The following is a 72089-nucleotide window of genomic DNA, read 5'->3' as shown; positions in this document are numbered from 1 at the left end:
CGGGCGTAATCATCTACCCATAGTCTACAGTATCCTATCAATCCCAGGAATTTTCGGATCTCTTTCTTATTCCTCGGGAGCAGTACTCCCGTGATTCCAGCTATCCTTTCGGGGTTTATTCGTCTCTTTCCTCCACTTAGGGCGTGCAGCGTAGGTTCACTAGGTTAATTCCCGGAATGGCGGGACTGTCGTATGTTGAAAGGCTGGAGCGATTGGGCTTGTATACACTGGAATTTAGAAGGATGAGGGGGGATCTTATTGAAACATATAAGATAATTAGGGGATTGGACACATTAGAGGCAGGAAACATGTTCCCAATGTTGGGGGAGTCCAGAACAAGGGGCCACAGTTTAAGAATAAGGGGTAGGCCATTTAGAACGGAGATGAGGAAGAACTTTTTCAGTCAGAGAGTGGTGAAGGTGTGGAATTCTCTGCCTCAGAAGGCAGTGGAGGCCAGTTCGTTGGATGCTTTCAAGAGAGAGCTGGATATAGCTCTTAAGGATAGCGGAGTGAGGGGGTATGGGGAGAAGGCAGGAACGGGGTACTGATTGAGAGTGATCAGCCATGATCGCATTGAATGGCGGTGCTGGCTCGAAGGGCTGAATGGCCTACTCCTGCACCTATTGTCTATTGTCTATTATCAGGTGTCCTAGGTATTTTACCTCTTGTTTTACAAACTGAAGCTTGTTACGGGACACCCTTAACCCTTTCTCCCCCAAGAAGTTTAACAGACCCTTATTTCTCCTTCTCTCTCTCCTGACAAGAGAAGGTCATCTACGTATTGTAATAGTTGCGTTTCCCCGTGACCTGGGAAACCCTCCAGTACCTGCTCTAAAATCTGGCCGAATAAATTTGGTGATTCTGTAAAACCTTGAGGGAGCACCGTCCACCGGAATTGTTGTTTCCGCCCGGTGTTAGGGTTCTCCCACTCAAAGGCGAATAAGTCTCTACTTTCGGTTGCCAGCGGACAACTCCAGAAAGCGTCCTTTAAATCTACCACACTAAACCATTTGTTGCCTGGGGGGTATCCGTCCCATGATGGTGTAAGGGTTAGGTACTACCGGGTGTCGGGCTCGAACTACCTTGTTCAATTCTCTTAAGTCCTGTATGAGTCTAAACGTTCCGTTGGTCTTTCTGACGGGTAGGATCGGAGTATTGTATGGGGACATACATGGTTCCAATACCCTGTCCTTCAATAAATTCTCAATGATTGGTTGTAAGCCTTTTCGTCCCTCGGTCGAAATGGGGTACTGTCTTACTCGTACTATGTCTGCACCGTCCTTTAAGGCTATCTGTAGAGGGGGTATTTGCAACCCTCCTCGGTTTCCTTCCTTGGCCCATACTTGGTCATTAATTCTTTTCTCGTCCTCCTTCCTCAGAGTATACAACTGGACCACTACCCTTCCCTCTACCGCTGCTGTGCCTACTCCCAATTGTATTTGTAAATCTCTGCCCATTAAATTTACGCCAGCCTGGGGTACTAAGATCAGGTCCTCTACTGCCTCCTGGTTTCCATACCTTACATTCACTCCTCCTATCTCGGGAGCTACCATCACAGTTCCCCCTACCCCGGTAATTTTTACTCTCCCTTGTCCTGCCTCCATACCTGTTGGTACTTTGGTCACACTTGATCGCTCCGCTCCTGAATCTACCATGAACACCATATCTTCTCCTTGGGGTCCTATTTTTAAATTTACCAGGGGCTCCCTTCTATAGTCCCTCGACCCCAAGGACGAGAACCCCTGACCCCCCTATTCATTTCCCATCATACTGTACGTGCGGGACTCCACTACAAGCTCAGGGCACTCCCTTTTGAAGTGTCCTTCCTTATTACAAAAATAACATCTTGAAGGGCCTGTCTTCCAACCTTGTCCCGTACCCATGTTTCCCCGGCCCCTGCCGTATCCTTCTCCATATCCCCCTCTTCCACGGCCCCTGCCGTATCCTTCTCCATATCCCCCTCTTCCACGGCCTCTGCCGTATCCTTCTTCATATCCCCCTCTTCCACGGCCTCTGCAGTATCCTTCTTCATATCCCCCTCTTCCCCGGCCTCTGCCGCCTCCTCTTCCTCTGCCTTGGGCGTAACTCCCCCGCTGTCCTGTACCTCCCTGTTCCTTGTCTACTATTTGCTTTACTGCCCCTGAGTCCGGATCTATTCCGGAATACTGTTGCATGTTTTTCCTGAGTCTTTGAAGGAACACTGTCGGGGCCTCGTCTTTCTGCTGTCCATTTTCAAATGCCCGTTCAAAATTCTGTCCTTTGGGTACTGCCTCTCTTATCCCTTTTATAATTATCTCCCGCAGGTCCTTCATATTTCCTTGCCCTGCTGCTGTTCCCTTGTCCCAATCTGGCTCTTGTACTGGGAATTTATCTTCTGCCGCCGCACTTTGCTGCCCTGGCGGGTTCCCCTGTTCCCACTTTTTCATCGCCGCTGCCCTAATCATTTGCCTCTCCTCTGATGTAAAGAGATTCCTCATAATGGCCATCAACTCATCCCATGTATAAGTGTTTGGCCCAAGGAATTGATCTAACTGTTCTGCCAGACCTAAGGGATCTTCAAGGAGGCTTTTCATCTCCTTCTTGAAGTTCCTTACCTCTGTACTAGTTAAGGGGACATTAACAAACCCCATTCCCCCTTGGGGTCCTCCCATGGGTACCTCCCTTAGGGGTCTAATTGTTACCGGTTTTTCTCTCACTCTGTCCGACCTCCTGACTCTCTCTCCCGGTAGCGGGGGTTTTAATTCATCTACCCCGGCCGCCTCCCCTCCTTCTATCTCCTTTTCTCCCTCGCTCCCGGAAGCGGGTCCGGGTTTCACCTCTTCCGCCGCCGCCGCAAGTAGTGCCTCCCCTATGGGCTCTACTCCGGGTGGTGGGTGTACATAGGGAGGAGGTAGGTTCTCCAGTATATCCCATAGGGGTGAAGGGGGGCCTGGCTGTTCAACTTCTTCTTTTAATTTTAACAAATTACATCCCGTCTCCCATACTGCGGCATACGTGGTTTCTTCTATCAACGGGTCGGGTTTATTATCCACATATACATTCAGTGCCTGCTGCACCCAATCCTCATCTGACCCATACTTCGGCCACCAGACCGAGTCTCCTTTGATCGGGTATTTCTGCCACTCAAAATAACAGAATTGAATCATTTTTGTCTTCTCCAATCCCTGGGTTTTTCCCTGCCCCCAATGGCTCAGCATTCGCCCCAACGGACTATCAGGCGGAATGCGGGGGTTGGGCTTACCGTCCTTCCCCTCCCCTTTGGGCTTTCCGTTTTCACTGCCCATCCTCCCGATCGGAATTCCCCTCCGATCTTAGCTGTAATCGCCCGAGTAGTACTTAATAGTCAGTTTTCTTACCCGGGTCCTGTGCACAAGAATCACTCGATTTAGCTCCTCGCGATTTCCTGCTACTCCCACTTGTTTCTCGAGCCTCTGGTCCAGGTATCACTCGCTCAAACCGCTGTCGGCAAGCAAGGTGTCTGAGACCGCTGAACTCAGCGGGGTGCACCGTCCCTTCTTCCGTCTACTCCCGTCAGCCGGCCGGAGTGGCGATCCCGGACGAGCCCCCCAAGCTTGTGAGATGCAAATGTGAGTGCTCACAATCACGATGCTCGAGACAATCTAGAGAAACAAGTATATTTTATTTGCAAATCTGCAGAGTTGGGTGCCTCCCCTCTCGAGACACACCGAGGTCGGGAAAATCCCTTCTTTTTATTCACATCAATTTACAATTGTCACACCTTTAATTACTCCCCTTTGGGCTCCTTCCAATCGGAGCACTGAGGTGCACAATCTACCGGCATCGTCCCTGTTGCCTCCCACATCATACATCGCATGTGCATTTAAATGAGACATCTTGTCATGCTGGGCGTTTTTGTAATTTTCATTTATCTCATTAGGCAGGCGCAGTACAGAGTAGTTAATGCCCTTTCCCCTTGTTCTCTGGTTATCTTGCCCTCTCTCCTAGTTCTCTGGTTATCTTCTAACACTTATCCTTGGAATGTCACCATTTGTTCTTGCGGTTCTTATCTAGCCGAGCACAGTCGGGTCAGATATTTCTCAGGGTCCTTAGTCTAAATCAATTATCCCTTTTTACCCCTCTCTCACAAAGAGGCATTGGATTGTGTCATAGGCGCTTGTATCAATAGGTGTGTAAAGCGCGATTTATTTCAGTGCCACTGGCTGCTTCGAGAATAGCAATCTTTATTGACAGAGCTGCATTAGTGATTTTGATCGCCCCGAGTTAATATTGTTAAAAACCCCTCTCTCTAGTCTTAAACTGGAATAACATAAACTGCTTTTTAAACACCTACTCCATTCAACGCTTTTGCATGTTACTCTGTGGGAAATGGGTCTGTGCTGCCAAAGGCATGGTTCCAGGACAGCCTGAGGTTCTATAAAGGGGTAAGGAGTGTTGTGAGAAATGAAATGAGGGCAGGCAAACAAGAACAGAGGGAGAATCAATGGGTTTTTAAAGATTTTTTTTTTTAGATTTAGATTTAGAGATACAGCGCAGAAACAGGCCCTTCGGCCCATCGGGTCCGTGCCGCCCAGTGATCCCCGCACATCAACACTACCCTACACACACTAGGGACAATTTTTAAAAACATTTTGCCCAGCCAATTAACCTACAAAGCAGTACATCTTTGGAGTGTGGGAGGAAACCGAAGATCTTGGAGAAAACCCACGCAGGTCACGGGGAGAACGTACAAACTCCGTACAGACAGCACCCGTAGTCAGGATCGAACCTGAGTCTCCAGCGCTGCATTCGCTGTAAAGCAGCAACTCTACCGCTGCGCTACCGTGCCGCACACGGTATACATACATCTACCTCATTGGAAATTATCTAAAATTCTTCATGGTTGATGGTGATTGAATTTGTTTCAATGCCAACTGCAGATACCACAAAAAATATTTTCATTTTGAGGAAATGGATTTTGTTGTCAGACTTCCACTATTCTCAAATCTTAAAGAATAGAATGAGGATGTCACAAAGTCTGGAACTTATTGGGACAAGCCATGAGAGATTTATTTGCTGTGTATCTGTACCATTGTGCAGGGTATATCATGTTGGAACATGTTATTTAGATTTCCTTGTCAAGATGTCAGCATGTTGCAGTGTGTGCTGGAAGCTTTTGTGGGCGTTATGTCAGTTATGTACAGAGACCGGCAACCCACTTTGCCCCAGGAGAATAACGTTGTTTGAGGTGTTGGAAGTGGTCGCACATCAATCCACCAGGAGAAACATTTTGTTCAAGCTTATTCTATGGCAGAAATGCGTGTGGGATGACAGAAGAAGAGAGACTGTTGCCTCAAGATTTGCAACCATCGATCCTTCCACATAAGCGTGTGACCTTGATCTCATCAGTCAGGTGTGGAAGCTGTAGTATGACAAAGGATAAGATAGCTGGACAGCACAAGGTTCTTGACAGATATCCTTTGAAGTGCAGCACAGGTTTCTTGGAAGGCATCCTTTGAAGTGCAGCTAACTATAACCTAGAGCACAAGGCGCTTGACAGTCATCCAGGGTCAAAATCTGTATAACAGCTGATAGTGCCAATTTCCGAGTACTACAGTAACTGGGACTGTGCTGCTCTCCTTGTGTACGTAAATAAAGTGTCTCTAGACAATGAATGCAAGTTGCCAGAGTCCAGTTGATCGGTGACAACACATTGTGTAAGAAAATAAGTGCAGATGCTGGTACAAATCGAAGGTATATTTTCACAAAATGCTGGAGTAACTCAGCAGGTCAGGCAGCATCTCAGGAGAGAAGGAATGGGTGACGTTTCGGGTCGAGACCCTTCTTCAGACTGATGTCAGGGGGGGGGGGGGCGGGACAAAGGAAGGATATAGGTGGAGATAAAGGGACAGGTGTTGCATCTCCTGCGGTTGCAGGGGAAAGTGCAGATGCTGGTACAAATCGAAGGTATATATTCACAAAATGCTGGAGTAACTCAGCAGGTCAGGCAGCATCTCAGGAGAGAAGGAATGGGTGACGTTTCGGGTCGAGACCCTTCTTCAGACTGATGTCAGGGGGGGGGGCGGGACAAAGGAAGGATATAGGTGGAGACAGGAAGATAGAGGGAGAATTGGGAAGGGGGAGGGGAAGAGAGGGACAGAGGAACTATCTTAAAGTTGGAGAAGTCAATGTTCATACCGCTGGGCTGCAAGCTGCCCAAGCGAAATATGAGGTGCTGTTCCTCCAATATGGCACTGGAGGAGGCCCATGACAGAAAGGTCAGACTGGGAGTGGGAGGGGAAGTTGAAGTGCTCAGCCACCGGGAGATCAGGTTGGTTAAGGGGGACTGAGCGAAGGTGTTGAGCGAAACGATCGCCGAGCCTGCGTTTGGTTTCGCCGATGTAAAGAAGTTGACATGTAGAGCAGCGGATGCAATAGATGAGGTTGGAGGAGGTGCAGGTGAACCTTTGTCTCACCTCGAAAGACTGTTTGGGTCCTTGGATGGAGTTGAGGGGGGAGATAAAGGGACAGGTGTTGCATCTCCTGCGGTTGCAGGGGAAAGTGCCCGGGGATGGGATGGTTTGGGTAGGAAGGGACGAGTGGACCAGGGAGTTACGGAGGGAACGGATTCTGCGGAACACAGAAATGGGAGGGGATGGGAAGACGTGGCCAGTGGTGGGGTCCCGTTGTAGGTGACGGAAATGTTGGCGGATGATTTTTTGGATACGCTTTCCTGGTGGGGTGGAATGTGAGAACGAGGGGGATTCTGTCCTTGTTACGAATGGGGAGAGGGGGAGCAAGAGCGGAGCTGCGGGATGTAGAAGAGACCCTAGTGAGAGCCTCATCTATAATGGAGGAGGGGGAGCCCCATTTCCTGAAGAATGAGGACATCTCTGATGCCCTAGCTTGAAACACTTCATCCCGGGCGCAGATGCAGTGTAGACGGAGGAATTGGGAGTAGGGGATAGACTTTTTGCAGGAGACAGGGTGGGAAGAAGTGTAGTCCAGATAGCTGTGCGACAACACATTAGCCTCCAATGTATAAAATAAATCATTACATTCTAGATGTGCTTCTGTTTCATTCTTCTTTGTTTAATTACTTATTAATAACAGTGATTTTCACCTCATATCCACATCATACCAACTCCACTAGTCTAATCACTCCGTGCAAAAAGACGTTTCTCCTTAAAGATCTGTTGGATTGATTCATGAGAAGCTTGTAATACGTGATGTCTAGTTTTTGATTTCCCCTTAATTAGAAAAAGCTTTGTCTAGACTATCAAATTCCTTTGTAATTTGGAAGATCTGCTATTACTAATGTTACAATTACACATTGTAGCGTATGAAGTCGAAGGTTGGCAATTGTGGATTTTGTTTTGACTGTGGGAATTGCCATCCTAATTAAGGAAGACATCAATTCATAGTCTACTTCTTCCAATCACTCACAGCAGATGGGCAGAATAATATTGTAGTGTAATATTTTCATTAGCATAAATTATATGATCATGGCCATATGATGGAATTAAAATCACATTTTGTTCAAGCTTGTTCTGTGGCAGAAAAAGATGCAAACCTTTGCAATATCGGAATTGGACAGACTATTGCCTAGAGATTGGACTTGTGTGAGCCGGCTTTTAAGTCAAGTTGAGCTTATTGTCATGTGCACAATTATGGTGAGCTGAGGGCAGAATGAAAATCTTGCAGCAGCGTCTCAGGCATGTAGACTCAGAAAACCATAAATTAAACATAAATTCTACAAGACTGAAAAGGAACTGGACAAAATTACAAGGCATGAGAGCAAAAAATATACAATTGGGAAACAAATGGATGGTAGGGCATGACTTAGTCCGTAGTGTTCCATTTCATTGGAGGATCAGAGTTATGTGGGTGCTGGTAGTTGTAGGAAAGTTGCTATTCCTGAACCCAGTGATATGGGACTCCAGGCTTCTGTATCCCTTGCCCGATGGTAGCTTTGAAAAAAAGGCATGGCATGGATGGTTCAGATCCTTGATGATAGATGCAGCCTTTTTGAGGCACCACCTCTTGTTGATGCTTTCGATGGAGGGGAGGGCTGTGCTTGTGATGGATTGGGCTGAGTCCATCTTTCTCTGTAGCTTCTAGCAACCCTGTGAGTTGGAGGTGCCGTACCAGCCCCTGGTGCCACCAGTCAGGACACTTGCTACTGTGCATCTGTAGAAGGTTATAAGCGTCTGGTGACATGCTGAATCCCTTTACACTTCTACGAGTTTAAACGGCTTACTTCTACCTTCCAACACTTTGATGGAATCATAAAGAAAGCCATCAATTTGAAGATGATGTCTGGCTACACAATCCCAAGTATAGAATGAGGGGCCTGAGCACGCATGCTTAAGGTGCTAGGTATAAGACCCTGGATATACAACTCCATGCATTTATCCTATCTATTCCCCTCATGATTTTATATACTTCTATAAAACACTGCTTAAGTCTCAGCACTGTAAGGAATTAAGTCCTAGCCAGCCTTTGGCTCAGGCCCTCGAGTTCCGGCAACATTATCGTACATTTTCTCTGCACTCTTTCCAGCTTAATGCCATTCTTCCTAGAGGAGGTTGTGCAAAACTGAACACATTACTCCATGTATGGCCTCACCAAGTCTTGTACAACTGTAACATAATGTCGCAACTTCTATACTCGATACCCTGACCAATGAAAACCGATGCACATAAAGCCTTTTTTACTACCCAATCTACCAGTGACGCCGCTTTTAAGAACCTGCATACGTGTATCTGTTCCCTCTGTTCCACAACGCTCCCCGGGGCCTATACATCACTCTCCACTGTGAAGGTTCAGCTCTGGTTTGACTTCCCAAAATGCAACACCTCACATTTATCTGCATGAAACTCCATGAGCCATTGTACAAATCATGCATTGCACAAATCATTCGAGGCACACCACGTCACAAGCCCCTAGTCTGGTAAAAATGGCAAATGAGCTTTGGGCATGAAAAATGGCAATGGACTGCAAGATATACCTTTTCCTCCACAAATTATTTTGCGGAAAGCCCAAGATATATACCAATTCCATTTGGTATGCTTGATGGGAAACTAGTGAAAATGGGTTTGGGTGATGGTGGGGTGGTGGGTGGAGATGATGAAAAAATATAATTCAACTAGAGCCTGGCACTTCGCCAATGCCCTGAATGTTACTCCCCTCTTTACATCAAAACTGTCCAGACACCAGGCTGTTTGTCATAGGCAGGCAGTTATAAGTGGAGATAAAAAAAATGAAATTGCTTCCTGCACATTGTTCAAAAGTAATTTCTTGTAAAATATATATTTTAAATGGGAAATGTGGTTAATGGCAAATGCAAGGGAGGTGATTAAGATTCAGAAGGATACAAGCCAATTGAGCAGATGGACTAGCAGATGGATTGTAAACCAGATTAAAGTAATATAATGTGTTTTGAAACATGAAATAGCAAGTCGATGTGTGCAAAGAAGGATATTGCTTTGTGCAGTCCAACTTATCTCCAAATTGGGAAATGTTAATAATTAGAAAATGGAGGTTTTATTTTACTTAGGGGGAGCAGCCAGAAGTCAATATTCAAAGATAGACACAAAGTGCTGAAGTAACTCAGCATAAAGACATAAGTCTGACATAAAGATGAGGGAACTTGGAAATGATAATGGCGATGTCTTGAAGACAGTCTATATTACAGTTGGGATGTGCTGGATGTCCTCAGATGTATGACGGTAGACAAATCAGGTACATTCAAGGATACTATGGGAAACCAAAGAAGAAACTTCAGGTATCGAGGCTGAGATATATGAATCATCATTAGATGTGGGTGAGGTGCTGGAGGAGGTACCTCAGCATGGTGGCGCAGCGGTAGAGTAGCTGCCTTACAACACTTACAGCGCCAGAAACCCGGGTTCGATCCCGACTACGGGTGCCATCTGTACGGAGTTTGTACGTTCTCCCCGTGACCGTGTGGGTTATCTCTGAGATCTCCGGTTTCCTCCCACACTCCAAAGACGTACAGGTTTATAGGTTAAATGGTATGTTACAGTTGTAGAAGATGTAGGTGAGACCACACTTGGTGTATTGTGTTCGACTTTAGCCATTCTGTTGTAGGAAAGATGCCATTAAGCTGGAAAGAGCACACCAACGATTTACAAGGATATTGCCAGGACTCGAGGCCTGAGGACTGGGCCAGCTCTGGCTTTATTCAGTGGAGCGCAGAAGACAGAGGGGTGATCTTATACAGGTATTTAACAAGGTGCATAGATATGGTGACTGCAAATACTCTCTTCGCCATGTTAGGCAAATCGAGAAATAGAGGGAATAGATTTAAGGCGAGAGGGAAGAGATTTAATTGGAAACTGGGTGGTACCTTTTTCGCACAGAGGGTGGTGGATATATGGAACAAGCTACCAGAGGAAGTAGCTGAGGTAGGTACGATAACAGCATTTAAAAGACGTTTGGACAGGGATAGGAAATGTTTAAAGGGATATGGGGCAAACGCAGGCAAATGGGACCAACGAAGAAGGGGCATCTTGGTCAGCACGGACGAGTTCGATTGAAGGGGCTGATTCCCAACTGTATGACTCTCTGACTAATATCTCAGTGAAAGTAATGATCTCTTAACAGAGGCTCTCAACAGAAAACTATCTTTTTGATACTCTGTACATCATTTAAGCAATGAAACAAGATAATGATGCATCACCATAACATAGCTGCAAAATAAATTTCTTCTGTGACATTTGTGTTTCTGAAAGGTCACAGTGCTGTTGATAGCTCTTCTGACGCCACATTAATGAAATTTTATCTGCTCCATAATTTCAGCAGCACCAGAACAGCATTATCACTCATGAGGCACAGATGCTAAATTCTTTACTCAATGCAAAATAGTGCAATACTTGCTGCAAAGGCTGGTGTTTTTCAGTGTTTAATAACAAAACATCATATCATGCAGAATACAAAATAAATTAAGGTCGAGCATAATAGAGTATTATAAAACTAACTAGATTGTGGCAATCTGCTTTTGCTGGAAATGATAAAAATCAAACATGTTCCACCGTGAACCATATCAAATTAACTATGTTGGCATTTAAAGAAAGAACAGGGATTTTTTTTAGAATAACAATCTACTGGATAACAGAAGTCAGTACTTCCCCGGTTTAATTTGGAAAACCATTTCAGAAAATGAATTCAAGTGTTGATATTCTAATGTCAGATGGTGGGTCAGAATTTTTAATGCGAAATGTCAAGGCTCATTGCAAAGAAGATGCCAGAAGCTTTTTGATTTCAGATGTGTTTAGACTTCCAACAAACACCCCATCCAAATAACTGTGACAGCTGCCGAGATTTGCAGAAACAAAAATATCGAAGACACATTTTGTTCATGTGTGATGGTACAGAAAATTTAAATTCTAGAGACTCTTTCACTCATTAAAGTTTACATTGCAGGTTTCCTGCTTAACTGTTCTTGGTAAGTCGATCGGCAATACGGTTTTATTTCAGTTAGAAGTATTGCTCGCTGTATTTACCACTGGATATTTTTTGTATACAAGGTAATAAATGACCTTCTGTTGTATCAAGTCCAGTCTACTTCGTCCAGCACATACACAATTAAGCACTCTGCAATCCCATTCCCCCTGCCCCCATTCCCGCCCCCACGAACTTACAATCTCCTCAGGGAGGGAAAGAGAAAGAACCTTGACATCTTCGCAACAACAAAGAAATAAATTGGCAGCAATTTCTCTCTTCATCTATTACTTTGATGTTATTTGATGCTCCCAAATCCCCTCCACAGATATATGAGTGAATTCAGAGCAACTAATTTATTTTCCCCTGTTAAAAATAAAATCACCTTGGTTGTTATAACAATCCTTCAAATTACAATTTGCATAACTAAATAGCTTCATAGGGAAATTATATAAACAAGTTTCTCAATCAAACAAGCCAATAGTGGTTAAAGCTTATGGGAATGAAGGTACTTTATAAATGTGACATCAAACTATATTTCATTGCACTTTGTATGAATTGCCAATTTACACTGATAGATATACCCTCTATTTGACATTTAAGCAATTGCATTGCAATGACCACTTGTGTTTCTCCATTCATTTTCTTGTTGAAACATTAGGCAAGAAAAATAAACAGAATGGAAGGAAGGAATTAGAGGTTCTGACATGTTTTTCAGGAACTAATTAATTTATTAATGGAACTATAATACTAATTTTCACTGTGAAAAAGTAATTGTAAAAGTAATTAATTAAGGTGCATACAAGCATAGATTGAAAACCTGTAACTTCAGATTCCCTGAATTACACAAAATCTGGTTCATTGCATCCAGGGAGTTGTCAACAGTGTGCTCTTAAAAAAAAGGTTTCTGATGGAGAAAGGGTCCTCGCATGTCCTAGCTATACAGGTTATTGGTGAGGCCACACTTGGAGTGCTCTGTGCAATTCTGGTTATGTTTATTATCATCACATGTATCGAGGCTTTGCTTCGCATGCTCTCCAAACAGTTCAGATATACCATATATAGATACAATCAGTTCAAACTCAAGTACAATAGATAGAGCAATGGGGAAAATGCAGAGTGCAGAATATAGTTCTCAGCATTGTAACACAGTAATTCCTTAGACAAAATCCAATGTCTTCAAAGGGAAAGGGATGAATTGAACAGTACCACAACCTATGGAAGGACAGTTCAGAAGGTTGATAACAGAAGAGAAGTAGCTGTTCCTGAATCTGGTGGTGCGCTCATTCGTGCTTCTTTACCTTCTGCCGGACACGAGTAGGGAGAAGAAGGACTGACAAAGGTGGGACAAGTTTTTGATTATGTTGGCTGCTTTTCTGAGGCTGTGCAGATGGAGTCAATGTGATGGACTGGACTAAATGTACAACTCTCTGCAATTTCTTGCCGTCTAGGGCAGAGCTGTTCCAAAAACTAAGCTGAATGGCCTACTCCTGCACCTATTGTCTATTGTCTATTGTCTATTGTGAAGCAACCCGACAGTATGCTTTCTAAAGTGCATCTGAAGAAGCCTGTAAAAGTTTGTAAGTGGTGCAGTGGTAGAACTGCTGCCTACAGAGCCAGAGACTTGGGTTAAATCCTGACTACATCCTGTGGCAGGGGGATGGGAGCTGGAGCAGAGAGACAGAGGGGTGTAAAATGAGGGTAGAAGCAACAGGTAGCAAGGTGAAAAGTAAAAGTGGCAGGCAGACAAATCCAGGGCAAAAATCAAAAAGGGCCACTTTTCAACATAATCGTATAAGGGGTAAGAGAGTTGTAAAAACAAGCCTGAAGGCTTTGTGTCTCAATGCAAGGAGTATACGTAATAAGGTGGATGAATTAAATGTGGAGATAGTTATTAATGATTATGATATAGTTGGGATTACGGAGACATGGCTCCAGGGTGACCAAGGCTGGGAGCTCAACATCCAGGGATATTCTATATTCAGGCGGGATAGACAGAAAGGAAAATGAGGTGGGGTAGCGTTACTGGTTAGAGAGGAGATTAAAGCAGTGGAAAGGAAGGACATTAGCTTGGAGGACGTGGAATCGATATGGGTAGAGCTACGAAACACTAAGGGGCAGAAAACGCTAGTGGGAGTTGTGTACAGGCCACCTAACAGCAGTAGGGAGGTTGGGGATGGCATCAAGCAGGAAATTAGAAATGCATGCACTAAAGGTGCAGCAGTTATAATGGGTGACTTCAATCTACATATAGATTGGGTGAACCAAACTGGCAGGGGTGCTGAGGAAGAGGATTTCTTGGAATGTTTGAGAGATGGTTTTCTAAACCAACATGTCGAGGAACCAACGAGAGAACAGGCCATTCTAGACTGGGTATTGAGTAATGAGGAAGGGTTAGTTAGCAGTCTTGTTGTGCAAGGCCCCTTGGGCAAGAGTGATCATAATATGGTAGAGTTCTTCATTAGGATGGAGAGTGACAAAATCGATACAGAAACAAGTGTTCTGAACTTAAAGAAAGGTAACTTTGAGGGTATGAGGCGTGAATTGTCCAAGATAGACTGGCGATTGATGCTGAAAGGGTTGACGGTGGACATGCAATGGAAGGCATTTAAAGGTCGCATGGATGAACTACAACAAGTGTTCATCCCACTTTGGCAAAAGAACAAACCAGGAAAGGTAGTGCATCCGTGGCTAACAAGGGAAATCAAGGATAGTATTAAAACAAAAGATGAAGCATACAGATTAGCCAGAAAAAGTAGCATACCAGAGGACTGGGAGAAATTCAGAGTCCAGCAGAGGAGGACAAAGGGCTTAATTAGGAAAGGGAAAATAGATTATGAGGGAAAACTGGCAAGGAACATAAAAACAGACTGCAAAAGCTTTTATAGATATGTCAAGAGAAAAAGATTAGTTAAGGCAAATGTAGGTCCCTTGCAGTCGGAAACAGGTGAATTGATCATAGGGAACAAGGAGATGGCAGACCAATTGAACAAATACTTTGGTTCTGTCTTCACTAAGGAAGACATAAACCATCTGCCGGAAATAGCGGGGGACCGGGGATCTAATGAGATGGAGGAACTGAGGGAAATCCAGGTTAGTCGGGAAGTGGTGTTAGGTAAATTAAATGGATTAAAGGCAGATAAATCCCCAGGGCCAGATAGGCTGCATCCCAGAGTGCTTAAGGAAGTAGCCTCAGAAATAGTGGATGCATTAGTGATAATTTTTCAAAACTCTTTAGATTCTGGAGTAGTTCCTGAGGACTGGAGGGTAGCTAATGTAACCCCACTTTTTAGAAAGGGACGGAGAGAGAAAACGGGGAATTATAGACCAGTTAGCCTAACATCGGTAGTGGGGAAAATGCTAGAGTCAGTTATTAAAGATGTGATAGCATCACATTTGGAAAGTGGTGAAATCATCGGACAAAGTCAGCATGGATTTACCAAAGGCAAATCATGTCTGACGAATCTTATAGAATTTTTCGAGGATGTAACTAGTAGAGTGGATAAGGGAGAACCAGTCAATGTGTTATATCTGGACTTTCAGAAGGCCTTCGACAAGGTCCCACATAGGAGATTGGTGTACAAACTTAAAGCACACGGTATTGAGGGTTCAGTGTTGAGATGGATAGAAAATTGGTTGCCGGACAGGAAGCAAAGAGTAGGAATAAACAGGTCCTTTTCGGAATGGCAGGCAGTGACTAGTGGGGTACCGCAAGGCTCAGTGCTGGGACCCCAGTTATTTACAGTGTATATTAATGATTTGGACGAGGGAATTGAATGCAACATCTCTAAGTTTGCGGATGACACGAAGCTGGGTGGCAGTGTTAGCTGCGAGGAGGATGCTAGGAGGCTGCAGAGTGACTTGGATAGATTAGGCGAGTGGGCAAATGCATGGCAGATGCAATATAATGTGGATAAATGTGAGGTTATCCACTTTGGCGGCAAGAACAGGAAAGCAGAGTATTACCTGAATGGTGACCGATTGGGAGAAGGGGAGATGCAACGTGACCTGGGTGTCATGGTGCACCAGTCATTGAAAGCAAGCATGCAGGTGCAGCAGGCAGTGAAGAAAGCGAATGGTATGTTGGCATTCATAGCAAGAGGATTTGAGTTTAGGAGCAGGGAGGTTCTGCTGCAGTTGTACAGGGCCTTGGTGAGACCGCACCTGGAGTATTGTGTGCAGTTTTGGTCTCCTAACCTGAGGAAAGACGTTCTTGCCTTAGAGGGAGTACAGAGAAGGTTCACCAGATTGATCCCTGGGATGGCGGGACTTACATATGAGGAAAGACTGGATAGACTGGGCTTGTACTCGCTGGAATTTGGAAGACTGAGGGGGGATCTTATAGAAACATATAAAATTCTTAAGGGGTTGGAGAGGCTAGATGCGGGAAGATTGTTCCCGATGTTGGGGGAGTCCAGAACCAGGGGTCACAGCTTAAGGATAAGGGGGAAGTCTTTTAGGACCGAGATGAGAAAACATTTCTTCACACAGAGAGTGGTGAGTCTGTGGAATTCTCTGCCACAGAAGGTAGTTGAGGCCAGTTCATTGGCTATATTTAAGAGGGCGTTAGATGTGGCCCTTTTTGCTAAAGGGATCAGGGGGTATGGAGAGAAGGCAGGTACAGGCTACTGAGCTGGATGATCAGCCATGATCATATTGAATGGCGGTGCAGGCTCGAAGGGCCGAATGGCCTACTCCTGCACCTATTTTTTATGTTTCTATGTTTCTATGTAGCAATAGAAGGCTGAGGGGTGACCTTATTGAGGTGTTTAGGATCCTGAGGGAAAGTGAATGCTCACTACCTTTTTCCCAGGTAAGAGGATTCTTGGAGGGCTTAGGCTTCAGGTGAGAAGGGAGAGATTTAAGAGGGAACTCATGGGCAACTTTTTCACTCAGAGTGTAATCTGCATCTGGAAGAAGCTGCCTGAGGAAGCTATAGAAGTAGATACAATTACAACTTTCAAAAGACATTTAGACAGATATATGGATTGGAAGGGTTTGGTAGGCTATGGGCCAAATGGGACTAGCTCTGCATGCCAACTTGATTGCATGAACATGCTGGGCCAAAGTTTCCGTGCTGTATATTTCTATGACTCACTGTCAACCAGCGAGTTTGCTATTTCTAAAATGCTTAGAGCAGACTGGATTTTTGAGGTTTTGCATCATTCTTTCCTATTTATTATTTCCCGATATTCATGGCAGAAATTCATATTACCATCCTATAAAATCTAAAAGCGTGTAAAATCTAGAAGCGTGTAAACAGTTCCTGAAAATAAGAATCAATTCTTCAGGAGCAATTCTTCTGCATCAACAAATCAACAGCTGACGGCATTTATGAAATGTCCAATGTACCCCCTTCACATTTATCATGCATTTTGTGAAACAAGTCCTCTATTTAGTATGCAAAGACTGTTTGAAGTGTGTTGCCAGCATCCTGAAGTTTGCACTGGGCATGAATTCAAGAATCTATTTTTTTTACAAGAAAGGCTACAGCACTATTTAATATGGAAAACAAAGAGACAAGTTGAACTTTTGTTGGAAAACTGAGATTTTGTACACATGTAGTCAAAATATTTTCTGACATTTACCCAGGCAGAAATGGAGCAACCTTTAAAGTGAGTAAGTTAACAGAAACCCTAACATCGTTATTAACCCCTACGAGAGGAGTGATATATGCCACAGAATCACCAAAAACTACAATCTTTATTAAGTACATTCTGTCAAGTGCAGGATTCAATTTAAATTTATTTGCAAAACGGTAAGACATACATTCATCTTTCCATGACAACATACTGGGATTGACACAAAGGGTATTACTCCGACAACATCACTTAGCAACAAGTCAATTATAATGGTACTCTGCGATTCTTTTGGGGAAATGTGCACAAAACACAAACATGGCCCTCCTTCCACAAGAGTAGAACATTTCAGAAGTCATGAAATGGAAAAGCTCATCCTGAAAACAAACACAGCGGAGACAGAGACTCAACTGTTACATTTGGTGCTCTCAAGGTACATCAACGAGACCAAGAGTGGACGAGGAAAGCATGTGCAGAGCACACAATTTCTGTCCGCCATGGATATTTTGTGCTTCTGATCGCATGTCACTTCAATTCCCTTTCCTTTCTGTCCTTAATCTTCTCCACTGCCACGGTGTGGACAAAGACAAACTTGAAGAACAACACCTCATTTTCCACCTGGATCGTCTCTAAATCAATGGTATGGACAACAAATTTTATGATTCCAGGTAACTCACAACCCGTGGTCTTTTCTCCCTTCAATTAAATCACCTAGGCTCTCTCTCCATCTTCATTTATCTTTCCGTCTGCCCATCACCCAAACACCTGTCCACCTGGATTTCCTCTCCAATGGCCTATCCTTTCTATCTCTCATCCCCATCTCATCTGACCACCATCCTGCAATTATCTGGTTCCATCGCACTTTTCAGCACCTCCCCCTCCCCCAAACTTGGCTTCATCTGACGCTTTCCCCCCTTTTATCATTACTAGCTCCTGTCACCCATCAGCCTGTTTCTAAACTCTCCTCTCCTCGGATGAAGGGTCGCCACTCGAAAAGTCACCCATCTCTTTTCTCCAGAGATGCTGCCAGACCCGTTGAGTTACCCCAGCACTGTGTCTATCTCCTCTCTCTCTACCTGCATCCATTTGCTAATCACCCTCCACCTCACCTGGTTCCATCTATCACCTACCAATCCCTCCCTCATCCCTCCCTCTCTCCTCTTCCACTTCCACTCTCGGGAACCTGAGCTTGATGTAGGGTCCTGACCTGAAACATTGATCTCTGCCTCCATCTATTCAGCTTGACCTGCTGAATAACATCAGCAGTTTGTTTCGTTTTGTTAATCGCTCCTGTTAAATTTCCGTGTTTTTACATTGCCCTCAAGTGGTTGTTATACAAATTGCATTCACTAGTACCATCAACACAAATAAAATTCGGGCTGATTAATCTTGCAGTTTCCGCTGCATTATTGCTCAGGTTGGTAAAGGATATAAGGCACTTCACTAACAAAAACATTAAGTAAATAGTCTGACTACCTTTTCTTAATTTTCTTTTTCACTCAGATGCAGATTTGATTTGCCTATTTTTCTGTAATGCCCCGATATCGGCCACTAAAGATTCTGAAGACAGCTTATTTTATCTTTCACATTTTCAGGCAGAAGCTCATCAGGAATGGAATCACAAATAAGAACGTGCACGTTACATTCATACATTACTAATACACCTGGTTGTATCACAATCTAATTACAGATCCACCTCCAACTGGTGGTCTGGCACCTCCTTTAATCCGGACAAAATTACGAGAGCACACTTGAAATCCTCCCCCCCCCCCCCCCCCCCCCCCGAAAATGTGGCGGGTGAGACAGCCGATCGCGACCTCATTGAGACTTCCGCGGCCGATCTAAGGGACAAAGTTGCCCCGTGTGGCCGGAGCCGGCCGATCCGTTCCTAGAGTCAACTTCCAGGGCCGAGGTTGGTATCTCCATCCCTCAGTGGCCAAGGCAGACTGTTCCAGTACCGTTGGACTCCTCTCAAAGGCCTCAACTTCAATGTGCCATGGCAAAGGTGACAGGCAAACACCAATCCTCCCTTACGCCAGGTATTATTCCAGATCTTTGAGCGCTTAATCCCCATTAATTTCAATTCTATGAAGCCAAATCATTGAAACATACTCGATGTGCATAGATCTCTGAACACAAAACAGATTGGGAGCATGGGAAGTGAGTGGCAATACAGAATAAGAAAGGAGATCACCTTGGCTATGTTGAATGGCAAAGCCGGCTCAAGGACCCAGTTTTTCACAACACATGAATTGTCTCATCATCTGCCACAAATTGCACTTGGCAGCCATCTTCTTCAGGCCACTCAGTCAGCATCAAAAATCGAAAAAAGGTGCAGATGCTGGAAATACTCATCAAATGAGGCCACATCTGTAGGAAGAGAAACAGAGTTAATGGTTCAGGTCAAAACCCCTTGATCAGAATCAGGTACGAGCCAGCAATGGTTCTGCAAGTATGACCATGTCTGGCTGTTGCAAAAACAGCCATGGGACTGCTCTCACAATTTCAGAACATCCAAATGTTGTGTCCAAATCTGATGCTTAGGATGCAGCCAAGTGGTACATCAAGTTTTATTCTTTCTCGTTGTGACTGGAAAACAACTTTTGTTTTATAGCTCACTTCAGAGGCAGTTAATTGCTGTGAGACTGAAGTCACATCAAAGGCATCATACACATCTTACATCATTATTCAAGGCCACTCAATCCATCTTTTAGACTAGACCTTACTGCATGGAAACAGGCCCTTTGGCCCACCATCCAGCGATCACCCCGTACACTAGTACTATTCTACGCATTAGAGACAATTTACAGAAGCCAATTAATCTACAAACCTGTACATCTTTGAAATGTGGGAGGAAACGAAACACCCAGCGAAATCACATGTGGTCACAGGGGGAATGTATAAACTCCATACAAACAGCACCCATTGACAGGATCGAACCTGGGTTGCTGGAGCTGTAAGGCAGCAACACTACCGCTAGGTCATTGTGTCACCCCAACGGATCCTGTACACCGGATCTCTGAGCAATTCCATACGGCAACTTATTTTCTTACACATGCACATTCATAGTGAATGATGGGGTCCGAGGGAGTGTTGGAGTGCAGAGGGATCTAGGAGCGCGGGTACATAGTTCCCTGAAAGTGGCATCACAGGTAGATAGGTTGTCAAGAAGACATTTGATACCCTAGCCTTCATCAGTTAGGGTACTGAGTATAAGAGTTGGGACGTTCTGCAACAGTGGCACAAGACTTAGGTGAGGTCACACTTGGAGTACTATGTTCAGTTTTGATCATCCTGCTATAGGATGTGTTTAAACTGGAAAGCATGCAGAGAGGATTTATGAAGATGTTGCTAAGACTTGAGGGGCCGAGTTGTAGGGGGACGTTCAGCAGGTTTGGGCTTTATTCCATGGACCACAGGAGGCAGAGGGGTGATCTCATAGAGGTATATAAAATAAAGAGGGGAATAAAATGAATGCACAGAGTGCTTCACCCAGTGTCGGGGAATCAAAAACAAGAGGACATGGGTTCAAGGTTAGATAAGCAAAATTTAATGGAAACCTGAGCAGAAACGTTTTCCCTCAATGGGTGGTGGGTATATGCAACGAACAGCCAGAGGAGGCTGGGTTACCTGGACAGTTAGCTACCTCCCTGCTAGCCACCGCTGCAGTCATCGAGCTGCAGGTTACTCGCTAGTTGCTAACGCTAACAGCTGCCCGGCTACCTCCTCTGCCTGCACGTCCTCAGCTCCCTATTAACCCTCAGGCTGCTCAGCTTCCTCGGTCCTCCTCATAGGCCTTGCTCTGGATCAGCCTGTTGTGCCTGTTGTGTCGTTTTGATCTGCTAGCCCGCGGTAGCCGGCAAACTTCTCCGGGCTCTATGCTCCTTCGCTCCTGCCTGGAATGGCACTGAAGTACTTCGCTGCGAGGCTGCTCCAGCTCAACAACCACTCCACTCCGCCATGCATCTCTGCCATCATCAACCACGGACTTCTACGACGACCCGGATACATCCACAGAGGCTCCGGACACAAGTTTGTTTACTCCCAGACCGGTCACTCCATCCCTGCACTCTGGTCAGCTGAGCGGACTTCCACTCGTCCATTACGTCATCACAATAACGCACACGAGCGTGCCCCCTGTCTACAAGCCCTGGCTAAATCACCCGTGTCCATCCACACCACACAAAGCAACATGAAGCTCACTCTGTTCAATATCCGGTCCCTCAACAATAAAAGCCACATTCTGAATGACTTCATCCTGGAAAATAAACTGGACTTCCTCTGTCTGACAGAAACCTGGCAACAACCTCTGGACTACCTCCCACTCAACCTTACTACACCCAACGGATACTCCTACATCAATAAACCACGCTCGGAAGGCCGAGGTGGTGGGATTGCCGACACGACTTCAAGATCAGCCTCATCTCCATCTCATCTGCTCCTTCATTTGAACACCTGGCTTTCAAACTCTCTGGCCACACACAATTAGTCATGGCAATTGTCTACCGCCCTCCCAAACCACACCCATCATTCCTTTCTGACCCAGTTCTGTTCTCTCTCCCCCTCAATCCTCCTCCTCGGTGATTTCAACATCCAAATGGACTCCACTGACTCCACAATAACCGCCGACTTCACTGAAATACTCAACTGCTTTAACCTCACTCAACACGTCAATTTTCCCACCCATAACCGTGGGCACAATCTGGACCTTGTCTGCTCCACTGGACTAAATCTACATCACCTCTCTGGCTCCGACCCCACCCTCTCTGATCACTTAGCCATCACCATGTCTGTCAACATTCCCACCCCAGCTCCAAGGCAAAAACGCAAAATCAACTTCCGTAAGCTGAACTCTGTTTCACCAACCTCGCTCTCATCCTCCTTCTCTGAAATAATGTCCGCCTCTCCCTTCGTTGACCTCCACAGCCCCTCTGACCTCACTGACTACTACAACCACACTCTCTCCTCCTGCCTCGACCAGCTTGCACCTACAAAAACCAAAACAGTTTCCTTCACCCACTCTGCTCCCTGGTTTACCCCCGAACTCCGCATGATGAAAACTCATGCCCGCCAACTTGAAAGACTCCGCAACAAAACAGGTCTCACAATTCACTCCCAAGCCTACAAAGACCACCTGCAGCACTACAAAGATGCCCTCTCCCGTGCCCACTCCACCTACTACTCTCAAATAATTCACTCTGGCTCCGGAAACCCAAAAACACTCTTCTCTACAATAAACAAACTCCTCAGCCCCCTGGACACCATCTCCCAATCATTCACAGTTGACAAATGCACCACTTTCCTTTCATTCTTCCAAAGCAAAATAGACAGCATCTACAGCACCTTAACCACCAACGCACCTGCTCCCCCTCAAACCACCTGCCCCCCCTTATCCTGTCAACCCCTGCCTCAGTTCTCCCCAGTCTCCACCACCGACCTCTCTGACCTCTTCACAGGAATAAAAACTGCCACCTGCTCTCTGGACCCCATCCCCTCCAGCTTTGCCAAGGCCTGCCTTCCTGCTCTCTCTCCACTTATCACTGCAACAATAAACTCCTCCCTGTCCATTGGCATCGTCCCGCCATCCCTCAAAATCGCTGCTGTCACCCCCATTCTGAAAAAACCTGGTCTCAACTCTGACACCCCAAACAACTTCAGACCAATCTCCAACCTACCCTTTCTGTCCAAAGTTTTGGAACGTGCTGTAGCTTCCCAACTCAAATACCACCTCTCTACCAATAACCTGTATGAAACTTTCCAATCCGGATTCCGCTCCAACCACTGTACTGAAACTGCGCTCCTCAAAATCACAAACGACCTTTTCCTCTCCTCCGACGCTGGCAACCTCAACATCCTCATCCTACTTGACCTCAGCGCCGCCTTTGACACCATAAATCACTCCATTCTCCTCACCCGACTTGAAACCTCCTTTAACATCACCGGCACAGCCCTATCCTGGTTCAAATCTTACCTCTCTGACAGGCACCAGTTCATCTCCATTAACAACTGTAAATCCCCCACCGCTCCCCTCCCCCAAGGTGTCCCCCAAGGCTCAGTCCTTGGCCCCCTCCTCTTCATCCTCTATCTGTTCCCCCTTGGTCAATTAATCCGCCGTCATGGTCTCAACTTCCACTGCTTCGCCGATGATATCCAGCTCCTCAACTCCACCAAGTCAATCTCCACCACCACACACTCTACACTGACAAACTGCATCACTGAAATAAAATCTTGGCTTCAATCAAATTTCCTCAAACTCAACTGCAACAAATCTGAAATCATCATCATTGGTCCAAAAACGCTCACCAAATCCACCCAAAACTTCATCCTCAATATTGATGGTCTCCCAGTATCCACCTCCCCTCACATCCGGAATCTTGGAATCATCTTTGATCAAACCCTCTCCTTCGACAAACACATCAAACACATCACAAAGACAGCCTTCTTCCACCTCAAAAACATTGCCCGTCTCCGTCCATCCCTCTCCTCCACAGCTGCAGAAACCCTCATCCACGCCTTCATCACCTCCCGTCTGGACTACTGCAACAGCCTCCTCTATGGCGCACCTTCAAAAATCATCAGTAAACTTCAATACATTCAAAACTCCGCTGCCCGTCTACTCACCCACACCCCGATCCGTGACCATAACACCCCCGTCCTTTACAAACTCCACTGGCTCCCCATCCCCCAGAGAATCCAGTACAAAATCCTCCTCATGACCTACAAAGCCCTCCATAACCTGGCCCCATCCTACCTGACTGACCTCCTCCACAGGCACACTCCCACCTGCACCCTCCGCTCTGCTGCTGCCAATTTCCTATCCCCCCCCCCTCCGGACCAAACTCAGATCCTGGGGGGACAGGGCTTTCTCCATCGCTGCTCCCACCCTATGGAACTCACTACCCCAAACCGTCAGAGACTCCTCCTCACTCACCACATTCAAAACATCACTGAAGTCTCACCTGTTCAGTACTGCCTTCAACCACTGAAGGTCACCTCACCTTCTGTCTCCTTTCTCTGTTCGTTTACTTATTTATCTATTTATTCACTTCCCTATGTTCTTTAAATCCCTGTAAAGCGTCTTTGAGTGTATGAAAAGCGCTATATAAATGTAATGCATTATTATTATTATTATTAATACCATAACCAACAAGTCTAATAGTTATAGTTTGGGACTAATTACATGCTAATTTAATTACATGCATTACTTGCATGCAAATTTAGTTTTCAAGGTACCTACGTATTTTTGGCACAATTTGAATCTTTCTATACTGAAATGTTAAATGGTATTAAATCCTTTCATACAGAATTTAGCATCAACATTTTCAAATAGAGCTTAAGTTCAATAAATTATGAGAAGCTGAAAATTTTAGAAATCCAAAATAAAATCTGAATATACAAAAGAATACCAAGGTAACCCAACACTGATAAAGACAACAGACAGATTATGAATTCACAAAGAACTGCAGATGCTGGTTTACCAAAAAAAAATACAAGTGCTGGATCAGCGGGTCAGTCAGTATCTCTGGAGAACATGGATAGGTGATGTTTCAGGTTGTGACCCGTTTTCATACTGATTGCATTGGGGAAAGAAAAGCTGGAAGAGAGGTGGGAGTGGGACAAATCCTGGCAAGTGATAGGTGGATCCAGGTGAGGGGGTTTGGTTTACATTTGGGTAGACAAAGGCCAGCAATGGGAAGACAACAAAAGGCTGTGAGATACGGAGGGAAGAGCAAAATGTGAACCCACAGGAAGGGACAGAGGCGAAGAAGCTGGGGGCACGGGGAAAATGTTTTGGTTGGTTAACTGCCTAAAATTGGAAAATTCAATGTTTATACTTTTGGGTTGCCCATGCAGTCTGGGCGGAAATATCAGAGAATGATGTGTTGGATGTGGCGGCTGGTGTCATTAAAGGTAAACTCTATCCTTGTTCTATCTGGGGGAGATGGGGAATGGCAGGCAGTGACCAGTGGGGTACTGCAAGGTTCGGTGCTGGGACCCCAGCTATTTACGATATACATTAATGACTTAGATGATGGGATTAAAAGTACCATTAGCAAATTTGCAGATGATACTAAGCTGGGGGGTAGTGTGAATTGTGAGGAAGATGCAATAAGGCTGCAGGGTGACTTGGACAGGTTGTGTGAGTGGGCGGATACATGGCAGATGCAGTTTAATGTAGATAAGTGTGAGGTTATTCACTTTGGAAGTAAGAATAGAAAGGCAGATTATTATCTGAATGGTGTCAAGTTAGGAAGAGGGGATGTTCAACGAGATCTGGGTGTCCTAGTGCATCAGTCACTGAAAGGAAGCATGCAGGTACAGCAGGCAGTGAAGAAAGCCAATGGAATGTTGGCCTTCATAACAAGAGGAGTTGAGTATAGGAGCAAAGAGGTCCTTCTACAGTTGTACCGGGCCCTGGTGAGACCGCACCTGGAGTACTGTGTGCAGTTTTGGTCTCCAAATTTGAGGAAGGATATTCTTGCTATTGAGGGCGTGCAGCGTAGGTCCACTAGGTTAATTCCCGGAATGGCGGGACTGTCGTATGTTGAAAGGCTGGAGCAATGAGGGGGGGTCTTATTGAAACATAACAGTATAACAGTATAACAGAGCTTTATTTGTCATTCGGTACCAAGGTACCGAACGAAACTACATAGCAGTCATACAAAAAAGAACACAAGACACATAACCTCAACACAAACGTCCATCACAGTGACTCCAAACACCCCCTCACTGTGATGGAGGCAACAAAACTTCCACTCTCTTCCCCACACCCACGGACAGACAGCTCGTCCCCGATCGACCCGCACAGTCCCCGAGCCGGGCGATGGAAGGCCCCGCGACCAAGCCTTGCGCAGCTAAGTCCCGTGGCCGAGCCGCACCGGGTGATGTTAAGTCCCGCGGCGAGCCGCACCAGCGATGAAAAGTCCCGCGGCCGAGTCGCACCAGCGATGTAAAGCCCCGCGGCCGAGCCGCACCGGGCGATGTTAAGTCCCGCATATAAGATAATTAGGGGATTGGACACATTAGAGGCAGGAATCATGTTCCCAATGTTGGTGGAGTCCAGAACAAGGGGCCACAGTTTAAGAATAAGGGGTAGGCCATTTAGAACGGAGATGAGGAAGAACTTTTTCAGTCAGAGAGTGGTGAAGGTGTGGAATTCTCTGCCTCAGAAGGCAGTGGAGGCCAGTTCGTTGGATGCTTTCAAGAGAGAGCTGGATAGAGCTCTTAAGGATAGCGGAGTGAGGGGGTATGGGGAGAAGGCAGGAACGGGGTACTGATTGAGAGTGATCAGCCATGATCGCATTGAATGGCGGTGCTGGCTCGAAGGGCTGAATGGCCTACTCCTGCACCTATTGTCTATTGTCTATAACTGTGGGGCACAGAGGAGACTGTTAGATGCAGAGGCTGGTGGGGTGAACGGTAAGGTCCAGTGTTGAATTCAGAGGCAGGTTGATTGAAATGTAAGGATTATGAAATGTCATCAATTTTCTTTTCGAAACAACCTCCTGCGTTGCTTGGCTGGATCATCATGGGGCACCAGGCCATCTACTCAACGAACCACGTGACCCCGGCCTGGCCCCTTGGCGCCGCTCCAGCGGTGGTCAAGCCCCTTGCTGGGCACGTGCCCCTGCAGGCGGGCCTCCCGGACGAGCCGAGTCACGCCACGCCCCCCTGGCCGGCGCCGCTCTCGGAGAGCGACCACGCCCTCTTGCCGATCACGTGACCCTACAGGCGGGCCTCCCGGACGAGCCGAGCCACGCCCCCCTTGGCCGACGCCGCTCTCGGAGCGCGACCACGCCCCCTTAATCTATAAGGGCCCCCTTAATCTACTTCTGTCTGAAGAAGGGTCTCGACCCGAAACGTCACCCATTCCTTCTCTCCCGAGATGCTGCCTGACCTGCTGAGTTACTCCAGCATTTTGTGAATAAACCCCCTTAATCTACAATGTCCCGGAGCGCGACCACGCCCCTTGCTGGTCACGTGCCCCTGCAGGCGGGCCTCCCGGACGAGCCGAGCCACGATACGCCCCCTTGGCCGGCGCCGCTCTCGGAGCGCGACCACGCCCCCTTGACCAGCGTCGCTCTCGGAGAGCGACCACGCCCCCTTTCCGATCACGTGTTCCTTTCCCTGTCTGGGCTGCTGGCGCGCAAGCGCAGCGCCGAGTGATGTGGAGGCGGACGTTGCTCGTCGCCACTGCAGCCTGGGCTCTCCGCCGCGGCCTGTTCACCATGCAGCTGCAACAGCAGCAGCTCCTCGACACGCTGCACTTCCACACCCTCTTCACCGACGGCCTCAAGTGTGTTGCAGGTGAGGTCGGGGGTAAAGGAAGGTTAGCGATGCATGGGCGCCGCCATCTCGGGGACCTTTTAATGTCCATGGATGGGCCTCGGGTCCCATTCTCCTTCCACTCCCTCCTCCCCCCTTGCCCTGTTACCTTCCCCTCCTCCATTTGCAGCAGGGGCAGGTCAGCAATGCCCGATGAGTGTCCGATCTGTGCTCCACTCCCGGCAGAAGCGGACCAAAATGCTGCTTCTACCTGGCATGTTGTTTTATAATAATTCCTCCTGCCCTTGCACCCCTCATTGCTGTTTATTCCTGACGCTTTTTGTTTACAATGATTCCCCCTCTCCCCCTTCACTGTTGCTTATTCCTGCCATGTTTTAGGCAATGATTTCCCCTTCACTTGCACCATTCAGTTGCACTTCGCGGGATAACCGGCATTTGCACTTTCCTCATTTCCTCTCAGAATTGTTCAGTAAAAACAACCACGAGTTGAGGATAGCAGGAGGTGCTGTGAGGGACTTGCTAAGCGGGAAGCAGCCAGAAGATGTGGACTTCGCCACCACTGCCACCCCTGAGCACATGAAAGAGTTGTTCCAGGCTGCGGGCATTCGGATGATCAACAACAAAGGGGAGAAGCATGGCACCATTACTGCAAGGGTAGGTCTAAACTACCACTCGGTTCTTTCATGTGGAACCGAATGTTTTTGTATTTAGATCTCAAGGAGTTTGTCAAATCTCAGCTCTGCCTTTTGGTGTCAAAATATTAAATACATTTTAGAAATATACTTACTGGAAAAGCACTGTAAACCCATTTAAGCAATTAGTATATTTATGCTTTCAAAGTAAATTAATAATGTTAATGACCAACAACTTTTAGACAATTGCCTAAAACTGGATCCGATTAATAGACAATATGTGCAGGAGTAGGCCATTCGGCCCTTCAAGCCAGCACCACCATTCAATGTGATCATGGCTGATCATTCTCAATCAGTACCCCGTTCCTGCCTTCTCCCCATACCCCCCTGACTCCGCTATCCTTAAGAGCTCTATCTCGCTCTCTCTTGAAATCATTCAGAGAACTGGCCTCCACTGACTTCTGAGGCAGAGAATTCCACAGATTTACAACTCTGACTGAAACAGTTTTTCCTCATCTCTGTTCTAAATGGCCCTTATTCTTAAACTGTGGCCCCTGGTTCTGGACTCCCCTAACATTGGGAACATGTTTCCTGCCTCTAATGAGTCCAACCTCGTAATAATCTTATGTTTCAATAAGATCCCCTCTCATCCTAAATTCCAGTGTATACAAGCCTAGTCGCTCCAGTCTTTCAACATATGACAGTCCCTCCATTCCGGGAATTAACCTAGTAAACCTACGCTGTATGCACTCAATAGCAAGAATATCCTTCCTCAAATTTGGAGATCAAAACTGCACACAGTACTCCAGGTGCGGTCTCACTAGGGCCATGTACAACCGTAGAAGGACTACTGTACAACTCTTTGCTCCTATACTCAACTCCTCTTGTTATGAAGGCCAACATTCCATTGGCTTTCTTCACTGCCTGCTGTACCTGCATGCTTCCTTTCAGTGACTGATGCACTAGGACACCCAGATCTCGTTGTACGTTCCCTTTTCCTAACTTGACACCATTCAGATAATAATCTGTTTTCCTATTCTTACCACCAAAGTGGATTTCCTCACACTTATCCACATTAAACTGCATCTGCCATGCATCCGCCCACTCACACAGACTGTCCAGGTCACCCTGCAACCTCATAGCATCCTCCTCACAGTTCACACTGCCACCCAGCTTTGTGTCATCTGCAAATTTGCTAATGTTACTTTTAATCCCTTCATCCAAGTCATTAATGTATATTGTAAATAGCTGCGGTCCCAGCACCGAGCCTTGCGGTACGCCACTATTCACTGCCTGCCATTCTGAAAGGAACCCATTTATCCCCACTCTTTGCTTTCTGTCTGCTAACCAATTTTCTATCCATGTCAGTACCCTACCCCCAATACCATGTGCTCTAATTTTGCACATTAATCTCCTATGTGGGACCTTGTCGAAGGCTTTCTTAAAGTCAAGGTACATTCCTCTCCCCAATCCATTTTCCTAGTTACATCCTCAAAAAGTTTCAGAAGATTGGTCAAGCATGATTTCCCCTTCGTAAATCCATGCTGACTCGGAACGATCCTGTTACTGCTATTAATATGTTGACCTTTCCCCACATTAAAGTATGAAATTCAGTTGTCTTTGCAGATCTCTTACTGGATTTTAATGAATGAATAGCTATTCAAGTCACTGCAAATTTACCTGAATGTGTTAACATCCAATTTACATTGTACTATTGATATCAATGAGATATAAAGGGTTTTGCAAATATTTCATTGGGAAGTTATATATCACGGAATTCTTAATACTTTTCCTCTCTGAATGATTTGAAATATACAGTTCTGTCTGAATCATAAGGAAATCTGTCCAAATGTACATAAAATCATCATTATTTTTAAACTGAAATGTATTAAAGTATGTCTGATATGACTGGAATTCATGTAGCCCTCTCTTATGAAGTTTCAGCCATTTTAATTAATTGTAACATGAATAAATCAAAATTAAGTCATTTGGAGTTTGTGATAAATGTTAATGTATCTTTTTAAAATATCTGACATAGGTGCATAATCAGAACTTTGAGATTACTACATTGCGAATTGATGTTGCAACAGATGGAAGGCACGCTGAAGTAGAGTTCACAACAGATTGGCAGACAGATGCTGAACGCAGAGACCTTACAATCAACTCAATGTTTTTAGGTATTCAAGTTTAGGCTGCATCCTCCATTGACTTCTGTTATATTATTGTGTCCATTCTACCGATGAGCCTTTAAAAAAAAAACCTCAATGTAATTTATGATGTATTGAACCCATTTTAAGTTTTCATTTGTTTCTCAGGCCTTGATGGTACTTTGTATGATTATTTCAATGGCTACGAGGATCTGAAAAACAAGAAAGTTCGATTTGTAGGTGATCCGTCACAAAGGATACAAGAAGATTATTTGAGAATAATGCGATATTTTAGGTTGGTGTAATTTTCTTTCGTTAACATCTAATTAAATGTGAATCAATTAAAAAATATCTTGCATTGGGTTGGAGCAAGTCTTGGATTTTGTCAGAAATCATAGTTGTCAGATGACCTAAAGGAACTTGTTCTCCTTCAAGTACATATAATGAGCAGGGACTAGGAGAATACGCAGGTCTACAATAATTATCAATTGTCAAGTTTAAAAATCATTCCAGGGAAGATCCAATCCATTCTTACATGATAAAATTATATTAAAAAGAGATTGGGAAGACATGAGAGACTGCAAATGCTGGAATATCGAGCAAAAACAAAGCACTTGAGAAATACACCGGGTCATGCAGCATGTGTGGAAGGAAATGGACAGTCAGTGCTTGGGGTCAGGTCAAGTTAAGATATCTGTCCCGCTGAATTCCTCCAGATGATTTTTTTGAATCCTGAAATCTATTGCAGAAGTTTGGGGGTAATTATAAATAGATTTGCATGATGCATAGCTATTTACATGCTTCTGAGCTCTTGATTTGGTTTCATTATTTGAGAAATGTAAACTTGCCTGGAATAGAGTATTTGTATGCTGTATGTTAGTCATGCAAGGTGAATTTTGCATTCAATTGATTTGTTTTCCATATGGTTGAAGTATGGAATAGCCAGACTGAAGAAAGCTGCCTTTGGGAAATTTTGTTACGGTTGAGAAAGTACATTTTATAAAATGTTCGAAATAGTAACTGAAATTTTAATGTTAAAGTATGTTTAGCGTAAAGTTAATAAACTATATTGTTTCATCACATTTGATCTGGAGTGCTTTTCCATTGTATATTTTTAAACTCGTCACCAAACCACTTTATAAATTGTTCATATTTTTCCATGTACTCAGGATGTATTGAGCTAATTGCACGCTAATGGTACCACAGCAAAATGTTTATGCGCACATAGTTAAATTCAGTCACTCCTTCAGAATACAGTTGTCCAATATAATCAGAGAGAAGGGCCCAAATATGTTATTTCTGTTGATGAAGGACTCTATATTTGTGGGTTCCCTCTGCCATCAGATTGCATCCATAAACATATTTAAATAAATTATATTTTTAATAATTATCATCCTCCTGGTCGTGTTTTAGGGCCCGCATGTTTCCAGGCCTGCTGGCAGCAGGTTTTGACCCCGGCTGCCTTTAATCCCTGTACTTTATTTTCACCCATATCATGAAATAAATTCGTGTACGTGTATGTGCTTTCACCCAGATCCACATCCACTGGTGCAGGAGATCTGACTCCCATGCTGACCTTGTGCTGATTTCCTGCATTTTTGATGCTGGCTTGATTGTAAGTGAGACCACCACCAACAAATCAATATATAAAATCAATTTTTGTTTTCTTTTTTTAAAGTGATGTTATAGTTCTACTGATGAAATTTCAATGAGAATTAATAGGAAATTCATAGTCAGGGCTTCTTGTTGATCTATGCATGGCTGCTTTCCCCCCATGCTTATTACCCTGTTTCCTCCCTCCAAAATAAACTATGCAGAACACAAATATTGGTCCAAGTGTTTTACCTGACCCTTCATGTGCCAGCATCTTTAACAAATCTTTCCCTTGATGGGGGATAATTCAATTTTTTGAGATTCTAATTGAGTCGTTTCATTGTTTTGCTATGGTAACTTGGAGCGAGGGTAAAAAAAGCATTGACTGAAGTTTCTTAGCATATTCATTCAAGTTAGCGATTATCTGTGAACAATTTTGTTAACCAGTTATCACCGGAGTGCCAAAAATCGATGTTAATTTTCTGACACATGACCACTCCATTTACTATCCACTAATTATGAGTTACTCCAGCATTTTGTGTCTACATTATGACCACAAATCTCTTCAATGTGTTTCAGTTATTTAGATTCTCTTGACAGTGAACAGGTTCTAGTAAACCGAGGGATCCCTAGAATGTAGAGTCCATCCCCTAGGAACCAGTTTAAGCTTGCCCTTCTCTCTGCAGTCAAGCCAAATAACTTAAGGCATTCAGGCCCACTGGACTTCCTCTGCCAGAGTGGCTAGACTACTGATACCATTTTGTGGGGGGTAGATAATTGCTATTCATTGGCCTGATAACTTTATATCTTTTAGGTTTTATGGCAAGATTGCCAAAGAATTGGGAGATCACGATCCCAAGACGTTGAAGTCGATCAAACAGCATGCAAAAGGCATGGCTGGAATTTCTGGTGAAAGAATCTGGTTTGAGCTGAAAAAAACTCTAGTTGGAAACCATGTTGCTCACCTTGTCAGTCTAATGTATGAGGTGGACATAGCTCAGTACATAGGTAGGCATATAAATCTGCATATTTTCAGTTGAGTCATTCATCAATTCATGTTATACACTCTGCATAATTATTGAATTGAATTATTAATGTTTTCAACCTTCAATCTTTTGCAGGATTGCCAGTCATTGAAGGCAATCTGGAAGAACTGAACAGGGTGTGCAAAAATGTGGAACATCACTCTCCGAAACCTATGACTGTTCTGGCAGCACTTTTTCGAATACAAGACGATGTTCTACGACTTGACTTAAGGCTAAAAATTTCAAAAGAGGAAAAGCAACTTGGCTTGTTCCTAGTTAAGTATCGAAGAGACTTAATAAAGGCCGATGGTCCAGATCCACTGAAACCCTACAGAGATTTCATTATAGATGTAAGTAATAAATTAGTTAAATTGAAAAGAAATGGGAGAATTATAATCCAGAACTTTGGATTTGTGTAAACCTGAGACGTTGATGAAAATGTGGTATATGGCATTTATTTGAAATGGCAAATTCGTTCTCAAATGCAGCATTTACAGTTTATACTAGTACTATATGACTTACTACTTTAAGCAGGTGCCAATGGGATCATAAACACAATATTCAGGCTGGATTAATAACACGCAGTGTGAAATTTTGGTTTGAATGGAGCATTGACATATTAACACGATTAGTCAATAATCATCCAATAGTCATCTGTTGGGTGTTGAAAGGTCAGGTTTTGCCATAATGTTTTTTTTTTAGCTAAAATGTTAAAAGCATGGAACAACATGAATCTGCCATCTTTCCCCAAGTCTAAACCTTAATTCAATTGTTCACAAGTCTAAACCTTAATTCAATTGTTCATTTGTGTTACATCGTGAGCTGCTGAAGAGTTGTTGTTTTTGGTACTATGAGTGAATTTAAAATGTAACTGGGTTTGATTTTGCTATTTTCTGCTCAATTTTCAGTCCAGAGAACCGGAAATGCAAAGCAAAGTGTGCGAATTACTGAAGTACCAAGGAGAGGAGAAGTTACTGAAGGAAATGGAGCAGTGGTCCATACCACGCTTTCCTGTTAGTGGCCATGATCTGCGAAAAATAGGAATAATTTCTGGAAAGGAAATTGGAACAATGTTGCAGGAACTTAGGGATACGTGGAAAAAAAGTGGTTACCTGATGGATAAGGAAGAACTGTTAAGTATTGTAAAAAGTCCGTAAACTGCTGTCTTAGACACTCAGACAATGAAAACAGTTTTTTTTTAAACTCAGTTTATGTCGGACCACTTGCCATCACCTTCAGTCTCTAATTTATATATATAATGCTTATTTCATTTTAAATTCAATTTTGCTTTTCTGTCACAATGATCACTAATTTTCACGCATGTACATTTTAAGTAACATTTTGATTCTACTCAAAATTGGATGGATTTAAGTGCAGATGATAGTTCTGTTCCAATCTATTTGCACGTTCAAAGTTTGAACAGTTTGAGTTGCTAAAAATAATTGGCATTGTGCGAGATAGATGATGCGCTGTTAAGGACTGGATCTTAACTTGGTTATATAAATTGAGTTCATGCTCACTCACATGGTCTGGTTTGAATACTTCTAGTATCGAAGGACACTTAAAGAATTAAAAATCATGAAAAAATTGTGTTGTTTTGCCTTTTAAGAATATGTTGTTAATTTACTTAATCTTTTAACTTTTTTTGTGAATATAATAACCATATAACAATTACAGCACGGAAACAGGCCCGTTCGGCCCTACCAGTCCACGCCGACCACTTTCTCTGACCTAGTCTCATCTACCTGCTCTCAGACCATAACCCTCCAATCCCCTCTCATCCATATACCTATCCAATTTACTCTTAAATAATAAAATCGAGCCTGCCTCCACCACTTCCACCGGAAGCTCATTCCACACAGCCACCACCATCTGAGTAAAGAAGTTACCCCTCATGTTACCCCTAAACTTTTGTACCCTTAATTCTGAAGTTATGTCCCCTTGTTGGAATCTTCCCCACTCTCAAAGGGAAAAGCCTACCCACGTTAACTCTGTCCGTCCCTCTTAAAATTTTAAAAACCTCTATCAAGTCCCCCCTCAACCTTCTACACTCCAAAGAATAAAGACCCAACCTGTTCAACCTCTCTCTGTAGCTTAAGTGCTGAAACCCAGGCAACATTCTAGTAAATCTCCTCTGTACCCTCTCCATTTTGTCGACATCCTTCCTATAATTTGGCGACCAGAACTCCAGATTCGGCCTCACCAATGCCCTATACAATTTCAACATTACATCCCAACTTCTATATTCGATGCTCTGATTTATAAAGGCAAGCATACCAAATGCCTTCTTCACCACCCTATCCACATGAGATTCCACCTTCAGGGAACAATGCACAGTTATTCCCAGATCCCTCTGTTCCACTGCATTCCTCAATTCCCTACCATTTACCCTGTACGTCCTATTTTGATTTGTCCTACCAAAATGCAGCACCTCACACTTATCAGCATTAAACTCCATCTGCCATCTTTCAGCCCACCCTTCCAAAAGGCCTAAGTCTCTCTGTAGACTTTGAAAATCTACTTCATTATTAACTACACCACCTATCTTAGTATCATCTGCATACTTACTAATCCAATTTGCCACACCATCATCCAGATCATTAATGTAAATGACAAACAACAGTGGACCCAACACAGATCCTTGGGGTACTCCACTAGACACTGGCCTCCAACCTGACATACAGTTGTCAACCATTACCCTCTGGTATCTCCCATTCAGCCATTGTTGAATCCATCTTGCAACCTCACTATTAATACCCAACGATTTAACCTTCTTAATCAACCTTCCATGTGGAACCTTGTCAAATGCCTTACTGAAGTCCATATAGACAACATCCACAGCCTTGCCCTTATCAATTTCCCTGGTAACCTCTTCAAAAAATTCAAGAAGATTAGTCAAACATGACCTTCCAGGCACAAATCCATGTTGACTGTTTCTAATCAGGCCTTGTTTATCCAAGTGATTATATATATTGTCCCTAAGTATCTTTTCCATTAATTTTCCCACCACAGACGTCAAACTAACAGGTCTATAATTGCTAGGTTTACTTTTAGAACCTTTTTTAAACAAAGGCACAACATGCGCAATGCGCCAATCTTCCGGCACCATCCCCGTTTCTAATGACGTTTGAAATATTTCCGTCATAGCCACTGCTATTTCTGCACTAACTTCCCTCAATGTCCTAGGGAATATCCTATCAGGACCTGGAGACTTATCCACTTTTATATTTTTCAAACGTGTCCGTACCTCCTCTTCTTTGATCCTCATAATTTCCATCACTACTCTACTTGTTTCGCTTACCTCACATAATTCAATATCCTCCTCGGTGAATACCGAAGAAAAGAAATTATTTAATATCTCCCCCATTTCTTCCGGCTCAGCACATAGCTGTCCACTCTGACTCTCAATTTTGTCCACTGACTCAATAATCTCAATTTTGCATGGATGGCAAAATTGTGATGCAATGCTTCTGTGCTGAAGATCAGTGTCATTGCAGTGAATAGAAAAAAAAATAAGATAACTATGGAATGCTGCTTTTAAAATAACATTTTTGAGAGAATCCCAAAGTTTGTTTTGTTGGTTGGAAATGTGGACAAGCAGGAGGCTATTTCCCAAATCGTTGGTAGTTTGAAAAGATGCCAGGTTGGTAACGATCACATCTTTACTACATTGCGTTTCAATGAGGCCATCTCCACAGGTTTAATTGGGTAGTCTAAGCACTCAACTTGGTAGATTCTTCGGTTCTTTATATCTTCAAAAATTGAGCCATGACAGTTTTATGCAAGATGTGGAGAGACATGATAGAAATATATCAATGAGAGGCATTGGGTAGACAGCCAGAAACTTTTGATGGATGGAAAAATTGAATACTCAAGGACATAGCTTTAAGGTAAGAGGGGAAATTTAAAGGAGAAAAGATCTTTGTACTCCTACCATGAATTCCTTAAGATTATAAAGATCAAAATCAGGTAGTTTGGCTCTGTGTCTGCTATTCAATCATGGCTGACCTATTTTTCCCTACCTTATGTCCATAACCTTTGACACCCTTATTAATCAATCTCCACTTTAAAAATGCCCAGTGATGACCTCCACAGCTGCCTGTGGCAATGAATTCCATAGACTCAACACCTCTGGCTAAATACATTTATCCTCATGATCATTCTAAAGGTATGTCATTTTATTCTGTGGTTGTGCCCTCTGGTCCTAGATTCACAACTGGAAACACCCACTCTATCCAAGCTTTTCATTGTTTGGTAGTTATCTGCATTGATCAAACCTTTGAACACTCAACTAAGTAAAACTATGCAAGGCATAAACAACCTTAGTATCACCTACGTGACCAGAAAGATTAATTGAATTTCCCTTGTTTCAGATTCCAGCACCTGCAGTTTTATTTGTTTTTCAACAAATGCCATGAATCCAGCTGCTTTAAACACTTTAGAACAACCTTGCGTAAAAATATTTTTCAATGGATCCGAGTTGTAAGCCAGTGGTTTTTATAAAACAGCTGTTACTTTTCTAATTAATGCAAAAATTGCAGTGTTTGGTTCACATCCCTTTTTAGAAAGATGAAAATTACTTTAAAATATCTACAATAATTGACCAGTCACACTCACAGTAGATAGAAAGAAAATATAGATCTGAAGGTTTGAAATAGGAACTGGCTTACTTGTAAGATAGCTCGAAACAGGGGAAAGAACACAATTCTATAAACACAATGTTTAATTATTTAATCTGGTGTACAATTGGCAGATAGGATCTGGAAGTGTGAACAGATTATGGGCCAAAGGGTTTGTTCTTGTGCTGCTCTATGTTCCATTTGTTTGAATGCAGTCATTAACCATCATTAAAGATAAGTTTTATTTTACTTTTATAATTTAAGGGTTTATATGTGAAATTTTGGCAATAAAAATGCTGTCAGAAATAGGTACGTGTGATTACAGAATAACATGAGAGAATGATGACTATAAGGCTGGTAAGGTTAGTCATATCTATCAGATTATAACATAAGCATTTCAAGGCTCCTATAAAGATGCCTTGAACTGCTTTACAATTTGTAAATTGCTGCTGAAGTCACTTTGCAACTCTGGATGCAAACACAAAATTACTTGGGAATGTATTTCTTGGTATGAGATGATTCCCAGAAAGAGGAGCAATACTATAAACATATTTAAAAATAACGAACTGAAAATTCCACAACCATGCTAAGATTTAATAGAGAAAATAATTATTTAGCAGTACAGGTTTTGAGCATTCACATTTCATTATTGTGCCCACCACTGAAATGCAAATGAATTCCAATTTTAAGAAGATTCACTGCAGCATCAAAAATTACTTTTGTTCTCGTTGATAAATATTACTGTTAGCTAAAGATGTGAAAGCAAAATATCACAGAAGCTGGAAATACTTTGATCACAAACCTGATGGAATTATTATGGATTCTTCAAAATCAGAAGAAAGGTTCTGAGACTATCAAAAATCAATTTGTTCATTTTCTGGCCTTTTTCTTTATATTCTGTTGCAAATTTTGAAGTTTGGAGGCATTGAATCTTACTTTAAAAAAAATTACTACTAAATGAAACCCTTAATATGCTTCGAACTGCTCAGGTTAAGTCTGTGCATCACATTTTTCTAATGAACCTGTGATCTGTTCCATATTAGATGCAAGATAGATTGAAGACTGCTGCACAACACTGCATTGTTGTGAAATTCAACTCTGCATCTGAGAATACAGAGCAAGATTTAAATTGAAACCACTATAATTTAAGAACAAAGGTATATGCTGGAGCATCTCAAGAGAGAAGGAATGGTGACATCATTCTTCTCGCGTGAGGTGCTGCCTGACCCACTCCAGCATTTTGTGTCTATCTTCGATTTAAACCAGCATCTGCAGTTTCTTTTCCTGTACATCATTTTTGAAAAGGCAGAACTGTCTTGCAAAATGTTTAAGTTAGTCACTATATATATAAAATTATGGAAGTTAGCATAAAAAAACTGCGAAATTCTCTTGGTTAATGTCTTCAAAATCTGTTTAATTATTTCATTTGTATCTTAGTCCCTTTCCAAATGCTTGCAAAAAACAGTATAAATTTCTCTCAACAAAAGCCTGCATTACTGAAAAGAGCACTGTTTCCCTATAACAGCTACAATTAAAACTGCTTTCAACACAATGATTCAACACAGTAAATTTCATTATTTACAACTATCTCAAGAAAAATAGATCTCATTATAACACCATTTATTAGGAACTAAGTAATTTGCCAGAATGAAAACATTGAATAGCACTGTAGTGCCTTATTAACAAGTTGACCACATCATGAATTCTGGTCTATTAATAATACACTAGCTACTTTGAAATGGCTACAGCAGATAATGTTTCAGCAGCATAACTGGATTTATCGTAAAACTACAATTGAAGCATTCATTAAGTTGTTAGCATAATCTTGTTGTAAGTGAACTCCCAGACTTGCACAAAATGATGATCAAAAAGGCTTAATTGGATATCTTAAAAGTTTCCATCTTATAAAATGTTAGGAGTCAGGCAGCATCTTAAAAAAAAACAAAGATAATACTCAATGGATATCTCATTAGTGCACATGCAAAATTCAAATAGGATAACTCCTTAATTAGATTGTGAACAGCATAGTGCTTTTAAGAGTTTTTGCAGTAATGGGGACTAATTTATGGCATTCTACTACACTGAAGCTCACCCACTCAGAATATATAACCGTAACTCAGGGAGCCATTTCCCACAATCTATTAATATAAATGGAAGAAATAAGGTGGATGTATCCAAACTCGACCCAAGTTCTATATGTAAAGTGAATTTGGTTTAGGTTCTCAATCTTCCATTCCTGTACTCATTTGCTTAAAAGCAGCAGATATAAGCCAATACCATAACTAGTCCAGCATTTATCTTTGGGAATCCAATTGAGTTGGTTGTTAGTCAAAAATCCAGTGAAATACACAGTAAGATATTGCAAGAAAGTTACTCATTCAATGGAGGGGCCTTTGGGGTATTTTTACAAACACCATATTAAGGTATTCAGATTTCCCAATCAAACAGAAGTGTGAAATATATTCTAAATTACAAAGTAATGCGTCAATCAAAATAGAGGAAGAAGTAATGGCAATGTCGGAACCTGTCCAAGCAGTTATGGTAAATATTCCTTGGTACATTAAATAGTCAAATATCTGACAATTTCATACCTTAAAGAAATGGCTTCCCTAGATTCCACGCAATGTTTATTTTAATTATGGTCATGTTAACTACAAAGTTTTTTTTCCTCAAAGATCACCTTTGTTAAATCACTGCACCTGATCTGGGGCGAGTTGTTTACAACAATACTGCAATTTATTGTCACAATTTGCAGCTATTTGACAATGATGGTGCTATGTAATCCATTTGATATTGAATCAGCTTGTTGTAACGTAGATCTAACAGCTATGCCATGCATGCCACTCAGTTTGCTATTATTTTCTTGAATAACTTTGTGATAAGAACTAGAGGTTCTTTGGCACAAGTAACAACAGTGCTATTCACTTATAGATATTTATATAAAATATATATATGTACACATACATATACACACATATTAACGACATGGTTGCCAGCATCCTTTCTGTTGACCTTCATCATCCAGTTCTGGTACTCTGGGTTGCAAAGCTGGTTGTTAACACCCAGAATTTCTGCGGTTGCTGTAAACGTCCAGCCCATGTGACTTCCACAAGTACAGCACTGGGCTATGGTCCACGCAAAGCTGCCCAATATTTCCAAAAAAAATAAAATAAAATAAAGTTAATTATATGCAGGCACAAATCGCATCTGGCACTCTGACAACAATTAACATTACAAATCACATTCTGAAGAGACTACTTTTCTGACAAGGTAACAGAGCAGATCTGGAAAAAATTGTGGATTTTTGTGTTGGACATTCAAAAAACATTTTATACAATGCCACTTGTTAAATTTACCACTGTTGAATTAAAGGGGCAGTGGCATGAACATTACATTTGCCCAGGATTAACAAAACAGCCGCGATAATCACTGTTGTGAGATAAAGTGTTATTATCAAGGAATCAATACCATTCCATTTTTTGAGTATTGAAATGGCTTAGGTAGAGGATGCAGAGAACATTGAGCAATACAGCACAGCAGCAGGCCCTTCGGCACAATGTCTGTGCCGAACATGATGCCAAGGTAAATTAATCTCATCTGTCCTCACATAATCCATATCTCCATTCCCTGTGCATTCACAAAATAATTTTAAAATCTAAAGAGTATTCAACACTTGAGGAAGATAGTGATGAGCATTAACAGACCCCTGGAACAGAAAACACATGATAGATTACAAACGACGATGGAGTGGGGAACTGCTGGGGGGGACAGAGGGGCGGGACGGACACAATGAAGGACCTGTCGCAGGATACTTTGTAACTTTGTTGGTGCCCTTTATGCAGTGATTCTTTGCATGCCTTGGGTGTACAAAACAAAGAATATCACTGACTTGTCACATATGATAATAAAGTATTCAATATTAATTATGGTCATGTTAACTCAGTTTTTTTTCCTCTAAAAGTTTACCTTGGTTAAATCACTGCACCTGATCTGGGGCGAGTTGTTTACAACAATACTGCAATTTATTGTCGCAATCTGTAGCTATCTGACAATGATGGTGCTATGTAATCCATTTGATATTGAATCAGCTTGTCGCAACATTGATCTAACAGCTATGCCATGCATGCCACTCACAGTTTGCTATTATTTTCTTGAATAACTTTGTGATAAGAACTAGAGGTTCTTTGGTACAAGTAACTACAGTGCTATTCACTTATAGATATTTATATAAAATGTATATATGTACACATACATATACTCACATATTAACGACATGGTTGCCAGCATCCTTCCTGTTGACCATTATCCAGTTCTGGTATTCTGGGTTGCAAAGCTGCTCGTGTTAACCCCCAGAATTTCTGGGGCAACATGTCTTTTTTGGTTGCTGTAAACTTCCAGCCCATGTGACTTCCACAAGTGCGGCACTGGGCTATGGTCCACGCAAAGCTGCCAAATATTTCAAAACCAAAAAAGAGAAAATTTAAGTTAATTATATGCAGGCACAAATCACTCTGACACCAATTAAGATTAAAAAGAACACATTTTGAAGAGACTACTTTTCTGACTGAGGGCCAATGTGGAAATAATTGTGGATTTTTGTGTTAGTGGACATTAAAAAAACATTTAATACAATGCCACTTGTTAAATTTACCACAGTGTAGAATTAAAGGGGCAGTGTGAACATTACATTTGCCTAGGATTAACAAAACAGGTGTGATAAAACACAATTGTGAGATAAAGTGTTATTATCAAGGAATCAATACCATTCCATTTTTTGTGTATTGAAATGGCTTAGGTAGGGAATGCAGAGAACATTGACCAATACAGCACAGTAACAGGCCCTTCAGCACAATGTCTGTGCCGAACATGATGCCAAAGTAAATTAATCTCATCTGTCCTCGCATAATCCATATCTCTTCATTCCCTGCATTCACAAAATAATTTTAAAATCTAAAGAGCATTCAACACTTGAGGAAGATAGTGATGAACATTAAGAGCATTAAGACAGACCCCATGAACAGAAAACACATGATAGATTACAAACGAGGACTCGGAGTGGGGGATCCACCGGGGGACGACGACAAACAAGTGCCCTTTATGCGGTGATTCTTTGCATACCTTCGGGTGTGCGAAACAAAGAATATCGCTGTGACTTGTCACATATGACAATAAAGTATCATTCATTCATTCACATTTGATATAGTCAAGGATGAAATTATACATTTTGTTAGGAAGGACGTGGAGAGGAAATGAAAGGGGGAACGAAAAGAGAAACATTTATGTTCACAAATCATTGAAGGCAACAGTAAAGATTCAGAAAGTTATAAAAACCCTACAAGATCTCAAGCTTCATAAATACACAAAGCTAATGTCACCTCAAACCTCTACAAATGTTTACAAAATGAATTATGTATGCACAGCTTTAGTAATCAAAAAGAAACCCATGCATTGAATGGAAACTTTCTGAACACACCCACATTGTTAAGTGGATCCTAGCATTGAGCTTTGCTACTTAAATATGATCAGAAATAAACTGTGGAATAAGGTCACGGTATTTCATTACCTTCAGTGCAGCAGCTAATGACAAATTTAACACTAAAAAGGCAGAGTTAAATCAGTTACCCAGGGAACCAGCTATGCTGAGTTGATGGGCGACTGATTAAGTTCAGGTTGTTGGCTTTATATACGGTGAGGGTTTCATGTACATAACCATGAGGATTCACATAGGCAGCCATGGGTCCAAATAATGATAAACTTAAAGAAAACGGATAAGCACAAGTTAGACATTGAAGTACTTTGAACAATAAAAATATTACTACAAACATTTGTAATTAGGGTCTCGACCCGAAACGTCACCCATTCCTTCTCTCCAGAGATGCTGCCTATCCCGCTAAGTTACTCCAGCATTTTAAGTCTACCTTTGATTTGTAACTTACCCTGTTACTTTATATATTATAATATTAAAGCAAATACACCTGATTATAAACTACAATTTGCAGCGGCAAAATTCTAATCCACAGAATCACAGATCCAGTGGTTGACCAAACCTGTTACAGGTTCCATTGGAAAAATTTACCCAAGTGATGGAAATCATGCAAATTTGTTCTTTGCCATTGTACTCCATTTGTATTCCAGAACAGAATGTGCTGGAAATCAATGGCAGAGTGTGGGCAAAAAATTCAGACTACTGAATTCATGCAAGCATCCTGAAACTATTGGGACTTCTGGGGAGGGGGGGGGGGGGGAGAGGAGAGAAGAGGGAGGTAAATAAATGCTGGCATATGTTGCAGGACTGCATTTCAGTCATGCTAGTCTTAAGTAGTTCAGTTCCACAATAATTGCTGCAATTCAGCCATCCAGGACACTTTCCTCTCCAGACATAGAAAGAGTAGTACAATGTGGATAAAAGGAACTGCAGATGCTGGTTTACAAAAAAAGAGTGCTTGAATAACACAGAAGATCAGGTAGCATCTCTGGAGAACATTGATAGGTGACGTTTCAGGTCAGAACCCTTCTTCAGACTGATTACAGAGTTATTTATTAAAGTTTCCAGATGATGGACACTTTAGAGGTACAGTATTTTATTTAGATAAGGGCAGGAACTAATGAAAGGATACAGACTGACTTGACATACTGGCAAAATTATGTTGCAAGAGCTTAATGTGGCCGTTGATTGATATACAGTGATAGAATTTTGGACTCCAGAAGAATCATCAGTAATGAGGATCGGGCAGGAAAGTGGAGTCGAAGTGAAGACAGTTCCACCATGATCCTATTGAATGGCAAAGCGGGCTTGAAGGACTGCGTGCCCACTCCTACATTTTATGTTTAAGGGTGAGCCATTCAAATTAATTCTTGAAAGTCAGAGGAGTTGTAGAACAGATAACAGATGTATGTGTCTGTATAGACAAATCACATGCAAGTTAACAGGGACAGAGAATCAAGAAAAATTAAATGAAAATGGATCTTTATTTCAAGAGGTTTGGAAATGGGCAAAGAAGAAGTAATGGTTTAATTATCCAGTGTCGTTCTTGGCATATTGCATGAGTTTTGGATGACTCGTCTCAGTAAGAAATGATGACTCACGAATGGCACCAGCACAGAATTGCTGATTTGGAGCGTGAAGGACTGCAGTCATAAGGACTGAGCTATCGGGAGAGGTTGAGCGGGCTTTATTCCTTGGAGCACAGATGATGGGCGATCTTATGGAGGTGTTCAAAATTATTAGGGGAATAGATCGGGTAAATGCTTCTTTTGCCCAGATTAGGGGAATAACCAGGGTACCTAGGTGTAAGACAAGGGGTAACAAAGGATGGTGGGTGTATGGAAGAAGCTGCTAGAGGAGGTAGTTGAGGCAAGTACTATCGTGACATTTAAGAAACATTTAGACAGGTACATAGATAGGGCATGTTTTGAGGGATATGGTCCAAAAGCAGGCAGGTAGGACTAGTGTAGATGGGGCATTTTGGTCAGCGTGGGCAGGTTGGGCTGAAGAGCCTGCTCCCATGCTAGACAGTGACTAGCTGCATAAACTTGATGTGTGTTAAGTTTGACAGTTGATCTCATTAAGATATTTAAAATAAGGGCATTAAATAGAAGAGTTTGACAGAACTATTACTTTTGATGGAAAAATCCAGAACAATAGGACATTTAGTATTAAAATCAGGACAGAACATCTGGTAAATTTGGTACCTTGTGTTTAAAGCAAATGAAAATGTATTAACTGAAATTCTAAAAACTTCTGTTTTGTGCTAAACACATGCAGGATGAAATAGGGAGAAAGGTGGGCGGATGCAGATGATGTATGCATTAGCCACAAGCTTTTTGGCTTGAAAGAACCCTGATTTTGACATTTAATTTTTCATGAACAAATTATCAATTTTATTAGGATGTTGCTAAACAAACAGAAGTATTTTCATTTAGAACAATGGGCACCCATACCCTGGGAGAAGAGAAACATCACTGATACTAAATTATTGTGAAGAAATATGCTTTGTAAGATTATTATAATATAGATTTTGGGCTTAAAAATTAAACATAATTTTGTTCATTGTCCTGTGAAAGATGGATATGGTTCTTGGCTTTGGTAACAGTTGGGATGGTCCTGAATTTGGCAGAATTAAACCAAGGTTGCTGATGTTTAGCTGCAAGATGTAGACACAAGGGACTGCTGATGCTGGTTTACAACAAAAAAAAAGACGCACAAGTGCTGAAGTAACTCAGCGGTGGTTCAGGCAGCATCTCTGTAGGCCATGAATAGGTGACGTTTAGGGTTGGGGCCCTTCTTCCAACTGGATGACATTTGAAAAGAAAAACAAATGACCACCATCAAAAAAGGATAGGTCATTAGATTTGTGTCAAAGTAATGAAGTGGGAAGTGACAGGTGGTGTGGTGGTGGATTGATTGATAGACTGGATTTATTAACTCAGTAAGTACATATTTAACTGAGTCTGAATAATTGAAATAATATTTTAAACTAAATACTTGCATAACCAAATCGACCAATTTACATGTGCAAGCAAAAATTTCTCATCTCCCTGGTCTTAACCAGTGGATACCACTGATAATGCTAACTTTGTTAGAAAATTAAAATCCCACAATATAAGAATGTATGAATTAGAAGCACGAATAGGCCATCTGGCCTGCTCAATCATCCATCGAGATTGTAGCTAATCTACTAGCTCCTAAAAGGAAACTAACCTGAAGATGTCATTTTTTGTGGTTATTTCTGTGTGGCGACATCTTTTACAACAAAGAGATGTACACTGTAAATCAGAAAATTAGTTGTAAATAAAAAGATTTGTTTGTAATTCTACTGTAAACATTTTACAACATGACAGTACTCAGAAATATATTCGCTCAGGTACAATGCCATTTATAGTTATTTTCATGAGTAGTACATAAAATACCAACAACTGGAACTCAATTGGGGCTTTGAAAAAGAGCACCAGCAGCCATCATGCACGTTATCTAAATGGCTACCTTCCACGTGACTTACAACTGTGAACACTGGCCCTAATAAAATGCCTTGCGATACAATTTATCAACTGGACATTTATCTCAACAATAGTATCAATTTAATGGATAAAGCATTTCTGAAGTTTTAATTATAAGGACAATTATTTTGTTTGTTTTCAGAATGGAATACAGCATTAGGCACTGATTACAGTTTTAAGTGCACAATTAGTGCACAGAAGAATAAAATGTAACCTTTTCAGCACTTACTTTGTCCATCAGATCCAATTCACAACGAAGCCGCTGAATAGCACTACCAATTTTAAGCAGCTCAATTCTTAAATTGTCATCAATAGGCAAATAAGCAGCAACTCTATAAGAAAAATCTAAAGACAATAATTAATTAATAATTTCTTTAAGAAAACAACAACAAATTTTAATTGTTCCCTAGTTAGTCTGGATACTTAACAAATGATCAATGAATAGTTTTCCGGAACGGAATACTGATGTTGCTTTCTTTAAACTTATTTTCTTGCTAAATGTGAGATTGCTAATCATTTCATTTAAAGTTTCCAGCATGGAATGAAACTCACTGAACAGCACATCCTACAATTCAGTAATTCTATATTTTTTTTAAACTGCATTTCTGCCTGCAGTACAGATGGACAATGTCTTAAAAGTGAACAAGACACAAATGGTTTTGAACATTTTATACAAGCTGAGTAACATAATCACGAAACTTACCTACAGGATTTGTCGGAAGGGAGTCGTCTTTGAGATTTTCATCCCACTCGCGGAGTTGTTTTTTCATTCTTTCCATTAGTATTTCCTAAATACGGATAAAAGCAAAAATAAAATCACTACTTGGGTGAAAGGATAATTGGTTATACTTTATAAACTGCTTTAAAACAACAACATTAATGAAAATCATTCTAAAATTTTGGCTGCACTTATTATTTCTGTCCCCAAGAGATCTACTAATTTCCTGTATTCAGGTATTTTCCAATGACTCCATGTCCACCTTGTAGCATGGAATTAAAACTGCTAAATTAATGTGGCAACACTAAATAAACATCACACAGCAACTTTCTCTTCTCTTAACAATTGACTTCTTACTAAGGATTAGTTTCCTAGATGACTGTGCTACTTCATTTAAACCAACAGTTATCAAGTAAGAAAAGCCAATAAATGTGAGAGAACCACTTAATCACAAAGCATCATATCCTAGCTGTACTCCAACTGGAAGCAGGCATTCACAGGTGTAGACTTACAATAGGGACAGGGTTCTTGGCTAATATTCTTCCCTGTAGTTCAGAGCAACTAGGACAAATTGTAATGTCTCTCTCACTGGTCCAGTTGAATATCAACAAATGGTGATCTTTCGTGTCTGTAGCTTAGTTACTCATTAAACAATCCTACTAACCAACTGAACTGAGCTAAAATGCTTCCTTGTTCCACACAGCGACCCGGCACAGACCAATTTGCACTTTATACTGTTTCAACTGTTTCTAATTTTGTTTCTCTGGGCTGTCTAAATTTCTGTTGATTAACTAATTAATTTATTGCATCGAATGGAAGTCGCATTCCCAATCTCGTTGTACCCCTGTACAATGACAATAAAGATATATTGTATTATAAGTAAAACTTTGCAAATAATTTTATTTGAATCACTTAATTGAAAGAGAAATATATACTGATTTCTGATTAAATTGAGAAATGTACATTATTTTGAATCAGGTAGTTTTAGTAAATCAATCTTCGCAATGGTAGGTACAGTGGAACTACTGCCGAGCAACTCCAGCAAGCTAGGTTCAACCCTGACTTTTGTTACTGTGTGGAGTATGCACATTGTCACTGTGAATGCATAGGTTTCCTCTGGCTTCCCCTCACATCCCAAGAATGTGCTGACAGTTTAATTGACCACTGGAAATTGCCCCTCATCTATGTAGCAGGTGGTGGAATCTGGGAAGTGGGAAAAGATTTAAAGGGAAGAGAGACACAAAAACCAGGAGTAACTCAGCGTGTCAAGCAGCATCTCTGAAGAAAAGAAATAGGTGATGTTTCGGGTCGAGACTCTTCTCCTTTCGAAATGGCACCTATTCCTTTTCTCTCGAGATGCTGCCTGACCCAGTGAATTACTCCCGCTTTTTGTGTCTATCTTTGGTATAAACCAGCATCTGCAGTTCCTTAATAAAGATTTAAGGAGGATCTGAGGGGCAATTTTCCCACAGTGGGGAGTGTATGTAGAGAACCAGCTGCCAGAGGAGGTGGTACAGTCAGATATAATTACAATATCTGGTAATTAGATAAAGGTTTTGAGAGATATGGGCCAAATGCAGGCAAATGGGACTATGCATCTTGGTCTACGTGGATGACTTGGGCTTGTTTTCACACCGTATAACTCTATGAATCTAAGCTAAAATAGTATTTATTTTACAATATTGATAGCTGTCATTTTGAAAACCACAAATAAAATGTAGATTTATACTCACCGCATCATATAAAGAATATACCCATGGAGGCCACCACGTCAGATTTGCACAGTGGAAATTTCTCTGAAGCGCAAACAATAATAAAACTCTTAACATTGTGAAAAGGGTATGAATAAACATTTTTATGGCTGATCGGATCAATCAGATAATTCTGACTGTACAAACTACGAGTTGCCGATCTCAGCCACATTGATATGGGCAAATGCATAAGACCTGCCTCATATTAAGAGCGTTCATGGCTACGGGTATCTGAAGTTCAGGTGCTGGCTTATTCTGCCTTCTCTGAAAGCGTTCATGGGATTAAGGCAATATTGCACCATATCTGCTAATTTATCAGGCAATGTTTGAAAATCAATTGAAATAATTTTACATTGTGCTAGTTTATCATCAGTAGATGAAAATACATGAGAGCAATGATTTTGATGCCTAGCATAAGGCTATCCTAATAGGTTTGATAAATTAATCGTCTTAATTCCTTAAATAACAAAGTATCAGTCTTGCATTATTCCTGCTTGCTGGCTCTTTACAGATAGGTTCACATTGATAACAAATTCACTGTTATTCACAATTTATATTTATAATATGGACTTCAAATTATATATTTTTTAAAACACCAAGTTCGGTGGGGTTAGGGCAGGAGAGCACTAACAAAATATAAAAATTAGAATGTGGTTAAATGAAGGGAATGCAGTTTAATCAGTATGGCCCTTATTTCAAAGTGGTAAAATCTGTGGAAGTATGTCCTTTCTGATTCATACAACTCTGAAACAATACTGGGTCAGTATCAGTATAAAGATTATGCAGCTAAATATTCCACTACAACAATTCAAGATTTGATTTCATTTCACAGTGAAAAGGTGCTTCTTATCCTAATTTATTTAAATAAAAATAATAAAACAAACCTTTTGATACTTCTGCCACCACTTCTGATTTTGCTTTAATCGGCAGGCAGGGGGCTTATTTGAAACAAACATATGAAGTCTGTTTAGTGAATTAAGCTGAACTCCTGCTATACTTGAAGAAAGGATCCACTCTGGTAGGATCTGAACTTTTGCCACCTGAATTCTAGGAACAAGTTAAAGTAACATGTGTTAACATGTAATAAATACATTAGACTGTGTTACTTTACATTTTAGAGAAAACGTGGCAGAGGCAATGTAAAGTTTTTGTTTTAAACATATACTGGTAGCATATAGAAAAAAGTGAAGGAACAAAAAGGGCTATCATTAATACAGTAAATCTCCGACAATCCTTGGAACTTGGTGGCAATTTTCCCAGACTATTGTATGTTACTTATATGATTGCCCAAACTTTTATTTTTACAATTTTGGCAGTAACATGAGGTTTTTCAATTTATCAAATGAGTGTGAAGGAGAGTGGGAAATATGCAAGAATAATGGATGACCACAAACCTACATGTCTTTATTATTATTATTGACACCTATTGATTGATATTATTATTATTATTGTGTCCTGGACACAAACTTTGGCTCCGACTGTAAATACGGACCCTGCCCCTGGCTGCACCCCTGGCCCTGGTCACATATCCTGCTTGCAAGTAACCTTTCTTCTTGGTTTATAGTATCATTTACGACCTACAGATTGTTGTGCCGGCAAGGTAAAGGTTATTGGTAGACATCTTTTACTGAAAACAAAGCAGTATTTTTACTGTAAAACAATTCTTAACATTATTTTTCCCTGCATGCTGCCAATTTTCTCCTTTTTACTGTCATTCCCTTCCAAGAAAGCATCAATTAGTTATTGGGAAAGACTCCACAAACATTGGTTTCACACTGCTCACGTAATCAAATGTTCATGTTAATGTGAGGACCAGACAGTGAGTTAACAAGTCAAGCAAATTAAAGGGAACTACAAATTCAAGGCAATTCCTAACAGAAATACACAATCCCAGCAGCAGCTGTTGGTTCCAACTGATCATTGCCTTCTATGCTGTCCAAGGTTAATTTTGTTTTGTTGACAGGTTTGTTGGCAACATGCAACTGCTATTACCTCTGCTACTTACATTCACCTCAATTAAGCTTCAGGACAAGAATGTCATTCACTTAATCCTGAGCAAAGCTCCTAAGATGTTATACAGTATTTGTTTTCACAAATATTGAGGTTTGCATGGGAATCTTTTAGCTTGTTGATATTCAGGACGATGCATCGAAACAAAGTCAATAATGGAAGTTTAATACCAATGTGTCTTTAAGCAAATAGAATTGTACTTAAATTCTAATTATGTTCACTTTTTAGATAAACTTTATTTTGAAGAAAAAGATCAATAGTGACAAGTAGGCGTGCATGTTGCTATCTTACCCATCAGTTTGAGTTCTTGTTTCAAGAACTTTAAACCTTTGACGCCCAACAGCTTTGACTTTTACAGTTTCAATACCAAATTCTTGTTCCTCCCTATATTCATAAATTTCTGCCGTGGTTCCAAACTCTGGAGCACTGTCAGAACGATCACTAGGAGAGAGTAAATGGCATGAAGAGAGTAAAATGGGTGCATTATTACAATATAGCAACACAACTACATTTAAAATTTTTTTAAATTCAGCTCAATAAAAATTCAATTCAATTATAAATGCCCCCCCAAAATGCATCAACTGCTCAAGCTATCATAATGTTTACAATATTACTGAATATTTGGTTTCATGCAATTTGAGTAGGCTGCATTTCAATGAACTATTTGTTGTTCACTGAATTTAGAGAAATTAGGTTTAATAGTGGCCTTTCATCTCCGAGAACTGTGCTTAATGCCTGACCAAACCAATGGAATGCTCTGGTTACTGAGTGCTCAAATAAAGTGAGACAACACTTGGTTCCTAAAACATAGTCTTAGTTTCTCTTCACTAAAACCTTTCTGCATCCCATGGTACTCAAGGAGGTGGCTCAAGAAATCGTGGATGCATTGGTGATCATTTTCCAATGTTCAATAGATTCAGGATCAGTTCCTGTGGATTGGAGGGTTACTAATGTTATCCCACTTCTCATGAAAATAGCGAGAGAGAAAACGGGGAATTATAGAGCAGTTAGCCTGACATCGGTGGTGGGGAAGATGCTGGAGTCAATTATTAAAGAGGTAATAATGGCACATTTGGATAGCGGTAAAAGGATTGGTCCAAGTCAGCATGGATTTGTGAAGGGGAAATCCTGCTTGACTAATCTTCTGGAATTTTTTGAGGATGTGGAAAGCAAAATGGATGAAGGAGAGCCAGTGGATGTAGTGTATCTAGACTTTCAGAAAGCCTTTGATAAGGTACCACACGGGAGGTTGATGAGCAAAATTAGAGCACGTGTTATTGGGGGTAGGGTATTGACATGGATAGAGTATTGGTTGGCAGACAGGAAGCAAAGAGTAGGAATAAATGGGTCCTTTCCAGAATGGCAGGCAGTGGAGAGTGGAGTGCCGCAAGGCTCGGTGCTGGGGCCGCAACTATTTACAACATATATTAATTATTTGGATGATGGAATTAGAAATAACACTAGCAAGTTTGCGGATGAACACAAAACTGGGTGGCAGTGTGAACTGCGAAGAGGATGTTAGGAGGTTGCAGGGTGACTTGGACAGGTTGAGTGAGTGGGCAGATGCATAGCATAAGCAGTATAATGTAGATAAATGTGAGGTTATCCACTTTGGTGGCAAAAATAAGGAGGCAGATTATAATCTCAATGGTGTCAGATTAGGTAAAGGGGAAGTGCAACGAGACCTTGGTGTCCTTGTACACCAGTCACTGAAAGTAAGCGTGCAGGTACAGCAGGCAGTGAAGAAAGCAAATCTTTGTTTTCTTCACAAATCAGTGAAGAAGGCATGTTGGCCTTCATAACGAGAGGATTTGAGTACAGGAGCAAGGAAGTCCTTCTGCAGTTGTATAGGGCCCTGGTGAGACCTGGAGTATTGTGTGCAGTTTTGGTCTCCTAATTTGAGGAAGGACGTCCTTGCTATTGAGGCAGTGCAGCGTAGGTTCACGAGGTTAATCCCTAGGATGGAGAGACTGTCATACGAGGAAAGATTGGAAAGACTAGGCTTGTATTCACTGGAGTTTAGAAGGATGAGAGGGGATCTTATGGAGGCGTATAAAATTATAGAAGGACTAGACAAACTAGATGCAGGAAAAATGTTCCCAATGTTGGGGGAGTCCAGAACCAGGGGACACAGTCTAAGAATAATGGGGAGGCCATTTAAAACTGAGGTGAGAAGAAACTTTTTCACCCAGAGTTGTGAATTTGTGGAATTCTCTGCCACAGAAGGCAGAGGAGGCCAATTCACTGGATGAATTTAAAAGAGAGTTAGATAGAGCTCCAGGGGCTAGTGGAATCAAGGGATATGGGGAGAAGGCAGGCACAGGTTACTGATTGTAAATGATCAACCAATGATCACAATGAATGGCGGTGCTGGCTCGAAGGGCCAAATGGCCTCCTCCTACACCTATTTTCTATACTTTTATATTTCTAGTGCGAAATCTAAAAATAAAACATCAATTACTGAAAGGTATGCAAAGTTATAAACATATTGATTGGTGTGGAAGCAGACTCTAATGGTGGTGTCTCAAATACCTTGGATGCAGAGGAAAGGAATGTTGAGGTTAGTGCAGTTAGGGATTTGACTGAGTAATGTCGATAGTTCTAATAGATGTCTTAAAGGCATCGTAGTAGGTTCAGTCCGTGTGGTAATAAAGGATTTTTTTGTTGTCACATATCTTTATAATACCCAAACACTATTTAAAATATTCTTGATGGCATAGAACTAATGTCACAATGATGTGAATAAACTTATTTTTCTGCTGCTGGACCAACACTTGCAACAGCCCTAGGCACTGGTTTATGGTGACCATATTATGATCTAATTTTATGGATTCTGGAACTTCTAACGGTATTCTGGAGGAACTCACATTTCACAATTCCATTTGTTTTCTCTTTTAATCAACACCACTAAAAGAAAGGTTGGTTGATCATCTCAGCATTGTTTCACGATCTTGCTGAATGCCTACAAAATTGTCACTGCATTTCAAACTAATGAATCTGACAGGAAGCACTTTGGAAAATCTCAAAATTATAAGATTTTATACCAAAACATCCATTTGAACATTCATACTTTAATACAAATTTCATTTGAGGAAATTAATTTGATAAGCTTCCATGTAAAGATATTATAAATATAAAAACTGAGTCTGTTTTATTAAAAACTACCAATCACCAAAAGAACATTACATGTGCAAAATATATAGATTAAAAAATTGATTATTTTTCCTGCAAAAAGTGCATTTTTACAAGGTCCTGTAAATAATTAAGAACTATTCAGTTGTTAAGGCTTACTGCACATGGAAGGAATTAACCTGTATGCCAAGATGCCAAATGTCCTGTCTTTCTGAATCAGGTTTCGCATCATGGATACTTCCTGAGGCCGAAAAAGTTGCAATGGTAATGTTTGTCCCGGAATAAGAATAACTGCTACATGAGGAAGAATTGGGATGGTTGGATTGCTATCTTCATCATGCACTGTACGGCCGTGAAACTCCTCCATGTCCATTCCCAAGTACTAAAGGAAAAAATAAAATTGATGAGATGTTGAATTTAAATTTAATTTCTTATATACATTACTACTACTATTTTTTTCAAATAATGCATCATAAAATTGAATCTGAAGGGCATCCAGCATTACCATATTAACAAATGTTTATGAAAAGAAGGTTAATTTGCTGTTTGATGATAAAAGTAGGTTGCTCATTTTTTTGTTTATTGTTGGAAGATTTTTGGAAGTTTTTGAACACGCCTGTTTTTAAGCGTTTTTAAGTTTTTAAAGAGGTGACATGAGGCCAAAAACAAAAGCCAGAACAAATGTTTAAATTAATTATTAATAAAAGGAATCTGATTAATATTTACAGGTATCTTACGCAAATGGAAAGGCCAACCAGCTGATTACAGAAAACAAATTCTGATAAGACTTGACAGAGTAGACAGGTAGATGATGTTATCTCTCGCTACGTTGTCTGAAATAAGGGATCAACCATTCAGGATAGACACAAGATATTTCTTCACACAGAAGATAGTGAACCTTGGAACTCACTATCCAAGAAGATTCTGAAAGCTCGGTTTCTGCCACAATTCTGCATCTCAAAGGATTCAAGGGAAAACTGGTGTGCGCAGTAAAGTGGCACCAAGGTAAAAGATCAACCACAATCTTATTGAACCACAGAACAGGCAGAAAGGGCCAAATTCTGCTCCTATTACTTGCTATGTTTTGCTGATTAATGAATTAATTACTTGGATGCTTTTTACTTTACACATACACATTGGGTCAAATATCCACTTTAAATGCTATATCATTCAACTATAATCAGAGAAAATGTTTATGAAATTAAGTTGGTTTACCAAATGATCATTAAATGTTGGCAATGTCTTTTCATTCTCTGTGCAATTTGAAATAAAGTTGGCACAGATCATGGTCTCCATTTGGTGTTTTAGAAAGAACAACTAGCTAATATGATTGCTCAAAGGTACTGAACAGCTAGACATATCCAAAGTTCTACCCAGCCACTGAATTCATCGCTGATTCCAGGGGCAAAGCCTAGTTATGCTGAGCTGAGGGGAGAAAGACTTTGCATCTATAACTAATTTACTTGAATAAAGTTGGCAACCTAGATGGAAAAGATTACGCAAAGTTATGTGGTTTGGATTTATTTTCCTTTAACAAAAAACATTCGTATGAATTAATATAAAGTATAAACTGTTAAAAAGCCACCCACTTCCATTGACTGACAGATACTTCTAGACAAGTCTTTCCCCCTGCTCAAAACACTTCAATTTAATGCCTGAAAGGTTCTTTGATGGAGTTTGATGTTAAAAACAATCGTGCCATTTGTCTGCAGTTCCAACATTTTGCACTTTTATACATACAGAGTGTGTAGTTGGTAGACTTGGATCAAAATTGATGACGGTTGGTTTTTCAGCCTCTTCACTGTCATGGTCTTCAACTTCCATCTCGGCAAACTCATCGTCAACATCTTATGAACAAAAGGAAAAAAAACCTTCAGATGTACACGACTTTTTAAAGGGCTAGGCATAAAATAAATTAATGTTGGTAAATTGACCAATTTAGGTCACTTTACATGGGATTAATGAAGAGAACCGGTAGAGGACATGTAGGGCACAAATACTAGCGGGATGGGATGTTCAGCTAATATATGTGTTGTAGATTCAATGTAATTCTATCAGTATAATCTAGTACACCATTCTTCCTCGTAAATGTATTAAACTCGCCCTCAAGATAATTCCGTGCTGTTCTTTCCACCATCTCTTAAAGTGAGACTAATATTCTAACAACCAAATAAAACTAATTTTCTACAAATCTCTTCTGAATTTACAATGCACATCTGTTCCCAATTTCTTGCCGAATTAAAGCATTTCCTGCAGTTTCTATTCTGCAGATACAATTTAAAAGCTTTTTATAGACATTAACTACAAGCAACAGTAAAATGGCAAAATAACTTAAAAAGTAATTGCAAAATATGTCAACATTGATCTATAAGTAAAGTCTGGACAGTTTTCCGTGAATTGTATACAGACATTATTCCCATTAAAGCAAGAGAAAAAAAAATGGAGCTATGTTTATATTCTTTAAAGAATATATTTTTAAAAAATATGGTTTATATGGTATAACCAGAACTATTATTCCAGGTGATCTCATCTAAAGTCAAGTCAAGTCAAGTTTATTTGTCACATACACATACACGATGTGCAGTGAAATGAAAGTGGCAATGCCTGCGGATTGTGCACAAAAAAAGAATTACAGTTACAGCATATAAATTAAGTTAATAAGTTACTATAGTGTAGACAAAAATATAGTCTCTGGAGTTATAAAAGTTGACAGTCCTGATGGCCTGTGGGAAGAAACTCCGTCTCATCCTCTCCGTTTTCACAGCGTGACAGCGGAGGCGTTTGCCTGACCGTAGCATCTGGAACAGTCCGTTACTGGGGTGGCAGGGGTCCCTCATAATCTTGCTTGCTCTGGATCTGCACCTCCTGATGTATAGGTCCTGCAGAGTGCCAAGTCAGCCACCTCCTCCCGGGAGGCCTTCTCATCGTTGTCGGAGATCCGGCCCACCACCACAGTGTCATCAGCAAACTTGATGATGAAGTTTGAGCTGAACCTGGCCCCACAGTCATGTGTGTACAGGGAGTACAGTAGGGGGCTAAAGATGCGGGTGAACAGGATTATGATTTTATAAATAATCTCATGATGATAAATTGCAGGAAGTAGGTCATCAATTTATTTTCGAACATTTAACGTTTGCAGTAATCTCAAAAACTTGAATTTGCATTGAAATATACAAAATATGTTTTGGTTTGTATTAAGATAACAGTGTTAAGGGGGAACATTGCACAAATAATCATGCAGAATCATAGGGGCTATCTCACTGTTTCTTGGTAGAATCATAATTGGGTCATAATTCTTCCATTGGTGTCACATCAGCTCAACAACCTATTCGTCGTCCATTTACAGTGCCCTGCATAATGTTTGGGACAAAGACCCATCTTATTTATTTGCCTCTGTACTCCACAATTTGAGATTTGTAATAGAAAAAATCCCATGTGGTTAAAGTGGACATTATCAGATTTTATTAAAGGGTATTTTTCTACATTTTGGTTTCACCATTTAGAAATTACAGCTGTTTTAAAACATAGTCCCCCATTTCAGGGCACCATAATGTTTGGGACACATGGCTTCACAGGTGTTTGTAATTGCTCAGGGGTGTTTAAATGCCTCCTTAATGCAGGTATAAGAGAGCTCTCAGTACCTAGTCTTTCCTCCAGTCTTTCCATCTCCTTTGGAAACATTTATTGTTGTTTATCAACATGAGGACCAACGTTGTGCCAATGAAAGTCAAATTATGAGACTGAGAAACAAGAATAAAACTGTTAGAGACATCAGCCAAACCTTAGACTTACCAAATTCACCTGTTTGGAACATCATTGAGAGCACTGGTGAGCTTACTAATTGCAAGGCCAAGGAAGACCTCCACAGCTGATGACAGAAGAATTCTCTCTATAGTAAAGAAAAATCCCCAAACACCTGTCCGACAGATCAGAAACACTCTTCAGGAGTCAATTACCACTGTCCGCAGAAGACTTCACGAACAGAAATACAGAGGCTACACTGCAAGATGCAAACCGCTGGTGAGTCGCAAAAATAGGATGGCCAGGTTACAGTTTGCCAAGAAGTAATAAAAAGAGCAACCACAGTTCTGGAAAAAGGTCTTGTGGACAGATGAGACAATGATTAACTTATATCAGAGTGATGACATGGGCAAAGTATGGAGGGGAGAAGGAACTGTCCAAGATCCAAAGCATACCACCTCATCTATGAAACACGGTGGTGGGGGTGATATGGCCTGAGCATCTGTGGTTGCTGAAGGTACTGACTCACTTATCTTCATTGATGATACAACTGCTGATGGTAGTAGCATAATGAATCCTGAAGTGGATAGACACATCCTATCTGCTGAAGTTCAAACAAATGCCTCAAAACTCATTGGCCGGCGGTTCATTCTACAGCAAGACAATGATCCCAAACATACTGTTAAAGCAACAACGGAGTTTTTCAAAGCTAAAAAATGGTCAGTTCTTGAGTGACCAAGTCAATCCCCGATCTGATCCCAATTGAGCATGGCTTTTAAATGCTGAAGAGAAAACTGAAGGGTACTAGCCCCCAAAACAAGCAGAAGCTAAAGATGGCTGCAATACAGGCCTGGCAGAGCATCACCAGAGAAGACACCCAGCAACTGGTGATGTCCATGAATCGCAGGCTTCAAGCAGTCATTGCATGCAAAGGATATGCAACAAAATACTAAACATGACTACTTTAATTTACATGACATTGCTGTGTCCCAAACGTTATTGTGCCCTGAAATGGGGGGACTATGTATAAACACTGCTGTAATTTCTACATGGTGAAACCAAAATGTATAAAGATGGCCTTTATTAAAATCTGACAAAGTGCACTTTAACCACATGTGTTTTTTTCTATTACAAATCTCAAATTGACAGAGGCAAATAAATAAATAATGGGTCTTTGTCCCAAACATTATGGAGGCCACCGTATCTACCCAGTGACTGGCCTGCTCTTGCAATCATTGTACTAATATGGCTAGTGCAGTCATGTTTCTAATTAATAAAACTCCAAGGGTGTTGATTTTGGAGATTCAGTAAAAGGTAATGCTGCTGAATGTCGAGGATTTTTATTCTTTCTTGTTTTATTCTCTCTTGTTCAAAATAGCCATTAGCAGTTTTATTCTCTCATTCAAAATAGCCATTAGCTGGTACTTGCATGATGCAAATGGTACCTGCCACCTATCAGCCCATAAATGATTGCTGTCCAGATATTACCACAGCAAAGCAAGGCTTATCTAATCTTTGAAGTTTTCAGTAAAATAAAGAACTCTTGTCATCTTTTAAGCCCCCTGCTGCTCTACAGCAGGGATCTCCAAACTATGGCCCGCGGGCCACATCCGGCCCGCCATGAGATTTTATCCGGCTTGCAGCAAGCTCTTAAGCCGCGGGGACTGGAGGCAGAAGCTGCTGGCGAAGATTCGCTGAAGAGCAGATCGCCACCGACCCAGAGCTGGGAGAAGGCGAGATCACAGGCCCCGTCGCAAACAACAAACTCAAGAAAACTTCCCTCCTCGCCGCCGCCGCTCACCCCAGGGAGAGAGAGGGGGGGGGGGGGGCGGAGAGTTGTAAATCTGTGGAATTCTCTGCCTCAGAAGGCAGTGGAGGCCAATTCTCTGAATGCTTTCAAGAGAGAGCTAGATAGAGCTCTTAAGGATAGCGGAGTCAGGGGGTATGGGGAGAAGGCAGGAATGGGGTACTGATTGAGAATGATCAGCCATGATCACATTGAATGGTGGTGCTGGCTCGAAGGGCCGAATGCCCTACTCCTGCACCTATTGTCTATTGTTTACAGCAATGGTGTAATGCCATCTTGCAAGCATTAAATGACTATTTGAACATGAATACACTGAGTCAAATTCAAACTATAGATGACAATAGGGAATAATCCAATGTGGAGTGTAGCGTTTAAAAGTGGCAGTTCATCACCGTTTCTAAGAAAATTAGCAATGAGAAATATTGGCCAGAATTACCAACCATTACCATGCCTTGTGTAAAAAAATATATAATGTCCTTTCATTCTTCAGAGATAGTAATTCTATACGTAGGTGGTGCACAAATCAACACCTTTTGCTTGAGGATGTTTTGCTTCGGGCGGCTTAGTGGCACAGTTGCTGCCTTACAACGCCAAAGACCCGGGTTTGATCCTGAATACGGGTGCTGTCTGCACAGAGTTTGTACGTTCTCCCTGAGACCACGTGGATTTTTTTTCCGGGTGCTCCAGTTTCCTCCCACTCTCGAAAGACGTACAGGTTTGCAGGTTAATTGGCTTCCGTAAATTGTCTCGAGTGTTAGTGTAAGGGAGACTCGGTGGGCCGAAGGGCCTGTTTCCATGCTGTATCTTTACGGTCTAAAGTAGCAAGTTTTAAACTTTAAAAAACTTGTACTTTAACTTTAAAAAAGCAGTATTTTGATTTTTGCATTACATTGCAAAAATGCAAAATCAACAAGCATCCATCTAATATTAAACTTTAATTTTCAATAATTATACTCGAGTTGTGATCAAAAGGATTCTCCAAAATACTCCTCTCATCACTATAAACAATACTTCTGTTTTACCCCTTGTATACAATGTCTTGAAACTATAGAGCAGCATGTCTAATATAGCACTCGTGGTTGCAGAAAATATAGTGACAAACAATTGAAAGCAAATACTATTCAAAACAGGCTCTCAAAAATTGTGGATTGTGAAGATTATCAAAGGATATAGCAGAATGAAGCTCGGTTGTTGGTATGAGCAGAGAAAGGACAGATGGTATTTAATCCAGACAAGTGAGAGGTGTTCCACTTTGGAAATCCAAAACAAGGGAAAACTATACAGTAAATGACAGCATCATTAGGAGCATTGGTGTACAGAGAAATCTTGGGGGGCAAGTCAATAGCTCCATGAAAGTAGCATCACAGGTATATAGGCATGAAAGAAGCTGTAGGGCATACTTGGCTTCATCAGTAGCAGTATTGTGCATCAGGGTCAGCAAATCATATTGCAGCTGCATAAAACATTTGGAGTATTGGAGTAGTTCTAGTCACCCCATTACAGGAAAGATTTGGGCGGGATGCAGAAGAGCATCACCAAAATGTTGCCTGGATCAGATCTATAAGGTGAGGTTTTCTCTGGAGTGTTGGAGGCAGAAAGCAAGCCTGATAGAAGCTTATAGAATTATGAGAGGCATTGATAGGGTAGATAGTCTTCTACCCTAAGGTAGATAGAATAGCCGACCACTTTGTGTTTAAAATAAAAATAACTTGCTTCATACGTCTCCTTTAAACTTTCTCTGGAGTTCTCAAATACCAGAGGATATAACTTTAAGGTGCAAGGAGAAAAGTTAAAAAGAGATGAATGAAGCAAGTTATTTTTATTTTAAACACAAAGTGGTATGCTTTTTTAAAAAATACTGAAAGTGGTAGATGCCTGGAACACACTGCCAGAGGGTGATGGAAGCATACATGATGGTGACATTTATTCAGGAAGGAATGGAAGGATAAGGTAGACAGATAAGGTGAGTTTCATTTCACATCATGGTCAGCATAGACATCATGTGCTAGAAGGCCTGTACTATCAATAAATAGAATTGCAGCATCATGATTGGTAAGCATAATATGAAGACAGAATGCTTATCAAAGATAATACGGCATTATTTTTTCATCAATCTTCAAAGAAAGAAAAAAATAGGGGCATGAAAATTATTCAAAGAATTCATTCTAAAGTGTGTACCAGTTCAGGGTCAATCTAGAAATAAATTATCTCCTAACATTGATGCACAGACCACTGAGGCAAAACTGGTTCAGGGGCAGATCTGATCAATGTTATAACCAATCTTAGCTGAAAGATATGCATGCAGCACCAATCAGATAAGTGATCTCAAGTTTGTTTTTCCTCTTTTTTAACAGACTGTAATTTGTGAGTGTTTTGCAAGTTCATACAATACCAACATAGTTAACAGACATTTGAATATTTTATATTGGAAGAACTGTTGGTAATCTGGACACATGAAGACCCCACAAAAAGTCAAGTCTTAATAACCAGATAATATTTATTGGCCAAGACAGAGGATAACCCGTTATTGGGTCTTTTACTTGCAACTAAGGGGACATTTTTAATGTCTGATTAAGATGTGTATGTATGGCATTATATTCTTGTACAAATAAATATCTACCCAGACTGTATCTACCCAGACTTTTGTTCTCAAATTCACGGAATAAATCGACATCCTTCTGACTGACGGAGGGGTGGTCATTTTGTAGGAACAAGGAACTGAAGATGCTGGTTTATGCAAAAAGACACAAAGCGCTGGAGTAACTTAGCGTCAGGCAGCATCTCTGGAGAACATGGATAGATGACATTTCGGGTCGGGACCCTTCTTCAGACTACTAGCCGAAACATGACTACATCTAATCTTATTTACGACTCGTTTCCCTGAGTCATCCACCAAGTTTTGATGAGTAGTCTGAATATTTTACAATCGTTGGACTTATTCTGGAATAGCAGACGATGGATTCCCCCTCACCGTCTAACGTCCAAACGAAACGTGTTTTTTTTTAAAACTGCTCATAAACAGGCTCGATACTAGGGGCGGGCGAGTGGTGGGTTTAACTTGCATCGCCATCGGGTCCACCGTGAGGAGGAGCCCCACTTGAATCAACCCAGCGCGGCTGACCACAAACTGCAGCGTGCAGAGGGAGCCGAGAGGGACAGGCCGAGAGGGACAGGCCGAGCGGCCGCCGGCAGCGAGACAGGTGGAGTCACCGATCATCATCCGCCGCCGCACTCGGTCAACCTGCTGCGTCGCGTCGCTTCCCGGCTCGGCCGCACCTCGCACCAGTTACTTGTGCGGTTCCCCGAGTTGCCCCGACCCAGCTCGTCCCGTTCTCCCGGCGCCGCCCGTTACCTGGGTCCAGCGGCGGCGGCGGCAGCAGCAGCAGGTTGTCCAGCTGGTCGCCTCCTCCCTCTTCTTCCTCCGCCATCTTAGTTGTTTATCGCCGTGCATTGTGGGCAGGGTGCGCACCCCACTTGGCCGGCCTGCACATGCGCAGAAGGGAGGAGAAGCCTGTCAGTTGTGGCAGGGGATGTGGTTGCACCGTGCCTACACCATGCAAAGAGAACCAAGGCTGCAGTTAGTTGCCCCATGCCCACACCATGTAAAAGGTGAACCAAGGCTGCAGTTAGCTTATGTGCACGCCATGCAAAAGAGTGAACCAAAGCTCCATTTGCACCATCCACGCACACGCCATGCAAGGAGTGGACCAAGGCAGCTATTGCCCCTGCCCACACCATGCTGAGAATGACCCACGGTGTAAACCGCTCACTGTCCACACCATTCAAAGTGTAAACCAAGGCTACAGTTGCCCCGTCTGCACACCATGCAAAGAGCTAACCAAGGCAGCAATCGCTCCTTGCCCACACCATGCAAAGAGTGAATTAAGGTTTCAATCGCTCCGTGCCCACGCCATGCAAAGAGTGAACCAAGGCAGCTATTGCCTCTGCCCATGCCATGTAAAGAGTGAATCAAGGCAGCTATTGCCTCTGCCCACACCAAGGCTGTAGTTGCACCGTGCCCACACCATGCAGAGTGAACCAAGGCTGCAATTGCTTTCATCGAGAAATGAGTCACTTAAAATTGTTGCCTGTAATTTGGAAAGTTGTGAGAAATTTTATTGACCTGGAAGAATAACCCTTTGTAGACACAAAATGCTGGAGTAACTCAGCGGGACAGGCAGCATCTCTGGAGAGGAAATGGGTGACGTTTCAGGTCGAGACCCTTCTTCAGACTGATGTCAGGGGAGGGGGCGGGAGAAAAATAGAATGTAGTCAGAGACAGTATGACTGGTGGGAAAACGGGGAGGGGGAAGGGAAGAGGGAAAGCAAAGGCTATTTGAAGTTAGAGTCAATGTTCATAGCACTGGGGTGTAAGCTACCCAAGTGAAATAAGAAGTGCTGTTCCTCCAATTTATGCTGGGCCTCACTCTGACAATGGAGGAGGCCCAGGACAGAAAGGTCAGATTGGGAATGGGAGGGGGAGTTGAACTGCTGAGCAACCGGGAGATCAGATAGTTTAAGATGGACTTGCTTTCATCTCTCACCATCCTCTCCCCCTTCCCAGTTCTCTCACCAGTCTTACTGTCTCTGACTACATTCTATCTTTTTCCCGCCCACTCCCCTGACATCAGTCTGAAGAAGGGTCTCGACCCGAAACGTGACCCATTCCTTCTCTCCAGAGATGCTGCCTGCCCCGCTGAGTTACTCCAGCATTTTGTGTGTACTTCGATTTAAACCAGCATCTGCAGTTCTTTCTTACACAAAATAACCCTTTGGTTGCACTGATGACTTTGTTTTTGTTTTGTACTCGTATTGGGGTTATTATTTTATTTTTATTTATATCATCTCCTATCTATATATATTGTGCTTACAGGCCTGTTATGCTGCCGTAAGTAAGAATTTCATTGTTGCATCGATGGTACGTATATTAAACACTCATCTTTCTTGTTTCTCTGTGTGGATGCTGCTGGATGTGCTTATTTTTATTTATTTAAGATTTGTAGCACCCACAAAAGTGTTATATAAAATAAATTGCTGTAGTATAGCAGCAGACGCCACATTTTATAAATTCCGGCTGTATGTTACAACTATCTGCATAGTCTGTATTTTTAGTTTTTAATGTAAGAGATACAACATGGTGAAACAGGCCCTGCAGACCACCAAATCCACGCTGGTTATCGATTATAGACAATAGACAATAGACAATAGGTGCAGGAGGAGGCCATTCGGCCCTTCGAGCCAGCACCGCCATTCAATGTGATCATGGCTGATCATTCTCAATCAGTACCCCGTTCCTGCCTTCTCCCCATACCCCCTGACTCCGCTATCCTTAAGAGCTCTATCCAGCTCTTTCTTGAATGCTCGCTTGAAAATTATATGTGTATGTACATTTATATATATATATAAATGGCTGGAGACACAAAAGGCTGGAGTAACTCAGCGGGTCAGAAAGGAATAGGTGACATTTCGGGTTGAGACCCTTCTTCAGACCTCACTTATTTCTTTTCTCCAGAGATGTTGTCTGACCTGTTGAATTACTCCAGTTTTTTTGTGTCTCTCTTCATTTTCAACCAGTATCTGCAGTTCCTTCCTATCTTCCTATATACATATGCACCGGCCTTTAAGGTAGTGTTTTCTAGATCTTCCAAAACAAAACAAAATGTTCTCATCTGTCCTCTAAGTTGATTGCCTTTTAAGGAATAAGAAGTAGTGGTTTGACTTGGTCATTATTATATTGTGTTTTTTTCTTAGCGTAATCTTCCCAGGAGAAAATAAATCTCCCACGTAACGCTGTATCACCGATATCTTAATTCCTACTGATAGCTCATGTAGTCTTGCAGTTTTACCTTAGCCTCACAATGATCAAATCATGAAAGTATGGCGATCACTAGCCAATGAAGTACAACCACAAGATGGTCACAGGAAGGAAGTCATTTAGGCCAGCTCTTTGGTTATGTTGAAGCTTTTCAAGATGATTTAGAAAACATTGGTTCCCTGCACTATCCTATTAATTTATGCTTTAGGTAATTTTTGCTTCGTGAAATTGGTTGGCAAACCCCAAAGGATTGCTAAATGGATACTAATGTAGTTATAAAATCAGATATAATGTAATACTTGAGTTGCTGGACAAAGATCGCATTATATCTAATACAACTTCCTTTCCAATAGTCACATAATTCAATATTAATGGAGTCGCTGAGTAATCTTGGCAATCAAACTGCATTAATTAATCTGCAACATCTTGTGTTTATACATTTTTTGGAAGATTTACATCATAAACAAAATTTACATTCAGTCTATGTAAATTGAATGGTACAAATGCAAAAACTATAACAAAATTTGAAAGACATTCGGACAGGTACATAGATCGGAAAGGTTTAGGGGAATGTAGGCCAAACGTAAGCGGATGGAACTAGTGCTGATGGAGCATCTTGGTTGTGACCAAGTTGGACCAAAAGGCCTGTTTCCACACTGCATGATTCTATGACTATAAACACAGAGATCTGGTGCTGATAGTTAACATGTCTTTGATGATAAGGTCCAACTCTCCTCTAACTCACTGTGGACATTGGAATTTATCTCTGGAACTAAGCAGCTCTAATGCTGAGATATATATTCTGCACTCTGTATCCTTCCCTTCCCTCCACCTATTGTACCTGAGATTGATTGTATTGATGTAAAGTTTTGTCTGATCTAATTGGATAGCAAACAAAGCTTTTCACCAAGCTAAACCTAACCTCATCGGCCAGTCCATGTGTATGCATATGCTTCTTTGTTTGCTGAGGAGTTGTGACACGGATTGAACCTTGTGCATTCATCAGCAAACATCCCAGTTCTGATCTTATGATGGAAGAAAAATCATTACGTGGCAAATTGAGAAATCTGCCGAGGACACACCTTATGGAATTCCCACAATGATGTTCTGGGGCTGAGATAAATTGAACTCCAACAGCCAACAATATCTTTCTTTACACGGTAATGCTCCTGCCATTGGAATGCTTTTCCCTTGACATTCATTGACTTCATTTCTACCAGAGCTCATACAAATCCTGACGATATCAAGGGCAGTCACTGTTGCCTCACCTCTGCAATTTCAATCTACTGGCTCCCTGTTTGGACCAAGCTTTGATGAAGTCTAGAGCTAAATTACCCAGGCAAAAATCAAACTAGGCATTGTTGAGCAGGTTGTTGGTGAACAAGAATTGAATTGAATTGAATAAATTTTATTAGCCAGATATGTATACATACAAGGAATTTGCCTTGATGCTTTGCTCGCAATCTACAACACGATATACAGTAAAGAATTAAGAATAAAACATTATAATTTAAACATGAGAAGAATGAAATAAAATACCAGAGCATAAGGAGGCTACAGACTTTTGGTTGTTGCTACTTTGTGGCATTATTCACAAATTTGTCCATCACTTTGCTAACAATTAAGAGTAAATTGAATGGCCGGCAATTTGCTCCATTGTATTTCTCTTGCTTCCTCTGAATAGGACCACAATTTGCCACATTGTTGAGTGGATATCAGTGCTTTACTGCAATGGAACACGATTTGTGTTCTCCAATTTCTGCTATAATGAAAAGCAGAAATATATATATATATGCGTGTGTGTGTATATATATAATATTATATAATTAATACTTATTATATATTTATTTTGTTATGTGACTTGAGGAACCTTAACTTTTTATGTAAAAGAGTAGCATCTGTAAAAATATTTCCTCAATAATGTAACCCTTACTTTAAAGAGTCCAAGGTCATGGCAAGTTTAGAAATCATATTTCTGAATACTATAACAGGAACAAGTTGATAACAGCAGAAAATAGAACTACAAATACTTGATGGAATAATTATTGCAATTAGTTTGGTGAAAGAATGTGCATGAATATAATTTTTTTGAGGTGATTCATTTGGTGCATAAGGTTATGGAATATCTTTGCTTGGTGCTAAGTTTTATTTAAATCTAATTGCTTGGAAATCATTCTTAGTTGAACAGAGTTTTGCTAAAAAAAAAAGCACGTTAGATAGTGTTCACTTATGTTCAGATGAAATATCAAAATGAAAATAACACAGTACGATTCTGCTGTATTCTCACCCAGATGGAATGAGCTCCACATTCAATATGTTGGTGGTTACAATCATGAACCAAGCTCCATTGTATCATAAAATTTGACTAACCATGGTTTCTGCTGGCAATATCCTTGGACTGAACTGCAATTCTAAACAATGGATATGCAGCATGCTTTATTCATTTTACAAATTGCAAAATAGTAAATGAAACTGTTATAATAACAATTATTTTAGGTAAGCCTGTGGAGATGATATAAAACAAGCACAATCCTAAAGGTTCAATGTACTGTAAAATATGGCTAAAGGTTAGATTAATTGCAGTTATAATGTCATCTTAAAAGCCTAAAGCATTTAATGGTAATGCACGTAGAAGTCTTTTTGAGTTTTATGCTGCTATTGAACAAAAGCAGGAATGCTGGACGAACTCAGCCAGTCAAGCAGTATCTGTGGAAAGAGAAATCAGTTGACATTTCAGGTCAGGGATCCTTTCACAGACTGGGCGATCACTTTGTGGAGCACCTGCACGATGTGCATGCCACTTCAATTCTTAACCCAACCTGAATGCTTGTCCTGATTACAGACCCAGAGCATTAGAATTTAATTCCTGGGCAAATTTCTGGCAGTTGCATGTTCTCATGCTCAAAAGTGACCTGTCTGCTGCATCCAGCCCAAGATTACACTGGGCCATGTTTCTGAAGATGAGTAGCAGCAGTAGTAAAGATGACAGATAACAGGAAGCACCTGGTCAAATTTTCAGTTTGATGCAAAATGACCCAGTGATCAGTTATTGTTATCGTGTTCCGTTTATGGAAAATAAAAATATATAATACTGAAACAAAAACAGTATTCTGCTATTCAATTTCCAAGGCACGTACTTATTATCTCCATCTGTAATTCCATCATGATTCTGTATCTTTTTCGTTTATAATAGAAACAAACTGGCTAGTTGTTTTGTATTTCGAGATAATGTATTGACCAATTAAGAGATGGTGATTTGTTTGTCATGCATGGAGAAAATGAAAGAGCCAATGACTTAACTTTGCATAGTTAATAGCAAACTGCTTGACCATTGTCTGCAAACCTGCTTGGCCATTGTCTGCAAACCTGCTTTTGGAGCTTCTATAATAAAATGGTAGAATGAATAAAAAGGATCAGCCTGAACTCCGAATAGCTGATGTTTGTAATATTGCACCTGGCAGGATGCAACCTAAATCTTATTCACCAGGCTCTGACAGTACATCCGTTTTGCCTGGGGAGGACATCTGAGAATGATAAGAACAATGTTTTTGCTGAGATTGGGATGTGGTTAACTGCTGACTACTTGTGGAATTGTGCAAACATGACCTTCTATGGTATGATAAGGATCCTTACCTTTGACTAATGACTTTGTGTGAAACATTTTATGACAGTAGAGTGACAAGTATATTGTGCTAGATACAATTTGTTATTGATTTGAAGGAAATGTTGTGTTAAACATCCTGGCCGCAAATCTTGTATAAAAATGCTGCGAAAATGCCGTATCTTTGAGTGGAAGCATGGGGAGCACTGAGTATGGTTGTACACCCTCTGCACTAGTCCCCCCACTCCTGTCTGATGATAATTAACGCTTGGCTTGGTTTACCTTTAACCGTTTGTGTTGTTGTCTGTTTTAAGAAACGAACTTTAACAAAAACTAGAAACACGGTATGCAGCTGTTGTAATTGAAGACCTGGGAACAGGCTGAAATGTGGGGCTAAATCAATATCAAAATTATTGAGTGTGAAAATTGCGGAGAGAAAAGTCCCCTCAATGAAACCCACTCTGAATCCATTGGGCTGCTGCAAAATACTGTGTCGAAATGTTAAATCAAATTCTTTACCTTCAGTCTGAATAATCACACGTGATACTGGATTAGCACATCAGATTTATTCCACCATGGGGTTCTTCCCGAGAAGATCTCCAGACACAACACTAGTGTCTGAAGAGACCGCAACTCAGGGGAGGGGAAGAAGAACAACTTCTCCACCATTGTTTACTTTTTTATACAGAAAAAGAGAGGTGTGACAAAAAGAAATCAAGGACCAATTACACATCTAATACAAGGACCAATTACACATCTAATACAATTCCCATGGTTACAGAGAAGACAAAATCATTGATACAGGTCACATGCTCAGAAACCAAACCATTAATATAAGTCACATGTTTTTAGAGAAACGCATCAATTTACCTAGAGTGGATTCAAAACTTTTCCTGCTTTCACACGCACCCAAATAAGGAGTTGTTACTAAGAAAGAAACTTTCTTATCTCTATAGACGAGCAATCTCGTAGCTGCATGACCTTGCTTTACTGTTTCAATACACAGCACTCGCAGTCAGACAGAGTAGTGGGAGAGGACAATAGCCCATCTCTTCTGTACACTCCTTATCATTCGTAAAGGGACAAACACATTCTGTTCCCAAGGATAACATTTCTGCCACAAGCATCCATCTTACTGCTTTCCACTAAAATAAGCATTCATTTTATATTAGCTAAAACAACAAAAGAAACCATCTCTACTACAACAAAATATAATATCTCTAATTGACTATATCAGCTAATAGCATAGATTCTCAGAATTAAAATCAAATCACTCCCTGCCATTTCATACGGTTGCTTGATTTACATTTTTCCTATATTCTGCCTCAAAATATAACTTGTCCACCGCCTTCATTCAATACGTTTGGAAAAAAAGAGGGTAACTTTGGAGATGGTAGAAGCACTCAAAGATAAAGAAGGAAATTTATGCTTGGCATCAGAGGATGTAGGTGAGGTACGAAACAAGTACTTTGCATCTGTATTCACCAAGGTGAAGGACATAGAGGATAGTGAGATCAGTGTGGGCCGACTAATATGCTAGGGCAATTTGAGATCAAAACAATTATACATAAAATGTGATTATCTTGTTCAAAATAATATCAGCTTGTATTAAATCATCTAATTTTGCACTTTTGCTTAAATTAATTGATAATCACAATAATCATAATTGTAACCTATTTACCACAGGCTTCCAAACAAAATGACCCAATAGTGAATTCTCGATCCAATTTGCCAACTTGATCCAGATCCCACGAGGTTCTATATTTTAGATCAGTCTTCCACGTGGGATCTAGTGAGATACCTTGTTGAAGTCCATGTGGGTTACATCAACTATACCGCTCTCATCAATGCATCTTTTATGACTTTAAAGAATTCAATGAAATTTATCAAATGGATCTCCCTCTTTGATTCAACCCATGGCCCTCAGAATTTTTATCCAATAATTTCCTTATTACTGATGCTGCACTCTCTGCTCTACAATGACTTGGATTATCCCTATTGCCATTCTTGAATAAACATACATTTTCTTTCTCCTCTAGTCATCTGCCACCTCACCTATGGCCTATAAAGATTTAACAAATCTCTGAGAATGCCCCAGCAATCTCCTCCAGAGCTGCCGGACTAGTTCTAGGATCCATTCCTGATTGATGCTCAGTTCACTGAACTCAGCAAAACAGTCAGTATTAGACAAACTTTTGTAAGCGTAGAACAGAGAAAGGTTACAGCACAGGAACAGGCCCATCAGCCCACATTGTCTGTGCCAAACATGATGCCAAGATAAAATAATCTCATCTGCCTGCACATGATCCATATCCCTCCCTTCCCTGAATATCCACATGCCTCTTGAACACTACTATTGTATCTGCCCCAATTGCCAGCCCTGGCTGCACATTCCAGGAACCCACCATCCACTGTGTAAAAAAACTTGCCCTGCATATCTTCTTTAAACTTTGCCCCTCTCACCTTAAAAATAAGCACTCCAATCATTTTTTCATTTTCACACTGGGGAAAAGGTTCTGGCTGTCTTTCTTATCTCTGCCTCTCATAATTTTATATAGTTCTATCAGGTCTCCACTCATCCTTAGGCATTCCAGAATAAACAATCCAAGTTTGCCCAACCTCTCCTTAATCCAGGCAGCATTCTGTTAAACCTCTTCTACACCCTCTCTATAACCTCCATATCGTTCCTGTAATGTACCAACCAGAACTGTAGGCAATACTCCAAATGCTGCTTAGACAAAATCTTAATATCAGCACTCCCTAGCTGGATTAACTTTAATCCTTGATTTACGATATTAACAATATTATTTTCTCTTATGATTCAACACACAGTTATGATATTGCAGAATATTTTATCAGCCAATTTTAAAATTCATTGATATAACTTTAACTGCTTCATGTTTGGCATCATCTGAGTTTTATGCAACAATCTTTTATGTCCTCTCTTATACCCTATTTCTTATATAAATCCGTACTGATATTGTCTTCGGATGCTTTGCTGTTTATAATTGGGTAATTTGAGGATTCATTTTCAAGGCAAATGAATCCCCCGGGAATGGCTCGGCTGGTTGTTAACAGCAATTAAATTGTAACTAATTGAAGGAATGGTGTTCCACTCTAAAAAAGCTCACAAATCAAAAGTCAGCAAGCATAAATGCTACGAAAGCCACGATTTTGTTAAGGAATCCATCAGATTATTATGGGGCGATAG

At 41.3% G+C, this 72089-nt stretch overlaps 2 protein-coding genes across 4 annotated transcripts; one reads left to right on the top strand and one right to left on the bottom strand.

The window, feature by feature from the left end:
- Nucleotides 1-27169: 27169 nt before the first annotated feature.
- On the top strand, nt 27170-34243 carry trnt1 (tRNA nucleotidyl transferase, CCA-adding, 1). Its single transcript, XM_078413880.1, has 7 exons — nt 27170-27311; nt 27751-27944; nt 29961-30099; nt 30238-30364; nt 32477-32670; nt 32784-33037; nt 33596-34243. Exons 1-7 carry the CDS (start codon nt 27170-27172, stop codon nt 33842-33844), a joined length of 1299 nt encoding a protein of 432 aa, XP_078270006.1. The 3' UTR covers nt 33845-34243.
- Nucleotides 34244-37752: 3509 nt separating this feature from the next.
- crbn (cereblon) lies at nt 37753-62937 on the bottom strand. Of its 3 annotated transcripts, none has more exons than XM_078414474.1 (12): nt 62815-62937; nt 55655-55761; nt 54094-54296; nt 51074-51223; nt 49657-49819; nt 48755-48817; nt 47007-47091; nt 46533-46648; nt 46008-46072; nt 42929-43060; nt 41559-41752; nt 37754-40448 (listed from the first exon to the last, which is right to left on the bottom strand). In XM_078414474.1, the coding sequence occupies exons 1-11, from the start codon at nt 62888-62890 to the stop codon at nt 41572-41574; spliced, it is 1341 nt and encodes a 446-aa protein (XP_078270600.1). In that variant the 5' UTR covers nt 62891-62937; the 3' UTR covers nt 37754-40448; nt 41559-41571. The 3 variants fall into 3 exon arrangements, with proteins under 3 accessions (XP_078270601.1, XP_078270600.1, XP_078270598.1); XM_078414472.1 differs by having other exon boundaries at nt 37755-40448; nt 41569-41752; XM_078414475.1 differs by lacking the exon at nt 54094-54296 and having other exon boundaries at nt 37753-40448; nt 41569-41752; nt 62815-62931.
- Nucleotides 62938-72089: the final 9152 nt, after the last annotated feature.

The sequence above is a fragment of the Rhinoraja longicauda genome, chromosome 17, assembly GCF_053455715.1.
Source record: "Rhinoraja longicauda isolate Sanriku21f chromosome 17, sRhiLon1.1, whole genome shotgun sequence".
Taxonomy (NCBI): domain Eukaryota; kingdom Metazoa; phylum Chordata; class Chondrichthyes; order Rajiformes; family Arhynchobatidae; genus Rhinoraja; species Rhinoraja longicauda.
The sequence above is the reverse complement of the archived record's forward strand: the minus strand, read 5'-3'. Positions and strand labels throughout refer to the sequence as shown.

Excerpts from the sequence above, each read along its gene's own strand:
- trnt1 (XM_078413880.1), top strand. The coding sequence starts at position 27,170 with ATGTGGAGGCGGACGTTGCTCGTCGCCACTGCAGCCTGGGCTCTCCGC. Across the intron at positions 30,365-32,476 it reads AGAATAATGCGATATTTTAG|GTTTTATGGCAAGATTGCCA; the intron begins GTTGGTGTAATT and ends TATATCTTTTAG. Across the intron at positions 32,671-32,783 it reads GGACATAGCTCAGTACATAG|GATTGCCAGTCATTGAAGGC; the intron begins GTAGGCATATAA and ends AATCTTTTGCAG.
- crbn (XM_078414474.1), bottom strand. The coding sequence starts at position 62,890 with ATGGCGGAGGAAGAAGAGGGAGGAGGCGACCAGCTGGACAACCTGCTG. Across the intron at positions 54,297-55,654 it reads GTCTACCAACTACACACTCT|TACTTGGGAATGGACATGGA; the intron begins GTATGTATAAAA and ends TTTTTCCTTTAG. Across the intron at positions 46,073-46,532 it reads AATTGGATCTGATGGACAAA|TGTACATCTCTTTGTTGTAA; the intron begins GTAAGTGCTGAA and ends TCTGATTTACAG.